Below are 71225 nucleotides of genomic sequence, written 5' to 3'. Positions count from 1 at the left end.
ATAGGTGTAAAAGGTTCACACTTAGCCAATAAAAAGATCAAATATTGGATTCAACAAAGGAGCAAAGGGTCAACCGAAGGCACCTCTGGTCTGGGGCACCGGACAGTCCGGTGTACACCGGACAATGTCCGGTGCACCACCGGACAGTGTCCGGTGCACCAGAGGACTCCAACTCAAACTTGCCACCTTCGGGAATTTCCAGAGGCACTCCGCTATAATTCACCGGACTGTCCGGTGCTCCAAGGAAGAGCGGCCTCCGGAACTCGCCAGCCTCGGGAAAACGTAGCGGCTGCTCCGCTATAATTCACCGGACATGTCCGGTGTACACCGGACTGTCCGGTGAACCAGCAGAGCAACGGCTACTTCGCGCCAACGGTCACCTGCAGGCGCATTCAATGCGCGCCAGAAGCGCGCAGAAGTCAGGCACGCCCATAATGGCGCACCGGACACTGAACAGTACATGTCCGGTGTGCACCGGACATCCAGGCGGGCCCAGAAGACAGAAGCTCCAACGGTCGGAATCCAACGGCGTTGGTGACGTGGCTGGCGCACCGGACATGTCCGGTGTGCACCGGACTGTCCGGTGCACCATACGACAGACAGCCTCCACCAACGGTCAAGTTTGGTGGATGGGGCTATAAATACCCCAACCACCCCCACATTCATTGCATCCAAGTTTTCCAGTTTCCAACCACTATACAAGAGCTAGCATTCATTGCAAAGCACACCAAAAGAGATCAAATCCTCTCCCAACTCCTCACAAAGCCATAGTGACTAGAGAGAGTGATTTGTAGTGTTCATTTGAGCTCTTGCGCTTGGATCGCTTCTTTTCTTTGACATTCTTTCTTGCTATCAAACACTCACTTGTAATTGAGACAAGAGACACCAATTGTGTGGTGGTCCTTGCGGGAAGTTTGATTCCCAAGTGATTTGAGAAGAGAAGCTCACTCGGTTCGAGGGACCGTTTGAGAGAGGGAAGGGTTGAAAGAGACCCGGCCTTTGTGGCCTCCTCAATGGGGAGTAGGTTTGCAAGAACCGAACCTCAGTAAAACAAATCCGTGTGTCTCACCGCTTTACTCGCTTGTGATTTGTTTTACACCCTTTCGCGGACTCGTTTTATTTCTAACGCTAACCCGGCTTGTAGTTTGTGTTTATATTTGTAAATTTCAGTTTCGCCCTATTCACCCCCCCTCTAGGCGACTATCAATTGGTATCAAAGCCCGGTGCTTCATTAGAGCCTAACCGCTCGAAGTGATGTCGGGAGATCACGCCAAGAAGGAGATGGAGACCGGCGAAAAGCCCACTACAAGCCACGGGAGCACTTCATCGGAAGAGTCCAGCACCAAGAGGAAGGAGAAGAAGAACTCCTCCAAAGGAAAGGAGAAGAAATCTTCTTCACACAAAGAGAAGAAGGAAAAATCCTCTTCTCACAAGCCTCGTCGGAGTGGGGACAAGAAAAAGAAGATGAGGAAAGTGGTCTACTACGAGACCGACTCTTTATCAACATCCACCTCCGGCTCCGACGCGGCGTCCGTCACTTCTAAGCGCCAAGAGCGCAAGAAGTATAGTAAGATTCCCCTACGCTACCCTCGCATTTCTAAACATACACCTTTACTTTCCGTCCCATTAGGCAAACCACCAACATTTGATGGTGAAGATTATGCTAGGTGGAGTGATTTAATGCGATTTCATCTAACCTCACTCCACAAAAGTATATGGGATGTTGTTGAGTTTGGTGCACAGGTACCATCCGTAGGAGATGAAGACTATGATGAGGATGAGGTGGCCCAAATCGAGCACTTCAACTCTCAAGCAACAACAATACTCCTCGCCTCTCTAAGTAGAGAGGAGTATAACAAAGTGCAAGGGTTGAAGAGCGCCAAGGAGGTTTGGGATGTGCTCAAAACCGCACACGAAGGAGATGAGCTCACAAAGATCACCAAGCGGGAGACGATCGAGGGGGAGCTCGGTCGGTTCTGGCTTCGCAAAGGGGAGGAGCCACAAAACATGTACAACCGGCTCAAGACCTTGGTGAATCAAGTGCGCAACCTCGGGAGCAAAAAGTGGGATGACCACGAGGTGGTTAAGGTTATTCTAAGATCTCTTATTTTCCTTAACCCTACTCAAGTTCAATTAATCTGTGGCAACCCAAGATATACACTAATGACCCCCAAGGAAGTAATCGGGAATTTTGTAAGTTTTGAGTGCATGATCGAAGGCTCGAGGAAGATCAACGAGCTTGATGATCCCTCCACATCCGAAGCTCAACCCGTCGCATTCAAGGCAACGGAGGAAAAGAAGGAGGAGTCTACACCAAGTAGACAACCAATCGACGCCTCTAAGCTCGACAATGAGGAAATGGCGCTCGTCATCAAGAGCTTCCGCCAAATCCTCAAACAAAGGAGGGGGAAAGACTACAAGTCCCGCTCCAAGAAGGTTTGCTACAAGTGTGGTAAGCCCGGTCACTTTATAGCTAAATGTCCATTATCAAGTGATAGTGACAGGGGCGACGACAAGAAGGGGAGAAGAAAGGAGAAGAAGAGGTACCACAAGAAGAAGGGCGGCGATGCCCATGTTTGTCGGGAGTGGGACTCCGACGAAAGCTCTAGCGACTCCTCCGACGACGAGGACGCCGCCAACATCGCCGTCATCAAAGGACTTCTCTTCCCCAACGTCGGCCACAAGTGCCTCATGGCAAAGGACGGCAAAAAGAAGGTTAAATCTAAATCCTCCACTAGATATGAATCCTCTAGTGATGATAATGCTAGTGATGAGGAAGATAATTTGCGTACCCTTTTTGCCAACCTTAACATGGAACAAAAAGAAAAATTAAATGAATTGATTAGTGCTATTCATGAAAAGGATGACCTTTTGGATTCTCAAGAGGACCTCCTTATTAAAGAAAATAAGAAGCATGTTAAGGTAAAAAATGCTTATGATCTAGAAGTAGAAAAATGTGAAAATTTGTCTAGTGAGCTAAGCACTTGCCATGAGACTATAGACAACCTTAGAAATGAAAATGCCAATTTATTAGCTAAGGTTGATTCTCATGTTTGTAATGTTTCAACTTCCAATCCTAGAGATGTTAGTGATGATTTGCTTGCTAGGATTGAAGAATTGAACATTTCTCTTGCTAGCCTTAGAAATGAAAATGAAAAATTACTTGCTAAGGCTAAAGATTTTGATGTGTGCAAAGCTACTATTTCCGACCTTAGAAGTAAAAATGAAATATTGCATGCTAAGGTTGTAGAACTAAAATCTTGCAAACCCTCTACATCTATCGTTGAGCACACTTCTATTTGTACTAGATGTAGAGATGTTAACATTGATGCTATACATGATCATATGGCTTTAATTAAACAACAAAATGATCATATAGCTAAATTAGACGCTAAAATTGCCGAGCATAACTTAGAGAATGAAAAGTTTAAATTTGCTAGAAGTATGCTCTATAATGGGAGACGCCCTGGCATCAAGGATGGCATTGGCTTCCAAAGGGGAGACAATGTCAAACTTAATGCCCCTCCTAAAAGATTGTCTAACTTTGTTAAGGGAAAGGCTCCCATGCCTCAGGATAACGAGGGTTACATTTTATACCCTACCGGTTATCCCGAGGACAAAATTAGGAGAATTCATTCTAGGAAGTCTCACTCTGGCCCTAACCATGCTTTTATGTATAAGGGTGAGACATCTAGCTCTAGGCAACCAACCCATGCTAAGTTGCCTAAGAAGAAAACTCCTAGTGCATCAAATGGACATAGTCTTTCTTTTAAAACTTTTGATGCATCTTATGTGTTGACTAACAAATCCGGCAAAGTAGTTGCCAAATATGTTGGGGGCAAGCACAAGGGGTCAAAGACTTGTGTTTGGGTACCCAAAGTTCTTGTGTCTAATGCCAAAGGACCCAAAACCATTTGGGTACCTAAAGTCAAGAACTAAACTTGTTTTGTAGGTTTATGCATCCGGGGGCTCAAGTTGGATACTCGACAGCGGGTGCACAAACCACATGACAGGGGAGAAGAAAATGTTCTCCTCCTATAAGAAAAACCAAGATCCCCAACGAGTCATCACATTCGGGGATGGAAATCAAGGTTTGGTCAAAGGATTGGGTAAAATTGCTATATCTCCTGACCATTCTATTTCCAATGTTTTTCTTGTTGATTCATTATATTACAATTTGCTTTCTGTATCTTAATTATGCAAAATGGGCTACAACTGTCTTTTCACTGATGTAGGTGTCACTGTCTTTAGAAGAAGTGATGATTCAATAGCATTTAAGGGAGTGTTAGAGGGTCAGCTATACTTGGTAGATTTTGATAGAGCTGAACTCGACACTTGCTTAATTGCTAAGACTAACATGGGCTGGCTCTGGCATCGCCGACTAGCACATGTGGGGATGAAGAATCTTCACAAGCTTCTAAAGGGAGAACACATTTTAGGACTAACAAATGTTCACTTTGAGAAAGACAGGGTTTGTAGCGCATGCCAAGCAGGAAAGCAAGTTGGTGCCCATCATCCACACAAGAACATCATGACGACCGACAGGCCACTTGAGCTACTCCACATGGATCTATTCGGCTCGATTGCTTACATAAGCATCGGCGGGAGTAAGTATTGTCTTGTAATAGTGGATGATTATTCTCGCTTCACTTGGGTGTTCTTTTTGCAGGAAAAATCTCAAACCCAAGAAACCTTAAAGGGATTCTTGAGACGGGCTCAAAACGAGTTCGGCTTAAGGATCAAGAAAATTAGAAGCGACAACGGGACGGAGTTCAAGAACTCTCAAATCGAAGGCTTCCTTGAGGAGGAGGGCATCAAGCATGAGTTCTCTTCTCCCTACACGCCACAACAAAATGGTGTAGTGGAAAGGAAGAATAGAACTCTATTGGACATGGCAAGGACTATGCTTGATGAGTACAAGACTTCGAATCGGTTTTGGGCCGAGGCGGTCAACACCGCTTGCTACGCCATCAACCGATTATATCTACACCGAATCCTCAAGAAGACATCTTATGAGCTCCTAACCGGTAAAAAGCCCAACATTTCATATTTTAGAGTCTTTGGTAGCAAATTCTTTATTCTTGTTAAAAGAGGTAGAAAATCTAAATTTGCTCCTAAGACTGTAGAAGGCTTTTTACTAGGATATGATTCAAACACAAGGGCATATAGAGTCTTTAACAAGTCCACTGGACAAGTTGAAGTTTCTTGTGACGTTGTGTTTGATGAGACTAACGGCTCTCAAGTAGAGCAAGTTGATCTTGATGAGATAGGTGATGAAGAGGCTCCGTGCATCGCGCTAAGGAACATGTCCATTGGGGATGTGTGTCCTAAGGAATCCGAGGAGCCTCCAAATGCACAAGATCAACCATCCTCCTCCATGCAAGCATCTCCACCGACTCAAAATGAGGATGAAGCTCAAGTTGATGAAATAGAAGATCAAGCAAATGAGCCACCTCAAGATGACGACAATGATCAAGGGGGAGATGCAAATGATCAAGACAAGGAGGATGAAGAACCAAGACCGCCACACCCAAGAGTCCACCAAGCAATCCAACGAGATCACCCCGTCGACACCATCCTTGGCGACATTCATAAAGGGGTAACTACTAGATCTCGTGTTGCACATTTTTGTAAGCATTACTCCTTTGTTTCCTCTATTGAGCCACACAGGGTAGAGGAAGCACTCCAAGATTCGGATTAAGTGGTGGCAATGCAAGAGGAGCTCAACAACTTCACTAGGAATGAGGTATGGCATTTAGTTCCACGTCCTAATCAAAATGTTGTAGGAACCAAATGGGTCTTCCGCAACAAGCAAGATGAGCATGGTGTGGTGACAAGGAACAAAGCTCGACTTGTAGCCAAAGGATATTCCCAAGTCGAAGGTTTGGATTTCGGTGAAACTTATGCACCCGTAGCTAGGCTTGAGTCAATTCGAATATTATTAGCCTATGCTACTTACCATGGCTTTAAGCTTTATCAAATGGACGTGAAAAGTGCCTTCCTCAACGGACCGATCAAGGAAGAGGTCTATGTTGAGCAACCTCCCGGCTTTGAAAACAGTGAGTACCCTAACCATGTCTACAAACTCTCTAAGGCGCTTTATGGGCTCAAGCAAGCCCCAAGAGCATGGTATGAATGCCTTAGAGATTTTCTTATCACTAATGAATTCAAAGTCGGAAAGGCCGATCCTACTCTATTCACTAAAACTATTGAAAATGACTTGTTTGTATGCCAAATTTATGTTGATGATATTATATTTGGGTCTACTAACGAGTCTACATGTGAAGAATTTAGTAGGATCATGACACAAAAGTTCGAGATGTCAATGATGGGGGAGTTGAAGTACTTCTTGGGATTTCAAGTGAAGCAACTCCAAGAGGGCACCTTCATTATCCAAATGAAGTATACTCAAGACATTCTAAACAAGTTTGGGATGAAGGATGCCAAGCCCATCAAGACCCCCATGGGAACTAATGGGCATCTCGACCTCGACACGGGAGGTAAGTCCGTGGATCAAAAGGTATACCGGTCGATGATAGGTTCTTTACTCTATTTATGTGCATCTCGACCGGATATTATGCTTTCCGTTTGCATGTGTGCAAGATTCCAAGCCGACCCTAAGGAAGCTCACCTTACGACCGTAAAACGAATCTTGAGATATTTGGCTTTTACTCCTAAGTTTGGGCTTTGGTACCCTCGAGGATCCACATTTGATTTGATTGGTTATTCGGATGCCGATTGGGCAGGGTGCAAAATCAATAGGAAGAGCACATCGGGGACTTGCCAGTTCTTGGGAAGATCCTTGGTGTCTTGGGCTTCAAAGAAGCAAAATTCGGTCGCTCTTTCCACCGCCGAAGCCGAGTACATTGCCGCAGGCCATTGTTGCGCGCAATTGCTTTGGATGAGGCAAACCCTGCGGGACTACGGTTACAAACTAACCAAAGTCCCTTTGCTATGTGATAATGAGAGTGCAATCAAGATGGCGGATAATCCCGTCGAACATAGCCGCACTAAGCACATAGCCATTCGGTATCATTTTCTTAGGGATCACCAACAAAAGGGAGATATCGAGATTTCTTATATCAACACTAAAGATCAATTAGCCGATATCTTTACCAAGCCTCTTGATGAACAAACTTTTTACAAACTGAGGCATGAGCTAAATATTCTTGATTCTAGGAACTTCTTTTGTTAAATTGCACACATAGCTCATTTATATACCTTTGATCATGTCTCTTTCATATGCTATGACTAATGTGTTTTCAAGTCCATTTCAAACCAAGTCATAGGTGTATTGAAAGGGAATTGGAGTCTTCGGCGAAGACAAAGGCTTCCACTCCGTAACTCATCCTTCGTCGTCGCTCCATGCCACTCTCCATCTTTGGGGGAGAAAACAAAAGGACTTCACCTTTGGTATAATCTTCACTTATTTATTTATGTCCAAAGGGGGAGAAAGTTCTAATAAGGGCTCTAATGATTCCGTTTTTGGCGATTCATGCCAAAGGGGGAGAGAGTATGAGCCCAAAGCAAAAGGACCGCACCACCACCAATTTCAAAAACTTAGTTCTTTGGAGTATTTTCAATTGGTATCCTATTATGTTCAAAAGGGGGAGAAAGTAGTATTTCAAAAATTAATATATCAAAACCTTCTTGAACACTAAGAGGAGGATCTCATTTAGGGGGAGTTTTGTTTAGTCAAAGGAAAAACATTTGAAACAGGGGGAGAAAATTTCAAATCTTGAAAATGCTTTGCAAATCTTATTCATTTACCTTTGACTATTTGCAAAAGAACTTTTGAAAAGAATTTACAAAAGAGTTTGCAAAAACAAAACATGTGGTGCAAGCGTGGTCCAAAATGTTAAAAACGAAGAAACGATCCATGCATATCTTGTAAGTATTTATATTGGCTCAATTCCAAGCAACCTTTGCACTTACATTATGCAAACTAGTTCAATTATGCACTTCTATATTTGCTTTGGTTTGTGTTGGCATCAATCACCAAAAAGGGGGAGATTGAAAGGGAATTAGGCTTACACCTAGTTCCTAAATAATTTTGGTGGTTGAATTGCCCAACACAAATAATTGGACTAACTAGTTTGCTCTAGTGTATAAGTTATACAGGTGTAAAAGGTTCACACTTAGCCAATAAAAAGATCAAATATTGGATTCAACAAAGGAGCAAAGGGTCAACCGAAGGCACCTCTGGTCTGGGGCACCGGACAGTCCGGTGTACACCGGACAATGTCCGGTGCACCACCGGACAGTGTCCGGTGCACCAGAGGACTCCAACTCAAACTTGCCACCTTCGTGAATTTCCAGAGGCACTCCGCTATAATTCACCGGACTGTCCGGTGTACACCGGACAGTGTCCGGTGCTCCAAGGAAGAGCGGCCTCCGGAACTCGCCAGCCTCGGGAAAACGTAGCGGCTGCTCCGCTATAATTCACCGGACATGTCCGGTGTACACCGGACTGTCCGGTGAACCAGCGGAGCAACGACTACTTCGCGCCAACGGTCACCTGCAGGCGCATTCAATGCGCGCCAGAAGCGCGCAGAAGTCAGGCACGCCCATACTGGCGCACCGGACATTGAACAGTACATGTCCGGTGTGCACCGGACATCCAGGCGGGCCCAGAAGACAGAAGCTCCAACGGTCGGAATCCAACGACATTGGTGACGTGGTTGGCGCACCGGACATGTCCGGTGTGCACCGGACATGTCCGGTGTGCACCGGACTGTCCGGTGCACCATACGACAGACAGCCTCCACCAACGGTCAAGTTTGGTGGTTGGGGCTATAAATACCCCAACCACCCCCACATTCATTGCATCCAAGTTTTCCAGTTTCCAACTACTATACAAGAGCTAGCATTCATTGCAAAGCACACCAAAAGAGATCAAATCCTCTCCCAACTCCTCATAAAGCCATAGTGACTAGAGAGAGTGATTTGTAGTGTTCATTTGAGCTCTTGCGCTTGGATCGCTTCTTTTCTTTGACATTCTTTTTTGTGATCAAACACTCACTTGTAATTGAGGCAAGAGACACCAATTGTGTGGTGGTCCTTGCGGGAAGTTTGATTCCCAAGTGATTTGAGAAGAGAAGCTCACTCGGTCCTAGGGACCATTTGAGAGAGGGAAGGGTTGAAAGAGACCCGGCCTTTGTGGCCTCCTCAATGGGGAGTAGGTTTGCAAGAACCGAACCTCGGTAAAACAAATCCGTGTGTCTCACCGCTTTACTCGCTTGCGATTTGTTTTACACCCTTTCGCGGACTCGGTTTTATTTCTAACGCTAACCCAGCTTGTAGTTTGTGTTTATATTTGTAAATTTCAGTTTCGCCCTATTCACCCCCCCCCCTCTAGGCGACTATCATATAGCTTCGTTGCTCGCTCAGGCTCAAGCCGCCCAGTGACAACATTTCGGAAAAAGATGGCCCGGAGACTGGATGAAAGAATGCTTCTATTTGAAGAATGATTTAAAGGCAAGAGAAGATATTACAGAGATCATTATGCGCCCCATTTGGTCCCGCTTCGGCCTTCGGAAACCGAAGGTAGAAATTGATGAAGCAGCCAAAGAATGTCGAAGGGCCTTCGGCATAGTTTGCTCTTTCATTGGGACAAGGGATTTAGTCCAAGAATACGTGGCCTACAGGATATGACCATTGGTAGACAACTGGGAGATGCCAAAAGAGACCATCAGCAACCCTAACGAAGGTGGTTTGGTTCGATTGAAATATACCTTCAGGTTTAGAGACCAATTTATCGAACCAGACGACGACTGGCTGAAGTGTGTTGAAAACACTAGTGATGAACTACTTGGAGTCTACTCAAAATCTGAAGATAACACACTATCTGCGGCCTTCGGAAGCCGAAAAAAAGAAGAGGCTAAATAGAGTTTTTGATGCTATTGTATTTATGTACCCTGACTACCGCTACCCGCCACGGGGGCAGAAGAGAAAAATTGCAACTTCTGGGAAGGATGTTGCTTCAGCTGCTCCAAGCGAGCCCGCGTCGAAGAGGGAAAAGGTGAAGGTTCTTACTCACCGACCGCGCTATATTGAACCGGCCACAATGCCTAAATTTGGCGGTGAGACCTCTTTGGCTACTGAAGCGAAAGAACCTGCTCCCCCACGCAAAAGATTGAAGAGCCGGCTAGAGTGCCGAAGGCACCCTCAGCCAAATTAGCTGAGCCGAAGGTGGTTAATATTGAAGAAACAAGAGTCGAAGGGACAAAAATATTAGAAGTTCTAAGCCCTTCGACAGAAGTGATAGTGCCGAAGGCACAAAAAGGTCTTACAGCGACCCCCAAGAGGAAAAGGATGGCCAGTGTTCTGGATGTGCTGGAGACGATAAAAATTTCATGTTCTACTCTAGGGAAAATAGCCAAGGCTTCACAAGCGCAGACTGAGACAAAGCTGACCGAAGCTGAAGCTACAAAGAGCCAGGCCGAGACCGAAGCTGGGCCTTCAGAGCCCACCAAGGAGAAATCCTTGGAAACCGGAGAAAAGGCAACGAAAAAAGAAGTTGTAGAACAAATTCTGCCTGAAGAAGCCGCCACTCCTACTCCCGAAGCACCTTCCGAAGTTCTTGATTATATTATATGACATGCTTCGGGAAAAAAATTGTCTGAAGATGAGATTTTTGAAGCTAAACACTATGCCCGAGAACTGAAGTATCCGAAGGGGGCCTTAGTGTTCAATGGCACAGACGAAGATGACTTCTTATACTGTCTCCCAGACAACAAAGAATTATTTGTCTGTCGGGAGATGGCCAGAAGCATGGGGTTCCCGAACCTCGAAGCTAGCCTCTGCGCCATGACGAAGGACGATCTTGCAGATAGCCTCACATATAACAGTTTGAAGGTACAAAAATTGTATATTTGGAAGTTTACGAATTCTGAATTATTCTTTTGCTCTTATATTAACTCATTCATTCTTTTCATATAGGGTTTAATACTTAGTAACGCCTTAAGGGCGCAGAAGAATGCCGAAGACGAGAGTTGCACTATTGCTCTCAACAATCTTCGAACAGAGGTTATTAAGCTGAGGAACGAAGCTTTGGAAAAAGATAAATTCTACTTACTCTGGTGGATAAGGTAAAGGGGGATGAAGCTAACTACAAGATCCAATCTGAAATCCAAAGGAGCGAGATCGAAAACCTTCAAAAGCAACTAGCCGAAGCTAAATTGAAATGTGCTATTGCCGAAGCTGACCGAGACGCCAGTGATCACTGGAAAAAATATTGGGAAAAACAGTTGTAGAACTTTGCTCCTCAAAAGAAAGATGTTATGAAAAATATGTAGAATGTGTGAGAAAGATAAAAACTAGCTTCGCCAATGTTGGCGCATATTCAAGTGAAGACAACTTCGTACGGGGCGATCCCGAAGGCCCAATTGAATGGATCAGCAGCGAGGTCGAAGCCTTTGAGGAGATTTTGAATGACCGTGGAGACATCTGTGCCTTCTCTGGCGCGAGGGGAATTGCATCTATTTTGCAGAAGTCAGGTTGCGATCATGTAAAAACTTCGGCCCAAACCGAATCTGCTTTATCGGTTGACGATACGAAGGACTCCTCGGCCGAAGCAAGTTTAGTAGGCAAAATTTTTTTACTGACATATGAGAAAATGGCGGCCGAGGGATGGCCCATGAGATTATAAAGACGAACGAAAAAGATACTCATGACGCTAGGGAAGCAACGAAGGCAGCTGAAAAAGCTGCGGAACTCGAAAGGCGGATAGGTATTGCTTAATAGCTTTTAACTTTATTATTTATTTTTGTGACTTCGAACTTATTTACGTTTTCTACCGCAGCCGAACTATCTCCTCCCCCAGATCCCTTCGAGTCATTGGTCGACATAGAGGCAAAGGAATCAGTAGAAATTATTAACATGGCCGAAAGCATTATGGACGAAGTCGTTACTCAAATGCTGATCGAAGCTGCAGACAAAGTTTTGAAAGAAGAAGAATAGATATTGTAAAAAATATTGCTAGAATATTAATGTAACATTTGCTGGACTATGCTTGTAATATTTGGTGCTCATGGGTTCTTAATGTAATGTATAAATGGCTTTGTAATTCATTTCTTTGCGATGCATGAAACTTTTATGTACATACCGTTTTTGAGCCTTCGGCGAAAAAACACCTTTCCTTCTTTTCATGCTTCATAAAGGAGAGCTTTTATGCTTCGTGAAAAATCCTCCAATTGTCGCAAAAACATTAATGCTTCGTCAGTAATAGACTTTCTTCCTCCATATCAGAGTGCTTCATAAAAAATGCTTCAGGCGTCGCCAAATCACTGATGCTTCGTCAACAACAGACTTTTTCCTCCACATCAGAGCTGATAAAACTGTATTTCTTCAAAACTTATTTTGTGCCTTAGCACAATTTCACTTTTTCGAAGCATTCTCCGAAGGTCCCCTTCTTGTGCCATTGATGCAATAAGATTGTCAGGGACCATAATTAGGGGTACCCCCAAGACTCCTAATCTCAGCTGGTAACCCCCATCAGCACAAAGTTGTAAAGGCCTGATGGGTGCGATTAAGGTCAAGGCTCAGTCCACTCAAGGGACACGATCTCACCTCGCCCGAGCTCGGTCTCGGGCAAGGGCAGCCGACCCCGGAGGATTCACGTCTCGCCCGAGGGCCCCCTCAAGCAACGAACACACCTTCGGCTCGCCCGAGGCCCAGTCTTCGCCGAGAAGCAACCTTGGCCAGATCGCCACGCCGACCGACCGTATCGCAGGAGCATTTAATGCAAGGATCGCCTGACACCTTATCCTGACAAGCGCTCTTCAGTCGACAGAGCCGAAGTGACCGCAGTCACCTCGCCGCTCCACTGACCGACCTGACAAGAAGATAGCGACGCCTGCGTCGCTCCGACTGCTGTGCCACTCGACAGAGTGAGGCTGACAGCAGCCAAGTCTAGCCTCGGGCGCCATAGGAAACTCCGCCTCGCCCGACCCCAGGGCTCGGGCTCAGCCTCGGCTCCGGAAGACGGCGAACTCCGCCTCGCCCGACCCCAGGGCTCGGACTCAGCCTAACGCCGACAATGATGTATGATGTTATGTTATGCGAAATGATGTGATGATGTTATGCTATGCAAAATGATACTTTGTGCCGAAGACACACACTCACATCCCCATATTGGAATACACAATCTCTTTGTCGTTTATTTTTCGGCTTCACCGCTTATTTTTTGGTGTATCAGCGCTGACTTTTCGTTGTAAGTTCTGCATTCTCTTAGGAACATATTTTGAACTTCTTCGCCTTCTATTTCGGTGGTATTCGCGTTGACTTTTCGCGCTTCGCCTTATATTTCGGCAGTATTTGGCTCTGCATTCCCTTTGAAATGACTTTTGAGCAGAAAACATACACTACGCTCCCTTAGGAACGACTTTTTGTAGCTTTGGCAAATTTACGTTGCGTTCCGTAGAACGACTTTTTGTAGTTTCGGAGATACTTGTGATGTACTTTTTAGCCGCGCGTTCTCTTAGGAACGACTTTTTGTGCTTCAGCGACTTTTGGACTCCGTAAGTCTGTGGAGAAGATATATTTTCACTATGACAAAAATGAAGCTATTACAAGGAATTGAAAACAACAAGAAAACTAGGTTTTCAATAATTGTTCCTTAGTAAGAAAGAAAATGATAATGAATGTAAAAACTGTTTCAAGGGTAGGATATCTCTTAATAGATATGCTTCGATTCTGGCACAGTACTGTTGACTATGCGAGCTTCGGACTCCTCCCTGAAATCTCGCTGTTGGTGGGTATGTTGGCTCCCTTCTGGCTGCTGTCCCCGTGGATATGCAGGTTGCAATGGTGGCGGAGGTGGAGGTTGTTGCCATGATGCCTGTGGCTCGCTAGCCGAAGCAACAGAAGCTGCAGGATGGTTACCCACATACTCTGGTATGTAGGGTGAGTGATATGAAGCAGTGTGCATGACCTGCTTCGGCTGGTTCTGTTGGGCTACAGCTTCTGCTATTTCTTTCTGTTTCTGAATGGTGACATGGCACATCCTTGTAGTATGGCCCTTGTCCTCACCACAGAATAGGCAATAAATTTTTCTAGGCTGATCCCCAAACCTTCCTCCGAAGCCCCTAGCGCCTCTGCCTCTTGGAGCTGGCGGCCGAAGATAGCTTTGTTGCTGCCCCGAAGCTTGCGAGGAATATTGTGGCCTCTGTTGCTGACTTCCTCTATCGTCATTCTAGGTGGAGTGGATTGATCTGACGTGCCTTGGGAGTATTCTCCCTCCGAAGCCCCTGGTCATCTCGGAGAACCTGTAGGCTTCATCCCTTCTTTGACGAAAGTCATTGTCAGCGCGGATGTATTCATCCATCTTTTGAAGCAACTTCTCCAAAGTTTGTGGAGGCTTTCTAGCAAAATACTGGGCAGTAGGTCCTGGACGAAGCCCCTTGATCATGGCCTCAATGACAATTTCATTGGGCACTGTAGGCGCTTGTGCTCTCAGACGCAAGAACCTTCGGACGTATGCATGGAGATACTCCTCGTGATCTTGCGTGCATTGAAACAGAGCCTGATCTGTGATTGGCTTCGTCTAGAAGCCCTGGAAGCTTGTCACCAGCATGTCTTTGAGCTTCTGCCATGAAGTGTTAGTTCCTTGCCGAAGAGAAGAATACCATGTCTGGGCCACATTCTTAACTGCCATGACGAAGGATTTGGCCATGACAGCTGCATTGCCTCCATATGAAGATATGGTTGCTTCATAGCTCATCAAAAACTGCTTCGGGTCTGAATGCCCATCATACATCGGAAGTTGAGGTGGCTTATACGATGGGGGCCATGGGATAGCCTGCAGTTCTGCTGCCAAGGGTGAAACATCGTCAAAAGTAAAGGTACCATGATTAGAATCATCATACAATCCATCATCATCGAACAAGCCCTCTTGATGAAGCTCCCTGTGTTGGGGCCTTCGTTCTTGTTCATCTTGAACAAGATGACGTACTTCTTCAGTGGCTTCGTCAATCTGTCTTTGAAGGTCGGCTAGTCGGGCCATCTTCTCCTTCTTCCTTTGTACTTGTTGATGAAGCATCTCCATGTTTCTGATTTCTTGGTCCAACTCGTCCTCCTAGGGTGTTGGACTAGTGGCCTTCCTCTTATGGCTTCAGGCCTCTCGAAGAGAAAGGGTCTCCTGGTTCGGGTCCAGCGGCTGCAGAGCGGCAGTCCCTATCGCTGAAGCTTTCTTCGGTGGCATGACGAAGGTCAGTGCTTGCCGAAGGTGGTCGAAAAGAGTTCACCGGAGGTGGGCGCCAATGTTGGGGACTTGTCCTCAAATGCTATGAGTTAAGAACAAGGCAACATAAAGAATATTAAACGTTAATGCCCTTCGTCCAATGAAGCATTATTTCCCTTGGAATATAATGATCTTCGGACGAAGGTCATGAGGGACATACCTTCATCATTACGGCACATGATAGTGAAAAAGAGAATCATATGAAATGTGAAAGATAACATGAACATTTATGTATCATTATCAGCTCATTTCTATTTTATTATCATGGAAAAATAGAAATGATATCAAGTTACAAATGTACCTTCGGCTTGAGAGAAGGCAAAAGTACAAGTGTGACGCAAAAGCAAATGTCAAGTCAGCGTGAACAGTACGGGAGCACTGTTCATCTATTTATAGGCACGGGACGCAGTCCATGTAAAATTACACTCATGCCCTTTACATTTGCTAATGACTTTATAGTAATCCATCGAGGTCTAAATAGCATTTTCCCTTTTAAGTCGGTTCCCCTTTCTGCTACCATGCCGAAGCTCCCCTGCGCACAGCTTCGGATCTGCACCAACCTTCGTATTCTTTGTACTTCTTCACATTGTGGTTCTGATCCGCGTCCGAAGGTACCTGTTTATGTATTATACTCCAGAAACATTGTTAAATCATGTTTTTGAGAACCTTCGGAAGACGAAGGCCCCCAACATAGATATTTATGCAATTCAGTACACTTCGTAAAAATCTGTTAAATGCTGCATGCACAAAATTAGAATGACCAAAATGTACGATGAAAGGAAATGGATTTGCATTTATGGAAATAAAAAGTTGTATTTAATGCTTTATTTTTCTCCATAAATATAGGATCGCTCCAACAGTCATGTAGCTAGACTCGTTAGGATCAGTTTATGGTATATATTGATACTAATTATGCTACACGGTGTAGATATTTATGCAATTTGGTACACCGCGTAAAAATCTGTTACCTGCTGCATGCGTACAAAATTAGGATGACAAAAATGTACGATGAAAAAAAATAGATTGGCATGTATGGAAACAAAAAAATCGTATTTAATGCTTTATTTACTTCATAAATATAGGATCGCTCCAACAGCCATGCAACTAGACTCGTTAGAATAAGTTCATGATATATACTTATACAAATTATGTTATACGGTGTAGGTATTTATGCAATGTTGTACACTGCGTAAAAAAACTGGTATGTGGTTCACTGGTGGACGCATCTCTAGGTTCAAGTGTAAAAATGCTAAGTTTTGAGCATGAAACTCCTCGGTTATAAGCGTAAATACCGAGACAATATGAGAGGTTGATATCTCTGGTGGTTTGTATTCATGATCCTATTTTTATGGCAGTTCCGAAAAATATGGGAGTCGCATCCATGGGGTTTCAATTTTTACGGAGATCCAAAAATTATAGCAGAACGTTGGAGTTTCCATTGCATGCGCGAAAATTTTGGATGATATTTTCGTTTCCACTGCACGCATGCAAAAAATTTGATGACATGGTTCATGCAGAGCATAAATTTATATACAAAGTCGTATAAATATATACACTGTGTAGCATAATTGATAAAAAAATCTAATATCTGTTCAACTAACAGCCTCCGTGGGAATTAGGGGCAGTTTTATGGCAACATAAAATTGTATTCATGGTCGTAAAAATTATCACTGGAATACATATAGTGCAAGTAGCAGACATAAAATATAATTATTGATGGCATAAATATGGATTGGATAGTTCGTCGCTGTAGGACTATCCCGAGACCGCTAGATCAAAGGACGCTCCTGAAGCCGCCGAATGGCCGCCTTCGCTAGAGACGACCGCGCCTCGCAAAACCGCCGTTGCCACCGGGCCTAGGGTGCGCCGCTGCCGCCCGTCTGCTTCGGGAGCGCCGTCACCGCTTGCCCGCCCGCCTCGGGAGCGTCGTCGTCGCTCGTTCCTGGTGGAGCGCTGCCGTCGGTCACCCGCCTCGGAGCGGCACCTCCGTTGGCCCCCAGGATCGCCACCGCTCGCACGCAGCTCGGACCTGGGCTTCTAGTTATTGGAAGTCGTGGGCTCGTATTATATATTGTGTATATACTATACTTAAAGCACCAGTTTCAACGGTCGTCCAACGTCATTTTTTTACAAATAACCCCTCACAGCTATTTCAAATTAATCCGCTGCACGACTATAGATGGCCAAATGGCGGCCCGGCACAGGCCAGACGCGCGTGAGCCACAACTCTGGCCCAGACACATGTCGGTCTGCTAACTATGCCGGGCCAGACCGTTAGCCCGTCGGCCCATTTGATTATCAGCGTAAAATGTTAAAAACGGTGCAAGAGGTGGGATTCGAACCCATGCCCTCGTGGAAGAAGGGCGGGAGACAATAGGTAAATCTGTCTAACCAGTAGAACATCATGCTCAAATGTTTTTAATATTGAATATAAATTATATATATATGTATATACGTTTTTTGTAAAATAAAAAATATATAATCGTGTCGGGCCGGACCAGTACTACGGGCCGAGGCTACAACCCAAGCACGACACGACCTTGGCTCCTGCAAGCATTAGGTCGTTTCTGAGACCACATTGGCACAATGGACTCCTTGGTGTTTGAGGTTGCTGAATTGGATGAAACGGCAATGATTTGTCGCACTAACAGTAAAACAAAAGGTTATTTGTTGGTTTTAAACGTTAGTAATTGCTACAAAGCAGCATAATTTATATAGAGCGCATCAAGTTTTTATTGATGCCTGACTTTAGCAATCACTTCATATTTTGATCTATCTTTTTTATAAGTTTGAATTCATGTGATTTATTTTAGAAACTTGAACTCACAAACTCTCTCTTATTTGATCTCTGTATGACGGAATTATGTCATTTTATAATCTCTGTTCGTTCAGTTAGTCGTTGTGAACTCTCTTCTAACCGCTCACTTCATTGGCCGTGTTGTACCAAGACATATTGGATGGAGTAAATAATAACATCAGTTAGCCAAATCAAAAAATATTATACGGAGAGCGGAGACAATTAATAAAAAATCTTGAATTTTTTTTGGTGGTTAGATTACATGGGTATTGTTGTAAGCCGTCGCAACGCACGGGCAACCGACTATATATATATATATATATATATATATATATATATATATATATATATATATATATATATATATATATATATATATATATATATATATATATATATATATATAACACATAAACGCGGAATCACTATTTATGACAAAATAAAAAGATTTTTTAGTCAGCACTGAAGTGCAGGCCTGTTTGGATAGTTCCATGTTTTTCAGCTTCGTTTAATATCATTTTAGCCAAATAGATACAGTCTACAAATTCTGTTTTAGAAACAAAATCAAAGCTGAGAGAACACTGAACACATACAAAGGTGCTCTAGAAACTCTATTGCGCCACCTCCGAACGGCGATGCCACTGAAAGTAGGCCATGTGCTTCCCAGGCTGTTGAATTGTCCGGCAGCAGCAGCTTAGCTGTTTCTCACACTAATGCGGCTATAAAGATAAAATATTATAGAAGCAGTAGCAGTAGCTGAATTAAAACCACAATAAACCACAGCGAACAAAATACTTTAGCAGCTGCAATCCATTGTTTGCTTGCAAACCATCTCGTGGGTGCAGAACTTTTGCTTTGTTTAGCGCTGTTCATCGCAATGGAAGGCTGAAATGACGCGGAAGCCTGAAGCGCCTTTTTTTTTTGACTCGGACGTTGGAATGTGGGAGCTGAAATGAATTATTGCCTCGCGTAATGGCTTCTCCCCGGACCTTCCACTACCGGAATCACCACAGCGACGCGTGTGCAGCAGCCCGTGTTGCTCGACGGAGTTGCAGCTGCAGCCTGCAGGACGCCAATAATGCAGCCACTATTGCTGAAAGCACCAGGCTATTATTGTGCGGCAAATTAAGCCGGCGCTGTTGGCTATGGTATGCTGGTGAGTCGGGCGTGACCGCGTGAGGCGAATTTGCGTATCGCCTTATCATGCGCTCGAGTGCTGAAAGCACCGACGATGTATCACCACCCCCACCACCACCCCCACCCGCATTGGCCCCGGCTCGGCTCACCGGTGCACTGATGCACGCCGCTGTTCCGGTGTCAGAGGAAGGAAAGGAAACCGACGGAATCGCGTCAGGATCGACGTGCGAATTATTGCCACTTTGAGAAGCTGGAAAAAAGTCCATGATTGGACTTGTTAACTCCGGGAGTTTGGTTTCGCGCTTTCTGCGGTCCTTAAGCTAGAGTGATTCGGCGGTGGTGCTGGTGTTGGTGCGGGCAGTTTCGTCACAGATAATATTGCTGTCGATCCCACGCCCTCGAAACTATCGCGTTTGATAAGTACGAGGGCTCCAATTGCCGCGCTCCTTGTTGGGATCCCGAGTCACGAGGCATGAGACGGTTTACCACTCGGTAGTATAACTAACATGGTATACCTCGTAATTAGTCGTTTTGTAGCCTCTAGCGTAGTGGTTAAGACCGAGTAGCACCTTCAGGTTTCGAGTTTAATCTCTATCGAAGACATTTTCTTCGATTTGATTTAAAAAATGTTCTCGTTTTGTCCCGTTCGCTTCCGGGTTACGTCTTACGCGTCGCCGTCACCCTCCAGTTAGCGGCTAGGACGTTGCAGAGTGGACGATGAAGGTACGCTAGTGATGAGGACCAGGGTTTGGAGATTTTCTCGGCCGATACTATGTTTTGGTATCTTCTTAATATTTAATATCAGGAGGACGATTTGTCCCTCTCCGGCCGAATTTTTTTAAGTCGTTTGGGGGGAGGGGTGTGAAAGACTCCCTAGAGTAATGATCAAGGCTTCTGAGTAGCACCTACAGGTCCCGATTTCGATGTGGACGAATTACAGGTTTAGTTAAAAAATCTCCTCGTTATGTTCCGTTCGCTTCCAGATTATGTATTGTGTGTCACACTCTAACCAGGAGTCTGGGACGTTGTAGAGTGGATGTTGATAGCCCGCTAGTGATGAGGACCAAGATTCCGAGATTTTCTCGGTTGAAACCATATTTTTTGTTAGGGCGATGTGTTCCTCACCAGCGAGATTTTTTTAAGTCGTTTTGGGGGGGCAAATGCGCCAGACACGTGCGCCACATGCACCAGACAGGGGTGCTAGAAATCGCGATCATCTGATGCGGATTCGTTTGGAGTGCGAGCAATGGTCGACGGTGAACTTGCCTGTCTCGTGGCCTCTGCTGACTCCACTCTACCGTGAAAGATCTTTGGCCTCGGATCGCACTTGGTAACAAAAGGGGTGAAAAGAATTTATCTCGAAAGTGGAGCATGATACGTCTTCCCTCCAGAAATATCGCATTTGGATCTGCTAGAGAGAGAGGGAGAGAGAAAAGACGATAGTGTGTTAGGCTGTTCCGCTCCGACTATTTGGACTGCCTGGACTCGAGAGCGAATATAACAAGACTGCATTACTGTTACTGGTTCTCGTAGCTAGTAGCTAGTCGTCGGAGGTGAGTAACTGCTGACGTTGAACCTGCCTGCCTTTGTCGCTCTGCTGTGAAATCGCGATAGATCTTTGAGCTCAGATCGCACCTGACCTGGTAATAAAGGGGTGAGGGAACTGGAGACTCGAGAGTGGAACGTGATGCGGGCTTCCTCTCATCCTCTGAAAACGAATAGCGCGACTATTGGACTGGCCGGATGCGAACGGAAACGGCAACCATCGGCCCAGCTCAATGGGTCCTGGAGCCTTTGGGCCAGCGGGAACAAATCTGTGGGCCTACAAAACGTTTATGGCCTTTTTTTTACTAGAAGTGACGAACCTTCTTCTCGACTTCTGTTGGCGACCGTAACGATGAATGGGCTGAACCAGTAGCGCTAGTTGTTTTTTTTTTTGAACCGTCCTGCTCTGCTACGGCTACTCTGCCTGCGACGTCTGGGTCCACCAACCCACGGAGCATAGCCGCCGCCGTGCCCTGCCATCCGACGGGGACGTGGTCGGATTCGACACCGAAACCTTTGCGGTCCGATGCCGCCTGCGCTGTTGTTTGCTGCGTCTCCATTGACCAGGCAGCAGGGGCGAGGCGAGGTCAGAGCGAGCGAGCTGTTGGTGTTGGCCGGGTCGTCCCTGCGCTCGGGACCGCTGCCGCTAAAGCACACGCCCAGCGCCCGCAGACCAGTCACACACACATACTTCGGCTGCTGCTCTCCCATTTGTCTCACCTCGCTCTCACGCCTGCCTGCGTCACCGGAAGCGACCCCGCGGGCGAGCGATCCGATCCCCTTCGCGGCCTCGTCAACGACGCCGAGGTATAGCCGTATTTCTCCCTTGCTCTGGCACCGATTTTGTTCCGAGGAAGTGATCGGCTGTAGGCTTTCGTTTCGATAGACCCCCCCGCTCGAGCTTCCCGTCGCTGCTGACTTCGATTTTTTTCGTGTCCATTTTTCTGTTTTTTGTCATGTTTGTCTCGGCTCTGGAGTTCGGATAGGCGGTGTGGTACGGTTTTCAACTTTAATAAACTACCGTCATATGTGTAGTCGTGTGCTCTCCTATGTGTCATCATGATTACTATAGTACCTCTGTGATGTTTGATTGGATGCTCTGTTTTATGTTTATGTGATGAACTTCATGTCGAGTTTGGCCAGTTACTCAGTCAGTTCATAGGAGCACATATGATTCAGCATGCAATAAGATGTGTGCTACGCCGAACCCGTAAATTGTTTTCAGGTCACTCTGTGAAGAACTGGAGATGATCTTAAGCAGTGAAAAATCACACGATCACACTCTCAAACATTCAGCTAACCATTTTCCTCAACCAAATTCCCCTCCCCCGTGATCCTCCTAGTGTCAGCCATCCCTGCGGACTGCTTGGAAACTTATAAGTCAATTATCAGGGTTTTTTTACACAAATTTGAGTATCAGTTTCTTAATCATGAGCAGTTGTGCACATTAGTTTTGACTGACGACTGGCATATTGCAATGGCGGCGGCGGCGGCATGCTTCTTTTGTGGGGTTTACCATTGCAGCGGCGGCGGCATGCTTCTTTTGTGGGGTTTACCTGACTCCATGGACACTTTAACGATTAACACCGAGTATAGCATTCTGCTGCAGAACACTGAGGAATGGCTGAAGAGGATGTCCAGCCCCTTGTGTGCGACAATGGCACTGGAATGGTTAAGGTTCGTTCTCCTGTCCAGCAGCCAATCCTTTTGCCTGTCTATTCATTACTGATCTAATAAACTGATGGGATCTTGATGCCAAACAGGCAGGTTTCGCTGGTGACGACGCGCCGAGGGCAGTCTTTCCCAGCATCGTAGGCAGGCCACGCCACACTGGCGTGATGGTGGGCATGGGCCAAAAGGATGCATACGTGGGCGACGAAGCCCAGTCCAAGAGAGGCATTCTGACGCTCAAGTACCCAATCGAGCACGGCATTGTGGGCAACTGGGATGACATGGAGAAGATCTGGCACCACACCTTCTACAACGAGCTCCGTGTGGCGCCTGAGGAGCACCCTATACTGCTGACCGAGGCTCCTCTGAACCCCAAGGCCAACAGGGAGAAGATGACCCAGATCATGTTTGAGACGTTCAGCTGCCCGGCAATGTATGTGTCCATCCAGGCCGTTCTTTCCCTGTACGCCAGTGGACGAACGACTGGTACGTTACGTTGCTGCATCGAACCTGTTTCATGTCAGCATTCGAATAGCAGTACGTGTAGTGAGTGGCGACAATCTTTCTGTGCAGGTATTGTGCTCGACTCTGGTGACGGCGTGAGCCACACTGTCCCCATCTACGAAGGGTACACGCTTCCTCATGCTATTATTCGATTGGACCTTGCCGGTCGTGACCTCACCGACAACCTGATGAAGATCCTCACCGAGAGGGGTTACTCCTTCACCACGACAGCCGAGCGAGAGATTGTCAGGGACATCAAGGAAAAACTTGCCTACGTTGCACTTGATTACGAGCAGGAGCTGGAGACGGCCAGGACCAGCTCCACCGTCGAGAAGAGCTACGAGCTGCCCGATGGCCAGGTCATCACAATCGGCGCAGAAAGGTTTAGGTGCCCTGAGGTGCTATTCCAGCCATCCTTCATTGGCATGGAATCTCCTGGCATCCATGAAGCCACGTACAACTCCATCATGAAGTGCGACGTCGATATCAGAAAGGACCTGTACGGTAATGTTGTCCTCAGTGGTGGCTCCACTATGTTCCCTGGCATCGGTGACCGCATGAGCAAGGAGATCACTGCGCTTGCCCCCAGCAGCATGAAGGTGAAGGTGGTTGCTCCGCCGGAGAGGAAGTACAGCGTTTGGATTGGTGGCTCCATTCTGGCCTCTCTCAGTACCTTCCAGCAGGTTGTTAGTTTGTTACTGTCTCAAAATCTAAATTCAACGTTTCTGCTTGCTTTGCAGTTCTAGTGTATATGAAGTTTGATTTATTAATCTTGTTATTGTGTTGTGTAGATGTGGATCTCCAAGGAAGAGTATGATGAATCTGGTCCAGGCATCGTCCACATGAAGTGTTTCTGAATTCTGGAGCTGTATATCTGTTATTTACTTATATTTTCAGTTAGTTGGGATGCTAGATTGTCCCATGGTTTCTCTAGCATTCTTGGTTCTTTCTAAATCATTGAAGGGCTGTTGGCCATGAAGCATTGTGAAAGATGGTTAGGTCGACTGATGTACTACATGAAGAAACATGTGTAACTTCAGTAGTACGGATGGTCAGGTCAGTGTTTTTTTTTTCAAGACCACCAGATCAGTGCGTTCCTGATATGCGCGATCTGGGTTTCTACACGACGCAAGGGTGCCGGCTGTCGCGTGTCGCCCATGCAGTTTGAGTCTTTGAGAGTTCAGTTGGTTTATGCACTTCTGTACGTGGTCATGGAATCATTCGCATTTGCGCCCCGCCGTGGCGTGGTTGTTGATTTATACTTGGATATGTTTGTTTTATTCCTTCTCATGAAACAGCTGTTGTTGTCTCTAAGTGCTAGTTTGGGAGATATAAACCCGGAGAGGATTGGAGGGGCTAAATTACCCTTCTTATTCAATTTTGAGTAAGAAGGGGAATTTAACTCCTTCAATTCCTTCCGGTTTTATGGCTCTCAAACTAGTCCTAAAGGGGTAAATTGTTTATCCTTCAGGACTTGTTTGGGTAATCTTGGATTGGAGTGGATTAAGGTGGTATAAGGTGTATTGAAGTGTAATATAAACTAATTTCCCTTTAAATTCCTAAAATACACTTCAATCCACCTCAATCCCTCTTTATCCAAACAAGGCCTCAACTGTTTTAGATACTGTTGGAGCAAACTTCATTTGCCTTGGATTTTACTTCGAGTACCATGCGAGTTCCCGAGTTAGCCAAAAGCCAAGATTAGCACGCTTGCATGACTTTGTGTTCCGTGTCCCCGAGAACTTCTGTTGTCATGTCGAGGCCCTATCTGTGAAGATGAAGGTTCAAAAGCTGATGGCAGGTTAGCAGATTCTAACTATGGCCTTATTCGGTTATTCCTATCACACGTAGATTAGATGAGATTGTAAAAAAATATAAAAGATTTTGACTTATTTGGTATTGAAATACGCTCAATCTCACCAAATTTATATGGATTGAGAGCAAAACAAACAAAACCTAAAGGCTAAGGGTATGTTTGGCAGGGCTTTGACTTACAAAAACAACTTTGGCTCTGAGTTTTTCTGAAAAGTAGTTTTTTTGCTAGAGTTAAAGCGTTTCGCAAATGGTGTGACACAAACATCTTATCGTAGAGCTAAAGCAAAGCCAAATCAGGTGAAAATATTATTTATGGCTTCTTCTCCGCGGTACAAAAATGACTCTAACTTTTAGTTGTTTTTAGGCCCGTTTCAATCTCACGGGATAAACTTTAGCTTCCTGCTAAACTTTAGCCATATGAATTGAAGTGCTAAAGTTTAGCTCCTTGGGGTGTTTGGACTACTTTAATAAAGTTTAACATATTGGAACAAAAAGACACCCATGCCCCTAATGCGGAGAGAGAGAATGGGGTTACAGGGTATGGGTGGAAAACGGGGTTCCCTGGCCCACGTTTAGCTACTTTTAGCACTCTTTGAGCAGCTTATTAAATAATATGTGCTAAATTTTATGGGTTTTTTTACATTGGTCCCCTTAGTTTCGTCACGGTACTCGTTGCTACCCTTAGTTTTTTTTACTCAATTTTATCCGGTCCTCGTTCCCTTTGCTCATAAATACGCAATTTTATTCGGTCCTCGTTCCCTTTGCTCATAAATACGCCTGGACGCCGTCTCCGTCCACTTTAACGTGACTTACAGAGTGGGCCCACTGCAAAAAAATCCCCACTCGACAGCAGGCTCTTCTTCCTCCCAATCCCGAACTCCATCTCAACCGCAACCGCCCGTCGCTTCGTGGCCGCCCACTCACCACGCCCGCCTCGCCCGCCGCGGGAGGGAACAAGCGCTCAGGCTGCTTTGTGGGGGCGCCCCGCCGGGAGGGCGAATCCCGGTGGAGGTGAACCCTGTTTGCCAGCAGATCTCGCCGTTGGGAGGCCAGAGCTGGGCGGCAGAAAGAAACGTTGTGCTCGAGTTCGAGGTCCTCGCGGAGATAGCCAAGGCGAGAGGGAAGACCGTGGCGCAGGTTTTTAATCTGACAACAACACAGCTGCCTTTGTATGCCAGACGCCCAGGTGCTGATGATGTCTTTGGTTTGATGCCTAGAGCCGCCAGGAGGGAGGAAGACGTCGCCGGGACCTACTGCTCCGTGCCTCCAGTTGGTACGCGTCCCACGCTCCGTGCCTCTAGCCATAGGCTACTTCGTGGGGGCGCCCCGCCGGGAGGGAGGAAGCCGCCACTGGGAGGGACTCGTTGCTCCGTGCCTCCGGTTGGTCCGTGCCTCGTGCTCTCGATGCCTTCAGCGGGTCTGCGCCCCTACTCGCACTCCAGATCCAGAGGCACTGCAAGCTTTCGGCCTGCTGCTCCTATGTGAGATCCAGTCGTCGACGTGATCTTCTTAACAGTAGTGTGTGAGATCCAGACACCGACGCGATCTTCTTGACAGCAGCAGCAGTCTCCTCCAGGCAAGGAGCACAACCCTCTACTATCTATAAATGTTGCCACCCTTTGCCTATATGGGTTCTTAACGTCGTTATTTCCTATGAAATGGGATGAATCGTATTATTCCCAATGATGAGGTTGAACCAATAGAAGTAGTTGCTGCCCCCGATGATGATGAGAGACAGTATCCTGGGTTTGTTGACAAGTGGGATATGCTAGAATTTGAGGACTATAATGGAGACATTTTCACAGGGGCACAATTTAAAGAGACTGATAAAGAGGAGGAGGAAGAAAACATAGCTATGGGGGTGGATGAGCAAGGAGAGGGTGGTGATGTACCAAGAAATGATTATGACAGAGATAATCCATCCTTAAAAGAAGGCAACACATTTGCATCGATGACCGAATTTAGGAATGCACTTGATACCTATTGCATCAAAGGCGAGTATGATTATGTAATTGACAAGAGTGAGCCAACTAGAATGACTGTTCATTGCGCATTTGAGAGCTGTCAGTGGAGGATATATGCTTCCAGTATGCGGAATAGTACAATTATTCAGGTCAAAGTGAATCCATCTCCTCGCACTTGTCCAAGTGAAAGAAAAGGGTCACATAAGTAGCTAAAAGTAGATGGTGTGCAAATGCAGTATTAGAATGGGCGACATATAACTCATGCATTGGTACAACTGAACCGGTAAAGAAGATCAAAGAGAAGTACAACATTTTGGTGCCTTACATGATAGTGTATTATGGCAAGGAAATGGCTCTTGACAAGATTTATGGCCCATGTAAGGAAAGCTTTAACTTATTATTCACTTTCAAAGCTGAAGTGGAGAAGGCGTGCCCAGGTAGTGTTGTTGAGATTGACCATCATACGGTGGATTATAAAGTGAGAGGCAAGATTTTGAACAAAGAATGTTTTATAAGGGTGTTCGTTTCATTCAAAGCATGTTGGAGTAGGTTCTTAGCTGGTTGCAGGCCTTATTTAGCAGTGGATGCAACAACTCTTTATGGGAGGTTTAGAGGCCAGTTAGTAGCTGCTTGTGTCATTGATGCACATAATTGGCTACTAGGTATATGCCCGTGCGTTGCGACGGCATATAAATTATTCGATACAAAGTTAGTATATAACGATTACATAAAAATAAACAATACATATTATCATCAACTACAAACTTATCTATTGGCACGAACACTAAGCATGACATTAATAATCTCAAACAAATATGATAAATAATATACATAGTTGATATTTCACAGTACATGATTGCAATTTTTCTCCACCTTCAGAGGCAAGTATAGCACGACTATAGTAAAAACATGACCCTACAAAGACAACCATTTACAAAACTTAACTTCCAAGGGTATTCATACTTATATTATATCTTTGAGAAATAAGATAGTAGCAGCGGCTTGTACATGCTTTGGTCAAAGAATTTAAAGAATCAAGGACAGTACTATTAGTGTGGCAGTAGTGTAAAACATCACCATAAACAATTAAGTTCTACACAATATATAATAAATTTTATGATACACTTGACTAAAATGTCCATCCATGTGTGTTAGCTGCGGCTCACTTGCCAGGTTGTCTCAAAGTATCACGCTCAACCAATTGGCCAGATAAAGCTCTTGTCAGATCATACGTTGACAACAACCTTCTCTTGAAAGCAGAGCAAATACACAGTGAGCTAAAATGAAGCTTTAGCTTCAGAGAATGGAGAGCTATCATGCTACCAGCGCTCCTTATCTTACCACAGGCTCGAACCGAGACGATGACATGTTGTTTTAGAGGATCCTCAGCACCAACAAGACCTACAAGAGACGGGTCTGGTCTAGCTCAACAACAGGAGAGTCAGGCGTCTGTAAACACATGATACGAGGAAGAGGTCAGGCAATGTCTTTGTAATATCCTCAAGTGAAAAGGGTATACTGCATTTAGGAATGAATAAGGGAAACCATTAAATATCAGTAGTAATAGTTTTTTAAAATAATGTGGATAACATTTTTCACAGATAACAAACCTGGAATCAGCATCTAGCGGTATAGAGAAACACATGGTCATATTTGATTCATCAAGTACCGCATATTTCAAGATTGATGTAAACTATGAAAAGGTAAGTTGTCAGTTGATGCCATTTTGGAAAAGAACACAAACCAAATGTGGTACAAGATCGTAAACTATATTAGGGGAACTGACCAACTTACCTCTGCTAAAATAGTGTTTGTACCATTCACATCATCCCCGTACATACTAATTATTCGCTCTAGTTGTTATATACCGAGGGCCTGAAGATACAATAAAAATACGAGTGCAACCGTAAGAGAAAAGATAAGCAACGGAAGAAACTTGGTCAAGAAAACTACTTACAGGGCACACATCGGTGTGTATCTCTTATGTATTCATTGGCTAAGAGAAATCACCTGATAAAAGAGTAGCAGAGATCAGTTAAACCTTTCCAGCTTGGTTGCTCATTTTACCAATTATTCATCAAATCCTGAAATGCAGCAACTGTAGAAATCATTAAGCTAACATTAGTTGATCATTTCTGCATTAATAACTCTAGTAGTTGATTAGTTCTTAGGATCGTAAATTCATGTGAGAGGAATGTAGGCAAGTACCATTTCAAGGAATTGAAAGAGGGCTAAGCTTAAGGAAGAGAATTACAAGAAAAAAAGAAATATTCAGTGTCAAGCTTTATGTTTTATCATGAGAACATACTTCATATATGTTTAACAATTAGAGCAAAAAATAAGGTGAGAACACATACTTCCCTATATCTTGAAGGTAGCTAAGACACATCTACCTTATTGACACAAAAAATAATCAGAATAAGGTAAAATACCAGCAGCATATTTTAGTTCATATGTAGACATAATAAATGTTGCATTTTCCCCTAGCAAAACATTGGAAATAGTTGATGATATAAATGATGCTAATATAATCATAGCAGCAGCAAAACATTTCATAACTGATGCTAATATAATCATAGCAGCAGCAAAACATTTCATAACTGATGCTAATATAATCATAGTAGTAGTAAGTGGCCGTAATACTGTTTCGATAGCAAAAAAAGCACCCAACAACTGCAGCATTGAATCCTAAAGAACATAGTAACACAAGTTAGGGGAGGATATAGGGAAAGAAACTCAGTAGCACGAAGGTTATAAAAATGAATTTAAGCAAATATTTATTATTCCTAAAACATTTAATGTTTCTACTTCCTAAACAGAAGTGCAGCCAAAATTTATTAGCACAGTCTACGTTTCATACGAAAAAAATAAGAGCAACCGCAAATTATTATTCTTCAGAGCCTCCCCATTTTGTCATAGTACTAAACAACAGGTAGAGTCGACTCCTGAAAAACCTGAAACCGCTTTGTGATAATGTCTATGTTGTCGTCGTCTCTTCCCTACAGACAACCAAAAGAAATGGACTAAGCAAAACAAACACAAGTTACAAGCCAACGCTAAGAAATGAATGACATGCAAGAGCAAGCCAGACCTGATTTCTATGTAGAATGCGCCGCTCAATGTTACAAGCCCGGGGCGTCTGACTCCCCTTCGCACGGTCCTCTCTCGCCGCAGATCCGGGGCGTCTGACTCCCCTTCCATGGAAGCTGGGGCGCACAGATCCGGGGCGTCAGATACTCCCCTTCCATGGAGGCTGGGGTGCGCAAATCCAGGGCGTCAGACGCTCCCCTTTCCTGGACAGCGCAGACACGGATCAAGAGGACTCCCCTTCCATGGAGGCTGGGGCGGCGATCCGGGGCTTCTGATTCTCCTTCCATGGACAACGCTATAATATTATAGATCTCCCACCGTTATTATAGATCTCCTAATAAATTTCACAATTGAGATAAGTAGTGTTTGATCGATAATCTGAATTTTTCATGTGGGTCCCATATATTATAAACAGAACGGAGTACAAATGATAAAGCTCAAGAACAAGTGAACCACTAATGATTCTTACCCAAGGTCAGCATAACACCTCCTAAATCCCAAATATGCCCATAATTTAGTCTCTTGTGAAATTGTTTGGACATACTTCCCTTTTAATAAATATTTCCATTATTTTGATGCAGTAAATGGATAAACAATGGTTGCAGAGCTTAACTTCAATCTTTCTCAGTCATGTGGCCTTATTATGTTGTCAATACTAAAAGATTATGGATGTGTTTGGTATGAGGTCAAAGTAGGATGATGGCATGCCTGAGGTGTTAATCTTAATACAAAACAAACATTCGGTGGTGTTACACTGCCCAAATTATCTCTCTTCTATGCTGGTATAAAGGTAAAACTATCGATGCACAAAAAATACTTAAATGGTTAGCAGTGCAGTGTGAGGATAACATGAATCACAATGGCTACAAGAACATGAGGCATTGTTCATGTTGAGTGTAACAAAGAAAACTTAAATAAACATATGTAGAAATGATGAATCCAGCGAATGAATCCAAGTAAGGAACAATGTGAATAACTCAAGCATAAGCAAACTATATGAGCAACCTGAAACTGAAACTATAAAAAGGTAATGCTACGGTAACAAGTATGGCATCTGTGGACAACTGAACATCCCCGCCATATCTTGCCTAGACCCAGTACAGTATTGCACGCTTTATATGCTGTTGCAGTAGAAAATTTGTTTTCCCATATGCAATGTTATTAAAAGTTAGAACATCAAAAAAATTGTCCCAATATTTATTCTCTCTTACAATATACAATATATAGTTTTCAAGCTCTTTCGGTTTTGTGATAATAAAAAGACAGAGCAGACACGTAAGTTCAGAAAAGCAAGACAAGGGGAAAATGCGGGACAAATAGTGCACAGAAGCTAGTTGAGATAATCCAATGTTCATAAGAATTATCTAAGAAAGAAACAAGTAATGAGCGCTATTGGTCTACCATATGCACAAAGCTTCTTATCTATTTGATTGAGGCAACAAAATATAGTAGACAGTCATGCTTGTAGAAAACGGGTGACGCCTAAGAGGGGGGGGTGAATTAGGACTTCTAAAACTTTTACTAAACTTGGCCATAATTAAATCCCTAGAGCAAAACCTATGCAAGAATCAAAACTAGAATGTGCAAACTAGGTTTGGTCTAAGTGTTGCTATCTCTACCGCAAAGACTAAGTTTCAATCTACACTAAATAAGTATGACAACAAGATTGAAACTTAAATGCTTAATATAAATGCGGAATGTAAAGAGCTAAGTAGAGAAGCAAACTCTCGTGGATGACGCCGGTATTTTTACCGAGGTATCCGGAACCGCGCAAGGTCCCGACTAATCCTCGTTGGTGCCCCTACGCAAAGGGAAGCCCACGCGAGGGCCAAGCACCTCGGTCGAGTAACTCCGTAGAGAGCCGCGGGCCTTCTCCACGCGCAAGTGGTGCTCCGCTTCCGGCTCCTCTCGGACGCTCCCCGCCGTCTCCACTATCGAGCTTCCGGCCGAAACGCCGCGGGCCTCGTTCCCTCCGGTACACGGTGGCGGCCGTGACACAAACACGGTTGTCACGGTCTCGCAAGACTCTCGCCCCACTCGGTACAATTACAACGGCTCGCGCAAGAGCCGAGGGGTTGTGAGGTTTATCTAAACTCACTCAACTAACTAGGATTCACCTAGAGCAAGCGCTAAAGCGGTCTAACTAACCTAAGCACTTCGCAAAGCACCTACGCTAATCACCGAGTGATTCTATTAAGCACTTGGGTGTTTGAGCACTTGGAAATATGCACTATGTGTATTGGAATGTTGCTTGGGCTCTCACACTTGAGAATGGCCGGTTGGGGTGTTATTTATAGCCTCCACACCCTCAACTAGCCGTTGGACAGAAAGCAGCAGCTTTCTGTCGTCGGGTGCACCGGACAGTCCGGTGCACCACCGGACACTGAACAGTAGATGTCCGGTGCGCCTATGTCAGCCGACCGTTGGCGTCTGTAGCAGTCGACCGTTGGATCCGACCGTTGGATTCGACCGTTGCCGTCTGCCCGTTGGCACACCGGACAGTCCGGTGCACACCGGACAGTCCGGTGCTACAGCCCGAGAGCGCCTGCCTGCGGCCTCTCTGCGCAGACCGTCCGGTTGTCGCACCGGACAGTCCGGTGCACACCGGACAGGTACTGTGCACTGTCCGGTGCGCCACCAGGCGCTGGCTGACAGCCCTCTTCTCAGGTTTCTTTGCTGATTTCTATGGGCTTCTTTTGTTCTTGAGTCTTGGACTTCTATGCATCTTTTTATGTCTTCATTTGAGGTGTTGCATCCTCATTGCCTTGGTCCAATCCTCACCGCATCCTGTGAACTATAATTATAAACACTAGCAAACATATTAGTCCACAGATTGTGTCAGTCATCAACCACCAAAACTTCTTTAGCCAAAAGACCCGGGGTCCATTTTCCTTACAATCTCCCCCTTTTTGGTGATTGATGACAACACAACCAAAGCAAGCAAATAATACAAGTATTTGAATGTAAATATGCATTTCACTTGCTAAGATGCATGATTGTCCCCTTAATGTGATATTATGGACTTAAGCCTCCCCCTAACTCCATAAATCACTTACTTCCTATTTTTGGACCAAATAACCAAAACCACTTGAAAAGTCATTTGCAGATAAAATTTTAAAGTGGTGGTTTTTGGTGTTTGATAAAGTTTTCATTGCTTTGGTCCCTAAACTTCTCCCCCTTTGGCATCAACCACCGAAAAGGAAGACATTAAAAGCATGTAGGAAGTAAATAAAAGCTTGCCCTCATCAAGAATTGTATCAAATGATATCACTAGAAGGATATTAAAATTAAACTAAGTGAATGATACCACTTGAAGGAGTCCTCAAAAGATTACTCCCCCTAAATGAGTTGACTCCTTTAGAAAGAGTTTTTCTCCCCCTTTAGAGATGAAGAAATACTCCCCCTGACAGAGATCCTCTACTTAGGAAAAAGCATGTGAAAATTAGAGGTGCAAGACATGATTTGAAAAGACTAGCTTCCCTTATGCATAGGTAACAGAATATGAATTAACTACTTATGCATTTTTGCAACATGGAAGCATATGATATGAAATATAGTCTAATCAAATATTGGAGAAGACATGTAAATGATACTGAATGTAGTCTCAAAAGATACCAATTGATGATCAATGGCGAGTTTGAGAGACATGAGAGTTCTTAGAGATTTTGCAGTGGAAGATTGTTGTCTTTCTCCAGGGACTTCATTTTCCTTACAATGAGACTATCACATGAAATAGACTTGAAAAGGTGTTAGTCTCAAAGTGTTAGATTATAGAGTAACCTCCCCCTAAAGGTGTGCATACAAGTTTTGAATACTTGTAGGAGACATGCACTTTGATTTGATATCAAGAGGGGCAAATTATCTATAATCCAAACTTTGGCACATATAAGTTAAATGATACACTTGTGGAAATCAAAGATTTTCAATTGATGCATCATTTACTATGGAGTGATATAAAAGCTATGTGCCGTGCTTAAATACACATTTTAAGCCATGTAGGTTTGCTTAAGTATATGAATTAAACGCAAGCAATCCTACCATATGATTTACCTAGTATGCATGATTTTAAACAAAAGTACATAACAAATGTAATACTAGGCAAGAAAGGTAAACTAGATAAAAGATAAATAGATACACATATCTAAAAACGAGAAATACAATAAAACTAGTTACCTTGGTCATGGGTGGGAAATTTGGGTCCAAAGTTTTCACTAACCCACTTGGCAATAAACTTGATCCAATATGATGTACCCCATGATATACATCCCAACTTTGCCAAGTCTCCAAATTTCCCGCAGACTTTTGGTCCACTCACTTCCCTTTCGGGATCCAAACCTTCTTGGTGCTTTTCATGGTTGAAATTATCTCTTTTGGCACCCAGATGCGTTTGGCCCCCTTTCCTTTGTTGGCTTGCTTGTTGGCCTTGATTGCTATCACCTTTCCATTCTTTTTCTTCTTGATCAAATATGGTGTAGCGTCCTTTTTGTTCACCTTTTTGATGTAGGTGCTGGAGATTTTGCTTGTTGGCTTTTGCTTGAGCTTTTGCCTTTGTTTATCTCCGGTCATCGCCTTGCATTGGAAAGACTTGTGGCCTTCCTTGTGGCATAGCCTACAAATCACAGTTTCTCCCTCTACAGGCTTGTTCACTCCCGCAGTGGTGTTATCCTGTGGAGGTCGGATTTGTTTGGCTTTGCCTTTCTTGTCATACAAAGCCTTGCCAAGACGAGTCACTTCTTGCTTTAATTGTTCATTTTCCTTTGCAACCTCATCAGAGCATGTCTCTACAACAATATTCTCAACAACAACTTGGTTGCAGGGGTTAGAATCATCAATTAAGTCAAAGCAGGAAGTAGAAGCATCTTTCTTAATAATTTCAGGAATTTCAACTAAAGATGCTGCTGGGGTGCTACCAATGTTTTCTAGCTTAGTAGTTAGCTCATTATTGTGTATGCTGAGAATTTCCATTTTCTCTAGCAAATTTTCAATAGCTTCTTGGGAGCTAGCTAACTTAGCCTTAAGTTTTTCATTCTTTTTAATAAGGCTATCATCGGTAGCAGTGGATGGAGCACTAGATTCTAATAGCTCAAGTTTAGTTGATAGCTCACTATTTAAGTTTGCAAAAGTTTCAAATTTTTCTAGCAAACCTTTGTAATCATTTTGAGAGCTAACCAACTTATTTTTCAAAGTTTTAAGTTGAGCTTTTTGCTTAGTGCAAACATCCTGGAAAAATTCTACGGCTTCCGCAAGCTCATCTAGAGAGGCTTTTCCCTCACCTTCATCATCACTACTACTTTCATCACTAGAGGATGGAGTGCTTTTGTTACCTCTTGCCATAAGGCATTTGTGTGATGACCGTGATGATCGTGACGAGGACCGGTGGCTGCGCGTCCTTGGAGGTTCATCTTCACTTGAAGAATCATCCCACGTTCTAACACTTGTTAGCGCCTTGCCTTTGCTCCTCTCCTTGTTGGGTTTGGCCATATTTGGACAGTTGTCCCTGAAGTGGCCCTTCTCCCCACATGCGAAGCATCCTCTCTTCCTTTGCTTTTTCCTGTCAATGTTAAAGAGAAGATCCTCGACCTGCAGGGGCACACCCATTAGATTAATCTTGCGGATCATCCCCATTACCTTTCCGACGCGTCGGATCGTTTCTTCGTCCTCGGAGGATGATGTGCATGGTTGATTATCTTCATCATCATCACTTTCTTCTTCTTCCTCTTCTTCACTTGAGGAACTTGGAGTGGGAGCCTTCTTTTTGCCCTTCCTTTCATCACATGCAAAAGCATATGGTCTTGAGGAAGTTGGCTCCTCTCCCCGACTCATTTTTCGCGACATCTCAAAGGCCGCGATTTTCCCAATCACAATGGTCGGGGTCATGTTGCTCAAGTCCTCCATGTTGTGAAGGATGGTGATGATGCTCCCATATCTTTGTTGTGGTAGCAGGGAGATAATCTTCCTCACAATGTCCGCATCACCTAGCTTATTAATGCCAATAGAATTGAGCTCATTGATAATTAGATTCAAGCGAGAATACATGTCTCTAACAAGCTCATCATTTTTCATAGCAAAAGAATTATACTCATTTAAGACTAGGCAATGTTTTTGCTCACGGACATTGGATGTGCCGTCATGGAGCTCATGCAATTTTAGCCAAATCTCATTAGCAGTTTTCAGGGTAAATACTTGATTGAAAATATCCATGCTAAGAGATTCATACAAGCAATTTTTGGCTCTAGCATTTAAATGAATTTCTTTTTCCTCACTCGTGGTGGGTTTCTCGGGATTCTTGAGGGGTTTCATCCCGTCACAAGTGACTCTCCAAACACCTAGATCAACGGCCTCTAGGTAACAAGCCATTCTAGCACTATAATATGGGAAGTTAGTGCCGTCGAAGTGTGGTGGCCTATGGGTATCCATCCCTTCCTCTAAAAAGCGTCGGCCCTTTTAGCGGTGAAGCTAAAACGTTTCAAATGAGCCAAACCGGGCTTTGATACCAATTGTAGAAAACGGGTGACGCCTAAGAGGGGGGGGTGAATTAGGACTTCTAAAACTTTTACTAAACTTGGCCACAATTAAATCCCTAGAGCAAAACCTATGCAAGAATCAAAACTAGAATGTGCAAACTAGGTTTGGTCTAAGTGTTGCTATCTCTACCGCAAAGACTAAGTTTCAATCTACACTAAATAAGTATGACAACAAGATTGAAACTTAAATGCTTAATATAAATGCGGAATGTAAAGAGCTAAGTAGAGAAGCAAACTCTCGTGGATGACGCCGGTATTTTTACCGAGGTATCCGGAACCGCGCAAGGTCCCGACTAATCCTCGTTGGTGCCCCTACGCAAAGGGAAGCCCACGCGAGGGCCAAGCACCTCGGTCGAGTAACTCCGTAGAGAGCCGCGGGCCTTCTCCACGCGCAAGTGGTGCTCCGCTTCCGGCTCCTCTCGGACGCTCCCCGCCGTCTCCACTATCGAGCTTCCGGCCGAAACGCCGCGGGCCTCGTTCCCTCCGGTACACGGTGGCGGCCGTGACACAAACACGGTTGTCACGGTCTCGCAAGACTCTCGCCCCACTCGGTACAATTACAACGGCTCGCGCAAGAGCCGAGGGGTTGTGAGGTTTATCTAAACTCACTCAACTAACTAGGATTCACCTAGAGCAAGCGCTAAAGCGGTCTAACTAACCTAAGCACTTCGCAAAGCACCTACGCTAATCACCGAGTGATTCTATTAAGCACTTGGGTGTTTGAGCACTTGGAAATATGCACTATGTGTATTGGAATGTTGCTTGGGCTCTCACACTTGAGAATGGCCGGTTGGGGTGTTATTTATAGCCTCCACACCCTCAACTAGCCGTTGGACAGAAAGCAGCAGCTTTCTGTCGTCGGGTGCACCGGACAGTCCGGTGCACCACCGGACACTGAACAGTAGATGTCCGGTGCGCCTATGTCAGCCGACCGTTGGCGTCTGTAGCAGTCGACCGTTGGATCCGACCGTTGGATTCGACCGTTGCCGTCTGCCCGTTGGCACACCGGACAGTCCGGTGCACACCGGACAGTCCGGTGCTACAGCCCGAGAGCGCCTGCCTGCGGCCTCTCTGCGCAGACCGTCCGGTTGTCCCACCGGACAGTCCGGTGCACACCGGACAGGTACTGTGCACTGTCCGGTGCGCCACCAGGCGCTGGCTGACAGCCCTCTTCTCAGGTTTCTTTGCTGATTTCTATGGGCTTCTTTTGTTCTTGAGTCTTGGACTTCTATGCATCTTTTTATGTCTTCATTTGAGGTGTTGCATCCTCATTGCCTTGGTCCAATCCTCACCGCATCCTGTGAACTATAATTATAAACACTAGCAAACATATTAGTCCACAGATTGTGTCAGTCATCAACCACCAAAACTTCTTTAGCCAAAAGACCCGGGGTCCATTTTCCTTACAATGCTCTCTATCTCAAAGTGGAAAGTTAACACATGTAACTAAAAAGGATATGATTATATGAATGGCAGGTATGGCTAATGAGATATTTTATAATTTTCAGGGTTAAGAAGACTAATGTTTAAATGAACATTACATTAGTTAGCATGATCTTGTATAAGCATATATCACACACTATATTCATTAGTGCTCAATGCAAAAACAAGGTAAAAAGATATCCAAACAGCTTAGACAATATTCTAATTTGTTATAATCATCTGGTTATAGAGCATCTTCACCTCTCCATTTTATTCGCTGGTGGTGCACAAAACTGCCCTTATTTCAGAACAGTTGTATAACAGGAGTGTATTTGGATGTTACAACACCAAAGTCACTGGATACTCCTCTCAAAGTTATGTATGCTAATCCCATGCTTTTTGCGACAATACGTCTGCATAATGATAAGTCATAAATAGATCATGTCTACATTAGAGAGTGTGCACATACCTAATGTCTGACAACATGGGACCATTCAAGGCAGTCGCTAAGTGTTGGTTGATCCTCAGGTGCAGTTGACAAAATAGATGAACATGAAGTCTCCGTAAAGTCAAAACCTCCAGCCAAGAACTTCCTCGAGCAGCGAGATGTGAGATACATAGGAGCTTGTTGTGTAGGGGGTGTACTCCATATCCTTGCTGAAAATTCTATAACTTCAACAGAGCAAGGTGATGAAACCTACAAAAGTATATAAAGTGGTAATTAAGCAACAAATTGTCAATCAGAAAAACTTCCTTCCTCGATACATGGATGGGACAGACTGTTATAATTGTGCTTAAGGTATCTTGTGTTCACTATGACTGTAAAAGAAAAATCAATGTTCTATAGTGGTTTATTTCAAACCAAAAGGTCAACTAAGAGAGTGTTCACTATGGCTGTAAAAATAAATTCAGTGTTCTGCATACCCATGGTACACTAACACCTCTTCCTTGTTAATAACAAATTCTTTTGACTCATGAGCATACATATGACATCTTGGGCCTTGATGATGTTTGAGTTGTAGAGCCATTTAGTCCCACAAATCCTAGCAGTAGCAATGTGCTAAACACATTCACCAAATGACAGTAGTGGTATATGAAAGTCGCCTAGAGGGGGGGTGAATAGGGCGAAACTGAAATTTACAAATATAAACACAACTACAAGCCGGGTTAGCGTTAGTAACAAAGAAACGAGTCCGCGAGAGAGGGCGCAAAACAAATCCCAAGCGAATAAGCAAGTGAGACACGGAGATTTGTTTTACCGAGGTTCGGTTCTTGCAAACCTACTCCCCGTTGAGGAGGCCACAAAGGCCAGGTCTCTTTCAACCCTTCCCTCTCTCAAACGATCCACGGATCGAGTGAGCTTTCTTTTCTCAATCACTTGGAACACAAAGTTCCCACAAGGACCACCACAAGTTTGGTGTCTCTTGTCTCAATTACAAGTGAGTATGATCGCAATGAAGGAATCAAGAAAGCACGATTAAAAATCCAAGCGACAAGAGCGACAAATAACACACGGATCACTTTCTCTCTCAAGCCACTAATCACTAATGATCTCTTTTCTCAATTGTGAAACTTGGAGAGATGGAGGCTTTGAATGTGTCTTGGAATGGATTGCTAGCTCTTGTATTGAATGTTGAAGGTTGGAATGCTTGGATGACGTGAATGGAGGTGGTTGGGGTTGTATTTATAGCCACCAACCACTTCCTAGCCGTTGGGCCATTCTGCTGCGCGCGGACGGTCCGCCCTCCTGGTGCGGACGGTCCGCCCCTGTAGATCAACGGCTGAAAATGCAACGGTCAGCAGTAACAGCTATATCAACGGCTATATTGCATTTAATGCGTCGTCAGATGTCAGACAGAGCCAGTCGCGGACGGTCCGCGAGCCTGGCCCGGACGGTCCGCGAACCCGCTATAATTCATTTCTCCGAACCCGTTACCTTCGGGATTTTCGGTTTCTCACCTACCGGACGGTCCGCGCCAGCAACCGGACGGTCCGCGCAAGGGCCCGGACGGTCTTTGCTTTTCCTCCGGACAGTCCATAGTGCAGACTTGGATTTTTGCATTGGTTCTGTCCGAGTGACATACTCGTGTCGCGGACGGTCCGCCGCAAGGGCCCGGACGGTCCGCGCTTGGCCTGTTTTTCCAAAAAGCTTCTCCTGTCCGGAATAATCTACGGTATTCCGGACAGTCGATTTAGTATAGATATAGATTAACCTTTGGCTCCTGTAGAACATATAATCTAGAGCAAACAAGTTAGTTCAATTGTTTGTGTTGGGCGATTCAACCACCAAAATTAATTAGGGACTAGGTGTAAGCCTAATTCCCTTTCAATCTCCCCCTTTTTGGTGATTGATGCCAACATAAACCAAAGCAAATATAGAAGTGCATAATTGAACTAGTTTGCATAATGTAAGTGCAAAGGTTGCTTGGAATTTGAGCCAATGTAAATACTTATAAGATATGCATGGATTGTTCCTTTCTTATATAACATTTTGGACCACGTTTGCACCACATGTTTTGTTTTTGCAAATTCTTTTGTAAATATATTTCAAAGTTCTTTTGCAAATAGTCAAAGGCAAAAAGAATAAGATTTTGAGAAGCATTTTCAAGATTTGAAATTTTCTCCCCCTGTTTCAAATGCTTTTCCTTTGACTAAACAAAACTCCCCCTAAAAGAGATTCTCCTCTTAGTGTTCAAGAGGGTTTTGATATATCATTTTGAAATACTACTTTCTCCCCCTTTTGAACACAATATGATACCGATTGAAAAAATTCAACACTTAAGTTTTTGAAATTGGTGGTGGTGCGGTCCTTTTGCTTTGGCTCTTACTTTCTCCCCTTTGGCATGAATCGCCAAAAACGGAATCATTAGAGCCCTCGAAGTGCTATCTTCCTCTTTGGTCATAAATAAATGAGTTAAGATTATACCAAAGACGAAGGCCTTTTGCTGGGTGCTCATGTTTTCTCCCCCTAGAACGGAGAGTTGCTTGGAGCGACGGCGAAGGATGAGTTACGGAGTGGAAGCCTTTGTCTTCGCCGAAGACTCCAATTCCCTTTCAATACATCTATGACTTTGTTTGAAATAGACTTGAAAACACATTAGTCATAGCATATGAAAGAGACATGATCAAAGGTATATAGAAGAGCAATGTGAGCAATTTAACAAAAGAAGTTCCTAGAATCAAGAATATTGAGCTCATGCCTAAGTTTGTTAAAAGATTGTTCATCAAGAGGCTTGGTAAAGATATCGGCTAATTGATCTTTAGTGTTAATGTAAGAAATCTCGATATCTCCCTTTTGTTGGTGATCCCTAAGAAAATGATACCGAATGGCTATGTGCTTAGTGCGGCTATGCTCGACGGGATTGTCGGCCATTTTGATTGCACTCTCATTATCACATAGCAAAGGGACTTTGGTTAATTTGTAACCGTAGTCCCGCAGGGTTTGCCTCATCCAAAGCAATTGCGCGCAACAATGGCCTGCGGCAATATACTCGGCTTCGGCGGTGGAAAGAGCGACCGAATTTTGCTTCTTTGAAGCCTAAGACACCAAGGATCTTCCCAAGAACTGGCAAGTCCCCGATGTGCTCTTCCTATTGATTTTGCACCCCGCCCAATCGGCATCCGAATATCCAATCAAATCAAATGTGGATCCCCTAGGATACCAAAGCCCAAACTTAGGAGTATAAGCCAAATATCTCAAGATTCGTTTCACGGCCGTAAGGTGAGCTTCCTTAGGGTCGGCTTGGAATCTTGCACACATGCATACGGAAAGCATAATATCCGGTCGAGATGCACATAAATAGAGTAAAGAACCTATCATCGACCGATATACCTTTTGATCCACGGACTTACCTCCCGTGTCGAGGTCGAGATGCCCATTGGTTCCCATGGGTGTCTTGATGGGTTTGGCATCCTTCATCCCAAACTTGTTTAGAATGTCTTGAGTGTACTTTGTTTGGCTGATGAAGGTGCCCTCTTGGAGTTGCTTCACTTGAAATCCTAGAAAATACTTCAACTCCCCCATCATAGACATCTCGAATTTCTGTGTCATGATCCTACTAAACTCTTCACATGTAGATTCGTTAGTAGACCCAAATATAATATCATCAACATAAATTTGGCATACAAACAAATCATTTTCAAGTGTTTTGGTAAAGAGTGTAGGATCGGCCTTTCCGACTTTGAATCCATTTGCAATAAGAAAATCTCTAAGGCATTCATACCATGCTCTTGGGGCTTGCTTGAGCCCATAAAGCGCCTTAGAGAGCTTATAGACATGGTTAGGATACTCACTGTCTTCAAAGCCGGGAGGCTGCTCAACATAGACTTCTTCCTTGATTGGTCCATTGAGGAAGGCACTTTTCACGTCCATTTGATAAAGCTTAAAGCCATGGTAAGTAGCATAGGCCAATAATATACGAATTGACTCAAGCCTAGCTACGGGTGCATAGGTTTCACCGAAATCCAAACCTTCGACTTGGGAGTATCCTTTGGCCACAAGTCGAGCTTTGTTCCTTGTCACCACACCATGCTCATCTTGCTTGTTGCGGAAAACCCATTTGGTTCCTACAACATTTTGGTTAGGACGTGGAACTAAATGCCATACCTCATTCCTAGTGAAGTTGTTGAGCTCCTCTTGCATCGCCACCACCCAATCCGAATCTTGTAGTGCTTCCTCTACCTTATGTGGCTCAATAGAGGAAACAAACGAGTAATGTTCACAAAAATGTGCAACACGAGATCTAGTGGTTACCCCCTTATGAATGTCGCCGAGAATGGTGTCGACGGGGTGATCTCGTTGGATTGCTTGGTGGACTCTTGGGTGTGGCGGCCTTTGCTCTTGCTCATCCTCCTTTTCTTGATTATTTGCATCTCCCCCTTGATCTATGCCGTCATCTTGAGGTGGCTCATTTGATTGATCTTCTTCTCCATCAAATTGAGCCTCATCCTCATTTTGAGTTGGTGGAGATGCTTGCATGGAGGAGGATGGTTGATCTTGTGCATTTGGAGGCTCTTCGGATTCCTTAGGACACACATCCCCAATGGACATGTTCCTTAATGCGATGCATGGAGCCTCTTCATCACCTATCTCATCAAGATCAACTTGCTCTACTTGAGAGCCGTTAGTTTCATCAAACACAACGTCACATGAGACTTCAACCAGTCCAGTGGACTTGTTAAAGACCCTATATGCCCTTGTGTTTGAGTCATAACCAAGTAAAAAGCCTTCTACCGTTTTAGGAGCAAATTTAGATTTTCTACCTCTTTTAACAAGAATAAAGCATTTGCTACCAAAAACTCTAAAATATGAAATGTTTGGCTTTTTACCGGTGAGGAGTTCATATGATGTCTTCTTGAGGATTCGGTGTAGATATAACCGGTTGATGGCGTAGCAAGCGGTGTTGACCGCCTCGGCCCAAAACCGATCCGAAGTCTTGTACTCATCAAGCATGGTCCTTGCCATGTCCAATAGAGTTCGATTCTTCCTCTCCACTACACCATTTTGTTGAGGTGTGTAGGGAGAAGAGAACTCATGCTTGATGCCCTCCTCCTCAAGGAAGCCTTCAATTTGTGAGTTCTTGAACTCCGTCCCGTTGTCGCTTCTTATTTTCTTGATCCTTAAGCCGAACTCATTTTGAGCCCGTCTCAAGAATCCCTTTAAGGTCTCTTGGGTTTGAGATTTTTCCTGTAAAAAGAATACCCAAGTGAAGCGAGAATAATCATCCACAATAACTAGACAGTACTTACTCCCGCCGATACTTATGTAAGCGATTGGGCCGAATAGATCCATGTGTAGGAGCTCCAGTGGCCTATCGGTCGTCATTATGTTCTTATGTGGATGATGATTGCCAACTTGCTTTCCTGCTTGGCATGCGCTACAAACCCTGTCTTTCTCAAAATGAACATTTGTTAGTCCTAAAATGTGTTCTCCCTTTAGAAGCTTATGAAGATTCTTCATCCCAACATGAGCCAGTCGGCGGTGCCAGAGCCAACCCATGTTAGTCTTAGCGATTAAGCAAGTGTCGAGTTCAGCTCTATCAAAATCTACCAAGTATAGCTGACCCTCTAACACTCCCTTAAATGCTATTGAATCATCACTTCTTCTAAAGACAGTGACACCAATATCAGTAAAAAGACAGTTGTAGCCCATTTGACATAATTGAGATACAGAGAGCAAGTTGTAATCTAAAGAATTTACAAGAAAAACATTAGAAATGGAATGGTCAGGAGATATAGCTATTTTACCAAGACCTTTGACCAAACCTTGATTTCCATCCCCGAATGTGATAGCTCGTTGGGGATCTTGGTTTTTCTCGTAGGAGGAGAACATCTTCTTCTCCCCTGTCATGTGGTTCGTGCACCCGCTGTCGAGTATCCAACTTGAGCCCCCGGATGCATAAACCTACAAAACAAGTTTAGTTCTTGACTTTAGGTACCCAAATGGTTTTGGGTCCTTTGGCATTAGACACAAGAACTTTGGGTACCCAAACACAAGTCTTGGAGCCCTTGTGCTTGCCCCCAACATATTTGGCAACTACCTTGCCGGATTTGTTAGTTAATACATAAGATGCATCAAAAGTTTTAAATGAAATATTATGATCATTTGATGCACTAGGAGTTTTCTTTCTAGGCAACTTAGCATGGGTTGGTTGCCTAGAGCTAGATGTCTCACCCTTATACATAAAAGCATGATTAGGGCCAGAGTGAGACTTCCTAGAATGAATTCTCCTAATTTTGCTCTCGGGATAACCGGCAGGGTATAAAATGTAACCCTCGTTATCCTGAGGCATGGGAGCCTTGCCCTTAACAAAGTTAGACAATCTTTTAGGAGGGGCACTAATTTTGACATTGTCTCCCCTTTGGAAGCCAATGCCATCCTTGATGCCCGGGCGTCTCCCATTATAAAGCATACTACGAGCAAATTTAAATTTCTCATTTTCTAAGTTGTGCTCGGCAATTTTAGCATCTAATTTTGCTATATGATCATTTTGTTGTTTAATTAAAGCCATAAGATCATGAATAGCAATAACATCAACATCTCTACATCTAGTACAAATAGTGACATGTTCAATGGTAGATGTAGATGGTTTGCAAGAATTTAGATCAACAATCTTAGCATGAAGAATATCATTTTTATCTCTAAGATCGGAAATTGTAACTTGGCAACCATCAAAATCTTTAGCCTTAGCAAGCAAGTTTTCATTTTCATTTCTAAGGCTAGCAAGAGAAATGTTTAAATCTTCAATCCTAGCAAGCAAATCATCATTATTATCTCTAGGATTGGGAATTGAAACATTACAAACATGTGAATCAACCTTAGCATTTAAACTAGCATTTTCATGTCTAAGGTTGTCAATCATCTCACGGCAAGTGCTTAGCTCACTAGATAACTTTTCACATTTTTCTACTTCTAGAGCGTAAGCCTTTTTAACCTTAACATGTTTCTTGTTTTCTTTAATTAGACAATCCTCTTGGGAATCCAAAAGGTCATCCTTTTCATGAATAGCACAAATTAATTCATTTAATTTTTCCTTTTGTTCCATGTTAAGATTGGCAAAAAGAGTACGCAAGTTATCCTCCTCATCACTAGCATTATCATCACTAGAAGACTCATATTTAGTGGAGGAGTTGGATTTAACCTTCTTCCGTTTGCCGTCCTTTGCCATGAGACACTTGTGGCCGACGTTGGGGAAGAGAAGTCCCTTGGTGACGGCGATGTTGGCGGCATCCTCGTCGTCGGAGGAGTCGCTTGAGTTCTCGTCGGAGTCCCACTCCCGACAAACATGGGCATCACCGCCCTTCTTCTTGTAGTATCTCTTCTTCTCCTTTCTTCTCCCCTTCTTGTCGTCGCCTCGGTCACTGTCACTTGATATAGGACATTTAGCAATAAAATGACCGGGCTTACCACATTTGTAGCAAACCTTCTTGGAGCGGGACTTGTAGTCTTTCCCTCTCCTTTGCTTGAGGATTTGGCGGAAGCTCTTGATGACGAGTGCCATTTCCTCATTGTCGAGCTTGGAGGCGTCTATTGGTTGTCGAGTTGGTGTAGCCTCCTCCTTCTTTTCCTCCGTCGCCTTGAATGCGACGGGTTGAGCTCCGGATGTGGTGGGTTCATCAAGCTCGTTGATCTTCCTCGAGCCTTCAATCATGCACTCAAAACTAACAAAATGCCCGATAACTTCCTCGGGGGTCATCTTTGTATATCGACGATTACCACGAATTAATTGAACTTGAGTTGGGTTAAGGAAAATGAGAGATCTTAGAATAACCTTAACCATTTCGTGGTCGTCCCATTTTACGCTCCCGAGGTTGCGCACTTGGTTCACCAAAGTCTTGAGCCGGTTGTACATGTGTTGTGGCTCTTCCCCTTTGAGAAGCCGGAACCGACCGAGCTCCCCCTCGATCGTTTCCCTCTTGGTGATCTTGGTGAGCTCATCTCCCTCGTGCGCGGTTTTGAGCACATCCCAAACCTCTTTGGCGCTCTTCAACCCTTGTACCTTGTTATACTCCTCTCTACTTAGAGAGGCGAGGAGTATCGTTGTTGCTTGAGAGTTGAAGTGCTCGATTTGGGCCACCTCATCCTCATCGTAATCCTTATCCCCTATAGATGGTACCTGTGCACCAAACTCAACAACATCCCATATACTTTTGTGGAGTGAGGTTAGATGAAATCGCATTAAATCACTCCACCTAGCATAATCTTCACCATCAAAAGTTGGTGGCTTGCCTAATGGGACGGAAAGTAAATGTTTAGATGTACGAGAGTAGTGCAAGGGGATCTTACTAAACTTCTTACGCTCTTGGCGTTTAGAAGTTACGGAGGGCGCATCGGAGTCGGAGGTCGATGTTGATGAAGTGTCGGTCTCGTAGTAGACCACTTTCCTCATCCTCTTTTCCTTGTTCTTACTCCGGTGCGGTTTGTGGGAAGAAGATTTTTCCTTCTTCTCTTTGTGGTGAGAAGAGGATTTCTTCTCCTTCCCTTTGTTGGAGGAGCTCTTCTTCTTCTCCCTCCTTTTGGTGCGGGACTCTTCCGATGAAGTGCTCCCTTGGCTTGTAGTGGGCTTTTCGCCGGTCTCCATCTCCTTCTTGGCGTGATCTCCCGACATCACTTCGAGCGGTTAGGCTCTAATGAAGCACCGGGTTCTGATACCAATTGAAAGTCGCCTAGAGGGGGGGTGAATAGGGCGAAACTGAAATTTACAAATATAAACACAACTACAAGCCGGGTTAGCGTTAGTAACAAAGAAACGAGTCCGCGAGAGAGGGCGCAAAACAAATCCCAAGCGAATAAGCAAGTGAGACACGGAGATTTGTTTTACCGAGGTTCGGTTCTTGCAAACCTACTCCCCGTTGAGGAGGCCACAAAGGCCAGGTCTCTTTCAACCCTTCCCTCTCTCAAACGATCCACGGATCGAGTGAGCTTTCTTTTCTCAATCACTTGGAACACAAAGTTCCCACAAGGACCACCACAAGTTTGGTGTCTCTTGCCTCAATTACAAGTGAGTATGATCGCAATGAAGGAATCAAGAAAGCACGATTAAAAAGCCAAGCGACAAGAGCGACAAATAACACACGGATCACTTTCTCTCTCAAGCCACTAATCACTAATGATCTCTTTTCTCAATTGTGAAACTTGGAGAGATGGAGGCTTTGAATGTGTCTTGGAATGGATTGCTAGCTCTTGTATTGAATGTTGAAGGTTGGAATGCTTGGATGACGTGAATGGAGGTGGTTGGGGTTGTATTTATAGCCACCAACCACTTCCTAGCCGTTGGGCCATTCTGCTGCGCGCGGACGGTCCGCCCTCCTGGTGCGGACGGTCCGCCCCTGTAGATCAACGGCTGAAAATGCAACGGTCAGCAGTAACGGCTATATCAACGGCTATATTGCATTTAATGCGTCGTCAGATGTCAGACAGAGCCAGTCGCGGACGGTCCGCGAGCCTGGCCCGGACGGTCCGCGAACCCGCTATAATTCATTTCTCCGAACCCGTTACCTTCGGGATTTTCGGTTTCTCACCTACCGGACGGTCCGCGCCAGCAGCCGGACGGTCCGCGCAAGGGCCCGGACGGTCTTTGCTTTTCCTCCGGACAGTCCATAGTGCAGACTTGGATTTTTGCATTGGTTCTGTCCGAGTGACATACTCGTGTCGCGGACGGTCCGCCGCAAGGGCCCGGACGGTCCGCGCTTGGCCTGTTTTTCCAAAAAGCTTCTCCTGTCCGGAATAATCTACGGTATTCCGGACAGTCGATTTAGTATAGATATAGATTAACCTTTGGCTCCTGTAGAACATATAATCTAGAGCAAACAAGTTAGTTCAATTGTTTGTGTTGGGCGATTCAACCACCAAAATTAATTAGGGACTAGGTGTAAGCCTAATTCCCTTTCAGTATATTTCTAAAATTGATATGAAAAAATAAGTTCATGACACGAAGAAACTCTGTGCCAAGAAAGTATGTACCATGCAAAACTGCGTGACAATTTAGAAATTAATTGTTTACAAAAAAAAGACCAATATAAGTTTAGTGGAATATCCGGTGCATGCGCATTGGGGAAATTTGCAAGTCGAAAGAACTGGCTAGCACAAGTATATTAAGCAGACTACAGAAAAGCATTTGTATTCCTATTGACGATACATTCAAGATAAACAAACAAGAGCAGCAAAGGATAAAAGTTGAAAGGACGTCTCGAGCTTGCAGTTTATGTAAATGGCACAATTAACTTATGAGTCTGTTTCGCTCTTGATAACCTACCATATATAAAGTTCACTGAAAATTCTAGAAAAATAACAAATGCTTATTCCATAAGTGTGTTGAACAAAAATGTTACCTTCTCTAATTGTTGATCATACACATGATGTTAAGCAGAAAACCAGACACCAAGTGTGCCCAACTGCGTTCAGTAAAAACACGGATAGAAGGTGAAGCCCCATGACCCTCAGGGTTCCCTGTGTTGTATGAATCAGCAGCAGAAGATTATAGTATATCAATTAGGAAATTAAATAAACAAGCAATTAGAAACTTACATAACTATCTATAAGTTTCCGAAGTCCCAAGTGTAGTGGCCTCCTCTTGTTCCCATTCCCCTCAATGGAGATGAATCTACGGGGGCGACTTGCCAGCCAGCCTGGCGAACGACATCCTCCATAGAGGGTATGCGCATGTTTCGGCGCATAGATAGGCGTGCATGGCCTTGGACTGGCTTGGGAACAACTCCACCACGCACATGAGGAAGTCGAAGTAGCATATCCAGTCACACCACCACTTTGTACCACCCATCCAGGCTCTCTAGGTCGTGGACCTTGGACTACGACATTCGGTGTAGAGCACCTTGGCCAAGTTGTTGCCGGTGCCGGACTGGCCAAAGACAAAGTTGTCTGTGCGGAAGATCTGACCGTAGGGGCCAATGCGGAAGGCGTCCATGGTGCCAGGCTCAAGGTCCATGAGCACCGACGCGACCGGACGTGCGACGGCGGTCGGGGTCGACGATGCAGTGGCTACGTGCGCGTGGATGAGCGAGGGAGGGGCGCTAAATGCGGGCGAGGATTGGGGGAGCGGTTGCAAATCCACGACAGCACGCGCTCCCGCGTGTCCATCGCCTTGTGCCACCGCTCCGCGATGGTGAGGGCCAGCGCTCCAAATCCACTGGCGGCGTGGGATTGAGGTCTCCATCGCATCTAGGTCAGGCTCCAGCCGCCGGAGGTGGTGGCTGCGGCATGGCGAAGGAGGCGAGGGATGGAAGGGGGAGGCGCGGAAATGGAACAAAGGTTAGGGGGCAACGAGGAGAAGGTGGGCCGAGGCGTGGCCATCGTGATCTGCAGCGAGGAAGAATAGGGCAAGGCGAGGCGGAGCGATGACAACAAGGGTGGGGTGGGGATGTCACGAACAACGCATGTGCGCACTGGTAGAGGGCGGGGGCGGCGCTAGCTGTGGCCACATAGGTGGTAGGAGGGGGCGGGGTGCGCGAGCGGGAGTGGACGCGCAACGACGGCGGGGGAGGGAGGGGGAGGACGCATGACGGCGGCGGGGGAGGGAAGGGGAGGACGGAGGCGCTTTGTGGATCGGAGTGTGTAGGGGAAGAAGTGGAGGCCGGTAGGGGATGCACCGCGAGTGTGTAGGTCCCACCTGTCGGCGAGAGAAAGGCAGAACTTGGTGCACGGATGGTCTACATTAGACTCTTATAGAGTAGTATAGATTTCCAGTGGCTTATGGTGTTCTCGAGGCAGAGTCAACAGAAAGTTGGACATGGTTCCTACAGAAAGTCGTCAGCAGATTTGTTCCAATTCGTAGTCACATCTGCCCTATTTGTCGCCCGTTCGTCCCACATATTAGACACCATCATCTCTCCTGAGCCACCCACCAACCCTGCCCCTTCAAGCATCTTCACATAATCGTCCATCCACATAAAAAATTGCATAATTTAAGAACCTAAACAATCCAAATAAAGTTCCACAATTCAGCAGTAAGCACAAAAATGAAATCAACCGTAATGGGCAAATAAGGACATACTGCTTTCACACTTCACGATCTCTCGACCAAAATTCTCGTTCTCCCATCTCTTCGATCTGAGTCTAACAAGTGACTCCGACCTTTCACATTTGGGGCACCGAATGAGCGACACCGGACCATACATGGGCCATCCTTGTCCTCCATCGGAGGAGCCGCTCGCCCGCGACATGCGTGAATCCGTGCTACTAAACACAAACACAATTATTTCTTTCTCTCAGTTATAACTGCTGTTGTTACACATTGATAAAGAAAAAATGGTAATCAAGCAAATAGCTTTGCTTCAGTTTGCAAATTTTAGTTAGCAAATTTTAAGCAATCAACTGCTAAGAGCATGAGATGTGCATAAACTAATCTAAGATGTGCATGAACTAATCCAAGAAGATATTTTTAGCTCCAATCATCTGCTAAGAGCATGGACAACAGCACTGGAGAAGATCACCAGGCTACCATGAGGAGAAGGTGACTTACATCGCGCCGTCGAAGAAGCAGGCCGCCGCCGAGGATGTGCGGTGCATGAGACCGCGGGACCAACTGGAGGACTGGAGGCGGCCGAACCCTAAACCCTAACCGTGAGGCACGGAGCAGTGGAGGCAACCGGATCCGTGGACTCGAGGCACGGAGCAGCGGAGGCGACCGGATCCGCGGAAGCACGGAGCAGCGGGTCCCTCCTGGTGGCGGCTACCTCCCTCCCGGCGGGGCGCCCCACGAAGCAGCCTGGGGCTGGAGGCACGGAGCGCGGGGCGGGTACCACACGGAGCAGCATGACTCTCCCGACAGCTTCCTCCCTCCCGGCGGGGCGCCTGGTGTACAAAGGCAGCTATGTTACTCCACAATTTTCACCGTTGTTGTGTTGCTCCGTGCTTATAAATAGTTAAAATACTAACTGTTCGTTTTAAATTAAAACTAGTTGTTTGGACCGTAGCAGCTACAATTTATAGAGACAAAACTATAAAATGAATAGAAACCGGTACATATTAGGCAAACGAAGAAGCTAAAATTATGCACTACACTGCAGACGGACTTTTGCAGCAGAAGCAGATCAGCAATCCGCGCAGCGCGGCAATCATCCAATCACAAAGCAGGAATCCATACTCACGGATCGCCCCATGTATGCCAAGTCGCCAGCACACCACCCTTCTCTCCGCAAGTATTCCAGCTAATAAGAACGCAGTAACCTCCTTCCCACGGATCGCTCTGCCACGATCCGCGCGCTCACACGCATATCCAATCCAGACCGTCCGTTCTGTTCTAATCGAACGCTCGAAACCCCATTTCCCTCCATGAAGTCCCGCCGCTGCCCCCGAGTTTCCCACTCGCCCGCCCACCCGTCCCCTATTATTAATCGCCCCGCCGCTCAACTCCATCTCACACAACGATCTCAATCTCCCTAGCAGCAGATCCTCGTGCAACGCAAAGCGCTAGCCTTCCTACTGTCCCGATGGCCCGCACGAAGCAGACGGCGAGGAAGTCCACTGGCGGCAAGGCGCCAAGGAAGCAGCTGGCCACCAAGGCGGCGCGCAAGTCTGCCCCGGCGACCGGCGGAGTGAAGAAGCCCCACCGTTTCCGCCCCGGCACCGTCGCGCTCCGGGAGATCCGCAAGTACCAGAAGAGCACGGAGCTGCTGATCCGCAAGCTGCCGTTCCAGCGCCTGGTGCGTGAGATCGCCCAGGACTTCAAGACCGACCTTCGCTTCCAGAGCTCCGCCGTCGCCGCGCTGCAGGAGGCGTCCGAGGCCTACCTCGTCGGTCTCTTCGAGGACACCAACCTCTGCGCCATTCACGCCAAGCGCGTCACCATCATGCCCAAGGACATCCAGCTCGCCCGCCGTATCCGTGTGGAGAGGGCCTAGGCGTCGTGGCGGTGGAGGTCGAAGTAGTAGTCGCAGTTTCTGTCATCACCGTCTGGCTAGAAGGTGTAGAGATGTGCCGGGTTCTGGAGTTTGGGTTATCGGTCGAATCATGATGTAGTTGGTTCTTCACAGCTGTAATTTAACTATGACGATGCCATGGCAATGAAGTTCTCAGCTATGAGTTCCCGAATTTATGCGTCTACAATCTAGACACTACTTCAAATGTTAGATACACATAAGAAATTCGTTTATACCTGTATCTAAACCTAATTTTATTAAATACGCATCTTATTTTTCTGTATTGTATCATTAAAACCGTTGGACTATACGCTATGCTAAAGATGTCCCTTCGTTAATATAGAAGTCTTGTATTTTTGCACTTAGCTTCTTAAAATACTTTATGTGTTGTACAGGTTCTAAATATTTTTTTTGCTTTTTTATCAGCTGGATTAATTCGGATGAATCTAGTTGTTTATCGACGGTTTTCTATACGTTGACGCCGAACGTTCCATTTCCAGACCTTTGAGGTGTACATGGACCATGGTGTCGAGGGATACGTATTGTTGTGTTTATCCAATCAAAATCGATTTATATTTAGCTCTTTTTATTTATATAATATCTAATATTTTCACGGAAAATTTTATTTTACATTTAATCTAACCCTATTTAAAACAGTTTAGGATCTAATTAAAATCTAATGATGAATTTCTAACCCGTTTCACTTGGAATCGCTGGATGTAGCTAAAATTTAACAATAATTGCTATTATATATTTAACCTGAAATTTAGTATTTATTATTTAATCCGTATAATTGCACGTTTTCACAAGAGGAGCGATTGTCCCATGGGCCATGGGCCATGGTCTTTAACAAAACTAGAACAGGAGGCGCCCTTTCAGTCACCTAGCAGGATAACATAGAATTTATAAAATGTAATTCTGTATTGATTATTGAATGACTAATTATGTTTATATACATATAAGTTCACATAAAAAGGATAACCAGCCCATTTTTTGTACTTTCAATGTGTACTGTCTCGTGAAGTTTAAGTCCAATGCCAACCCTTACCAAGTGCTTACCTAATGTTCTTTTAAAACTCTTGGTATTTTGCAAAACAATAGCGATTTGTCTGTAATAGAGCAGCTGAAGAAAAAGTTTACTAACAAATCAAAATTACACATTAGCCTTGCGCAAAGAAAATGAACTACACATTACATTGTTCGAAGATCTGACCCCTACAGATCTAAAGAAATAATAGCAGCTGGCTATGAGAACAGATCCATGTTAACAATGATCATAACAAGCATCTCATAAGTTTGCACTGTTACCGCACCTAGTGGTATGCTGAGTGTTCTAACACATAACAAGAGAAGTGAGTCACCTGTTGTCAAAAAATCAGCTAAAAAAATAAATAAATAGACCCCAAATAATCTGTAATGTAAAGATAGGTAAAAAGACACACCTTAGCTTCCTTGAAAAAAATTCCTTTTGAATGAACAAAACAGAATCTTCCACTAGCCTGGTTTAAGGCCGTCAAGCATCCAAGGTATTGCTCGTATGTCGGACTGCCATTGAGAAGAGCATCAACTCTTTGTTGATAAGATCACTATACTTGACTTGTTTCTCACGTTGGTCCATGTATGTTCCATGCTTAATATCAATTTGCACATTTAGTGTTGATCCGGCATAAACAAACCATGACAAATTGGGAAAAGATGTACTCCCTCCGTTATAAATTATAAGATATTTTAGTTTTCCTAGATTCATTGCTTTTGCCATGTATATATGTTATGCCTAGTGAAAGGGAAATATGCTCACACATTTTCCTAAATGATTTTGGTGGTTGAATTGCCCAACACAAATAATTGGTCTAACTAGTTTGCTCTAGATTATAAGTTCTACGGGTGCCAAAGGTTCACAACAAACCAATAAAAAGTCTAAGAAATGGTTCAAATAAAAAGAGCAAAATACAACCGAAAGGTGCCCTGGTCTGGCGCACCGGACTGTCCGGTGCACCACCGGACAATGTCCGGTGCACCAGGGAGAATCACTCCGAACTTGCCACCTTCGGGTTTCTGGAATTGCCCTCCGCTATTGTCGGCGTTTCGAGACCGGGGGGTCCCTAAGCCGATGAGTGAATGTCGCTGCGTGCCCCAGCCCAGATGGGTCGACGCGAGGCCGAGCGCGAAGGGGGGAAGTGAGGTGGCCGGAGATGGGCGTGAGAGAGGTGGAAATCCCGCGGCCTTCGTGTTCGTCCCGCGCCCAGGTCGGGTGCGCTTGCAGTAGGGGGTTACAAGCGTCCACGCGGGAAAGGGAAGCGAGCGGCCCCAAGAGAGCGCCTGTCCCGTCCTCGTCCCCGCGCGGCCAACCCTCTCTAAGAGGGCCCTGGTCCTTCCTTTTATAGGCGTAAGGAGAGGATCCAGGTGTACAATGGGGTGTAGCAGAGTGCTACGTGTCTAGCGGGGGAGAGCTAGCGCCCTAAGTACATGCCGATGTGGCAGCCGGAGAGATCTTGGCACCCAGCTGGTGTGATGTCGTGGCCGTCGGAGGAGCGACGGAGCCTGGCGGAGGGACAGCTATCGGAGCGGTTGAGTCCTTGCTGACGTCCTCCTGCTTCCGTAAGAGAGCTGAGAGCCACCATCATCACAGAGCTTGCGGGGCGCCATCATTGCCTATCTGGCGGAGCTAGTCAGATGGGACACCGGTCTTGTTCTCTGCGGCCCGAGTCAGCTCGGGGTAGGGTGATGATGGCGCTTCCTGTTGACGCGGCTGGCTTGCGCCCTAGGTTGGACGACGTGGAGGCTCCTCCGAAGCCGAGGTCGAGTCTGTCTTCCATGGCCGAGGCCGAGTCCGAGCCCCTGGGTCGGGCGAGGCGGAGGTCGTTCGGCAGAGGCCAGGGCGGAGTCCGAGCCCTGGGGTCGGGTGAAGCGGAGTTCGTCGTCTTCTGGGGCTAAGCCCGAGTCCGAGCCCTGGAGTCGGGCGGAGCGGAGTTCGCCGTCTTCCGGGACTTAGCCCGAGTCCGAGCCCTGGGTCGGGCGGAGCGGAGTTCGCCGTCTTCCGGGACCTAGCCCGAGTCTGAGCCCTGGGTCGGGCGGAGCGGAGTTCACCGTCTTCCGGGACCTAGCTCGAGTCCGAGCCCTGGGTCGGGCGGAGCGGAGTTCGCCGTCTTCCGGGACTTAGCCCGAGTCTGAGCCCTAGGTCGGGCGGAGCGGAGTTCGCCGTCTTCCGGGACTCAGCCCGAGTCAGAGCCCCGGGTCGGGCGGAGCGGAGCTTCCTATGGTGCCTTTGGCAGGGCCTGGCTGCCTGTCAGTCTCACTCTGTCAAGCGGTACTGCAGTCGGTGTGGCGCAGGTGGCGCTGTCCTTTTGTCAGGCCGGTCAGTGGAGCGGCGAAGTGACGGCGGTCACTTCGGCTCTGCCGGGGGGCGTGTGTCAGGATAAAGGCGTCAGGCCACCTTTGCGTTAAATGCTCCTGCGATTCGGTCGGTCTGTGCGGCGATTTAGTCAGGGTTGCTTCTTAGCGAAGGCAGGGCCTCGGGCGAGCCGGAGATGTGTCCGCCGTTGGAGGGAGGCCTCGGGCGAGACGGAAATCCCCCGGGGTCGGCTGCCCTTGTCCGAGGCTAGGCTCGGGCGAGGCATGATCGAGTCGCTCGAATGGACTGATCCCTGACTTAATCGCACCCATCAGGCCTTTGCAGCTTTATGCTGATGGGGGTTACCAGCTGAGAATTAGGAGTCTTGAGGGTACCCCTAATTATGGTCCCCGACAGTAGCCCCCGAGCCTCGAAGGGAGTGTTAGCACTCGCTTGGAGGCTTTCGTCGCACTTTTTTGCAAGGGGACCAGCCTTTCTCGGTTGCATTTTGTTCCGGTGGGTGCGCGCGAGCGCACCCGCCGGGTGTAGCCCCCGAGGCCTCGGAGGAGTGGTTTCACTCCTCCGAGGTCTTAATGCCTTGCGTAACGCTTCGGCCGGTCTGGTTGTTCCCTCATGCGAACTGGCCGTAGCCCGGGTGTACGGTCGGGGCCCAAGTTCTCGGGCTGGTATGTTGACGGTGTCAACGGTTCGGCCGGAGCCGGGTTTGCGAGAGCAGCCCCCGAGCCTCTGCACAGGGCGAGAGGGCGATCAGGGACAGACTCGGCTTTTTTACATACGCCCCTGCGTCGCCTTTCCGCAAGGAGGAGGGGGGGGGGAAGCGCCATGTTACCCTCGATGGGCGCCGAACATGGTGTCTCCGGTGAGCTGCAAGCGGGTAATCCGAGTGGACGTCCGTGCCCCGTTCGTTAGGGGTCGGCTAGGGGCCCAGAGGCACGCCCAAAAGTACCTGCGGGTGATCTGCCGGACCCGGTCCCCTGGCGACGGGGTCCGAGGGCTCGATGCCTCCCTCTGATGGGATTCCGTTACAAGATCGCTCCCGCTGGTCTCGGAAATGTCCTAGGGTACCTCGGGAGCGCAGCCCGAGCCTCGGTTATGTATCGAACGTACCCCTGGTCATCCCTCGCTCGGCGTCTGAGGCGGCTGTGAACCCTTCGGGGGCCAGCCTTCGAACCCCTGATCAGTAATGGGCGCGGAGCCCGGGTAGCCTAAGGCGGCCGTGGAACCCTTCGGGGGGCCGGCCTTCGAACCTCTGACCAGTAGCGGGTGTAGGGCCCACGCGATCTGAGGCGGCTGTTGAACCCCTCGGGGGGCCAGCCTTCGAACCTCTGATCAGTAGGGAGGCTCGGAGCCTGGTTCCTTCACGGGGAAGGATCCTTTTTGGGGTATCCCCCTTTCCCGGTCCCTGTTGCAAGAGATAGAGAAAGAGGAAAAACGAAAAAGGATACGAAATCGAACGACGCGGCGTACCTTTTTTGGCGCGGTTATTACGGTGAAGGCGAAGCGTCGCCCGCTCCTCCTGCCAGAAGCGCCGTCTGTCCCGCCGCGGAGTCAATGCGACGGGACGAGTTGTTGGCAGGGCGGCCGTCGCGCGTGCGCGAGCCGTTCGAGGAACGGATCACGGGCGCGTTGTCTTCACGCCGTGAGAGGGGGTTCTCTTGCTACCCCCGGATGGGACGTGAGCTTGGCTGACGACGTGATCGCTGCTCCCGCCCGCCTGCCACCGCCATTACTGTCGGCCCATCTTTGGCCGCATTGACCGCCGCGCCAGGCTGGCGCTGCTGGGTCATGCGCTGGGTCGCCTCGAGTCGCGGTATTGGTTCCGCAATCGAGGAGGCGCGGTGGTGGCGCAAGTGGCGGTGCAGTTGCTTGCATGAAGCATCCGTCGCGCCGGTTGCGTGACGCGTGGTCCTGGGCCTCCATGCTGGGCGTGTCGGGAGTCGGAGAAGCGCGTCCACTTGGCGCGGTTGCATGCCGCCTGCATGGCTGCCCGCCCCTTTCGCCCGCTGGTCTGGGCAAAAGTGGAGGGTCACTTGTAACCGCTGGGCGGTCGTGCGCACCGCGCGCGGCGGTTTGGCTTCTTCTGCTCTGAGCCGGTTTGCATGACGTGTGGGACCCAGCCCCCGCGCCGCAGGGGAGGGCCTTGGAGCGTGTTGGAGAAGACTCGGCCAGTGACGGTTGGGGACGCAAGTAGGGAGAGTTGCCTTTAAAAGGAGGGCGACCCCTTTCGGAAGGCGACCATGTCTTCTCGCTCCCTTATGCATCGTGTCTTTCCACCTTCCAAGCCCCCGGATGGGGGATACCCGCCGTCTTTTCGCCTCATCGTTGGAGGAACGCAACTCCGCGGGAGTTGGTACCTTTCGGCCATCGTTCGGCTTCAAGGATTTTCATCAGCCAGCCCGGCTGTACCCCCCCGCCGGTGGTCACCCAAGACGGTGACCACCAGTTCCTGGGTGGGGAGAAGCAAGCCGGGCTGCGATCTTGGTCCCACCCTCAGCTTCAAGGATGTTCATCATCCTCGCTGGGGTGGGGGCCGGGCTGAGCCGGCGCTCTACCTCCCGTGCGGGTTCGTGGGTCACCCTCTCCCGCGGCGTTCGAGGGAGAGGGCGCTCACTGGCCCTGCGGGCGGCCCGGACTTCGACAACGCGGGGCTGGTCGACGGCAGGCGTCGTCACCTCCAGCGTGTCGGGCTCGCCGGCTTGGCTCCCGGCGGCCCCTTCTGCCGAAGGGCGGCTGCCGTGCCGTGTGCACGGGAGGACCACCCTAGATGCCGCGCGCTGCTAGGGCGACGTTCGTGTTCTGGGGTGGTCCTGCCTTTGCACCGGCGTGGCATCTTCACGCGGAGGCCAGTGCCCCACTCGTCCGGGAGGATTTGAGTGGGGATCTGCCGGAGGGCTGATGGCCCCTGCCGTCGGTGCCGAGGCGGAGGCGGTTCGAGAAGTCCCCGTCGCCGACGGGATCACCGCCACCATCCGCGCCTCGGGCCTCCGGCTCTTTGTACTTGTCCTCGCCCCTCGAGCGTCGGCGTGGGCGAGGGCAAGATTGCAGCAGCGCCCACCCTGAGGCCTGCGCTGCTGCAGCTCGGCCACCCGGAGCGAGGGTCGTTGTCGTCGTAGTCAGAGCGGGCGGCCGCGAGCCGCTCGTCAGTCTTTTGTTGCTCCGCAGGCCCTCCCCCATGGAGTGGGGTTGTTCGTACCTGCGGAGGGGGAACCGGAGTTCCGTTTGTAATGGCACTTTGAATGCCAGTGTTTTTGTTCATTATGGCTGTCGAGGCCTGAACATGTATGCAATTTTGGCATGGAGCCGTGTTTTTTCCTCATTTTCGAGCACTAAGACTCGCCTGTTGATTATCTGAACCGCTTCACCAAGCATGAGTCGCCCCGTGTCAAGGTGACGAGTGAGGTATCCGTATCCCGGAGGCGTAGGAGTCCCTCGGCTCGGTCGACCTTGTTGTCTGAGGCTCCTCTAGCTTAGTTAAAGGGACCCCTTGGCCGCTCTTCGACGAGCCGAGGCCAGGGGTAGCGATATCAGCATGAACAGAGGCGGAGTTGGCTCGAAAATGAAAACCTGGTCGGCCGGAGCCTAGCCGGGTTGTCCGTTAGCGGGACCGACGCCGGAGTTGACCAGCCGAGGCCTCGGGTCGGGCTGGCGCCCTTGGGAGATGGTTGGCCGAGGCCCCAGGGGTAACCGGCCGAGCCGCCTGCTCGGGCCGGATTCCCGGAGAAGTCCCTGGCGGCGATTGTCCGGGCGTGGCGATGACGTCGTCCTCCAGAGTGGGGATCCCTGGACCGCGTCGCCGTCCGAGGCTAGGCCGGACCTTGCTGAAGTTGTTGTCGATGCCGAGGGTGCTGCTGCCCCCTTCCAGCGTCAAGACCCGAGCCTGCAGGATCAGATTGTCTTGTAGCGTGTGCCTTCTGCGACCGCCGAGGCCAGAACACACACCCTCGCTGTGTTGTAAAGCTGTGTCTCTTTTCCTCTTGTTTCGAGTATCTGGACTTTTTTGTCAGTAACAGGGATGTTTGTGCGAGCGAGAGTTGCTTCTCGCGGAAGGTGATGAGTGAGGTATCCGTATCCTGGAGGCGTGGGAGTCCCTCGGCTCGGTCGGCCTTGCCGCTTACGCGCTCTTTCACCCGTCCATGAGGCCCTGTCACCGACTCAGTCGAGAAGGCTCGAAGGATCGCTTCGGCAGAAGAACTTCCGAACGTGAAGACTTGTTCGGTCCGCGGAATCACTTATCCGAACGTGAGTTACTTATCGCAGAAGGTGATGAGTGAGGTATCCGTATCCCGGAGGCGTAGGAGTCCCTCGGCTCGGTCAGCCTTGGCTGCTTACGTGTACTCCGTCGTTTTCAGGATCCACTTTTCGAAGTAGTTAGAAAGCACGAAAGATATTCTGGCAGAAGAGATCCTTTTTTCGAGGAAAATTTCAACACAGAGGGGGTTCCCCCCACTTTTAGCCCCCGAGGGAGGGTCGGGCTTTGCCGAGGCGAGGCCGACCCTTCCTTGATGACTAAACTTTGCGTGGGTGCAAGGTATATAAACAACTTGAAAACATCTTAAGGGTAGAAGCGACGTAGCTGTTGGATGTTCCAAGCGTTGCCGTAGACCTCGCCTTGACTGTTGGCCAGCTTGTACGTTCTGGGCTTCAGAACTTTGGCGATGACAAGCGGCCTTTCCCGGGGGTGCGTGCAGCCCCCGGGTACCCCCAGCAAGGGCTCGGGGTGCTGCGCGATGGTCGGGGTCTTCTCCTGGTTGGCTTCGATGCCCCGTTTGGAGATAATGAACTCCAAGACCGTGCCCTAGGGCGCCCCGAGGACCCACCTTTCAGGGTTGAGCTTGACGCTTTTCGCTTCCTTTAGCTTGTGGATCTCCTCGCCTATCGCTCTGTGCTTCTCCCCGTTGAATCAGCGCAGAGGCTATTTGACGGGTTGGGCCCCAGCCCGAATATCCAGCGAGTGCTCGGCGACATCCCTTGGTATGCCGGGCATGTCCGAGGGACTCCACGCGAAGACGTCGGCGTTCGCGCGGAGAAAGTCGGCGAGCACTGCTTCCTATTTGGGGTCGAGGGGGACGGCCTTAACCGTCTCCACTGGCTCGAAGTTGCCGGCGTGACGCTTCACGTCTGGCACCTCTTTGGAGAGGCTTTCCAGGTCGGCGATGAGGGCCTCGGACTCGGCGAGGGCCTCGGCGTACTCCACGCACTCCACGTCGCATTCGAACGCGTGTTTGTACGTGGGGCCGACGGTGATGACCCCGTTGGGGCCCGACATCTTGAGCTTCAGGTAGGTGTAGTTGGGGACGGCCATAAACTTCGCGTAGCATGGCCTCCCCAGCACCGCGTGGTAGGTTCCTCGGAACCCGACCACCTCGAACGTCAGAGTCTCCCTTCGGAAGTTGGAGGGTGTTCTGAAGCAGAAGGGAAGGTCGAGTCGTCCGAGGGGCTGGACGCGCTTCCCGGGAATGATCCCGTGGAAGGGCGCAGCGCCTGCTCGGACGGAGGACAGATCGACGCGCAGGAGCCTGAGGGTCTCGGCGTAGATGATGTTGAGGCAGCTGCCCCCGTCCATAAGGACCTTGGTGAGCCTGACGTCGCCGATGACGGGATCGACGACGAGCGGGTATTTCCCCGGGCTCGGCACGTGGTCGGGGTGATCAGCTTGGTCGAAGGTGATGGGCTTGTCGGACCAGTCTAGGTAGACTGGCGCCGCCACCTTCACCGAGCAGACCTCCCGGCGCTCTTGCTTGCGATGCCGAGCCGAGGCATTCGCCGCATGCCCACCGTAGATCATGAAGCAGTCGCGGACCTCGGGGAACTCTCCTGCTTGGTGATCTTCCTTCTTGTCGTCGTCGCGGGCCCTGCCACCCTCCGCGGGTGGCCCGGCCCTGTGGAAGTGGCGCCGAAGCATGACGCACTCCTCAAGGGTGTGCTTGACGGGCCCCTGATGATAGGGGCACGGCTCCTTGAGCATCTTGTCGAAGAGGTTGGCACCTCCGGGGGGCTTCCGAGGGTTCTTGTACTCGGCGGCGGCGACAAGGTCCGCGTCAGCGGCGTCGCGTTTCGCTTGCGACTTCTTCTTGCCTTTCTTCTTGGCGCCGCGCGGAGTAGACGCCTCGGGAGCATCTTCCGATGGGCGGCCCTGGGGCTGCTTGTCCTTTCGGAAGATAGCTTCGACCACCTCTTGGCCAGAGGCGAACTTGGTGGCGATGTCCATCAGCTCGCTCGCCCTGGTGGGGGTCTTGCGACCCAACTTACTCACCAGGTCGCGGCAGGTGGTGCTGGCAAGGAACGCGCCGATGACATCCGAGTCGGTGATGTTGGGCAGCTCGGTGCGCTACTTCGAGAATCGCCGGATGTAGTCCCGGAGAGACTCTCCCGGCTGCTGCCGGCAGCTTCGGAGGTCCCAAGAATTCCCGGGGCGCACGTACGTGCCCTGGAAATTGCCGGCGAAGGCTTGGACCAGGTCATCCCAGTTGGAGATCTGCCCCGGAGGCAGGTGCTCCAACCAGGCGCGAGCGGTGTCGGAGAGGAACAAGGGGAGGTTGCGGATGATGAGGTTGTCGTCGTCCGTTCCACCCAGTTGGCAGGCCAGGCGGTAGTCCGCGAGCCACAGTTCCGGTCTCGTCTCCCCCGAGTACTTTGTGATAGTAGTCGGGGGTCGGAACCGGGTCGGGAATGGTGCCCGTCGGATGGCCCGGCTGAAGGCCTGCGGACCGGGTGGTTCGGGCGAGGGACTCCGATCCTCCCCACTGTCGTAGCGTCCCCCACACCTGGGGTGGTAACCTCGGCGCACCCTCTCGTAGAGGTGGGCCCGACGGTCGCGATGATGGTGCTCGTTGCCGAGGTTGCCCGGGGCCGTAGGCGCGGTGTTGCGCGTGCGCCCGGTGTAGACCGAGGCTTCCCGCATGAATCGGGAAGTCGCGGCATGAGGTTCCGAGGGGTATCCCTGCCTTCGGGAGGCAGAGCTCTCGGCCCGTCGGACCGCAGCGCCTTCCAGGAGATTCTTGAGCTCTCCCTAGATTCGCCGACCCTCGGTGGTTGATGGCTCCGGCATCGCGCGGAGAAGCATCGCTGCTGCAGCCAGGTTCTAACCGACCCCACTGGATGCGGGTGGCGGCCTGACCCTGACGCCGTCGGCGACGCGGTGCTGGAGACCCTGGGACCGGTGACGTATTTCTCCGGGCGGGGGTTGGCTCGCCCATGTCTGCCCGACGTCTCGGTGGATCGGCTCAAGCGCTCCTGCTCCCTCGTCGAGCCTGGCCTGCGCCTCGCGGACGTGCTCGAGCTGTGGGTCGTGACCCCCTGCCGGAACGGGGACCACAGCTAGCTCCCGCGGGATGTCAGCGCGAGGCACCGGCCTAGGGAGATCATCGTCCTCCGGCATGCCGAGATGATTGCCTTCGGAGGGATCCCCTAGATCGACGTGGAAACATTCGCGGCTTGGGCCGCAGTCCTCATCGTCGAGGCTGCGGCTACCGTCGGAACAGTCGGAGAGGCAGTAGTCACAAGCGGTCATGAAGTCCCGCATGGCACTGGGGTTGCCAAATCCAGAGAAATCCCAACAGATGTTGGGGTCGTCATCTCCCTCGGACCCAGAGGGCCCGTAGGTCGAGACGTCCGTCAACCGGTCCCAAGGCGACCGCATGCGAAACCCCAGAGGGTTTGATCTCGCCTCTACGAGAGCGCCCGCCAAAGCAAGGTCGCTAGGCGGGTTGAGGCTGAGTCCAAATGACGTAGGATGGGAATCGGTCGGTACCTTTCGGTCGACGAGCAGCGACATAGTCACGTCGGGGACTGATTGCACCGTCGTCTCAGGTATGAGGGCGACGTCCTACAAGCTCTCCGCGAGCGCACTGGCGTCGTCCACTTGCTCGGGATTGGCGTGTCGCGGGGAGACGACGCTCGCCTTCGTCTCAAACGCGAGGTCGACACCCGACGCGCCCCTCGTTGGAGCGCTAGGGACGTCGACTCGCTCGACAGCCGACGAGGCGCAGCCTCCCGCTTGGCCTTGGTTGCCCCGCCTCCTCCTCCGTTGGCGGGGGAGAGGACGGGGTGAGCTCGAATGTTGTTCTTCCGCCACGCGGGGAAGACGTCGTCGATTCCGCCGCCGGTGGGCGGGCTGTCGGCCGCCATTGTCGTTGTCGCGCGGCGGTGGAAGGAGTATCATGTCGTAGCTGCCGTCGAAGGACATGAACTCAAGACTCCCGAAACGGAGCACCGTCCCGGGTCGGAGAGGTTGCTGGAGACTGCCCATCTGGAGCTTGACGGGAAGCTGTTCGTCAACACGCAGCAGGCCCCTACCTGGCGCGCCAACTGTCGGCGTTTCGAGACCGGGGGGTCCCTAAGCCGACGAGTGAATGTCGCTGCGTGCCCCAGCCCAGATGGGTCGACGCGAGGCCGAGCGCGAAGGGGGGAAGTGAGGTGGCCGGAGATGGGCGTGAGAGAGGTGGAAATCCTGCGGCCTTCGTGTTCATCCCGCGCCCAGGTCGGGTGCGCTTGCAGTAGGGGGTTACAAGCGTCCACGCGGGAGAGGGAAGCGAGCGGCCCCAAGGGAGCGCCTGTCCCGTCCTCGTCCCCGCGCGGCCAACCCTCTCTAAGAGGGCCCTGGTCCTTCCTTTTATAGGCGTAAGGAGAGGATCCAGGTGTACAATGGGGTGTAGCAGAGTGCTACGTGTCTAGCGGGGGAGAGCTAGCGCCCTAAGTACATGCCGATGTGGCAGCCGGAGAGATCTTGGCACCCAGCTGGTGTGATGTCGTGGCCGTCGGAGGAGCGACGGAGCCTGGCGGAGGGACAGCTGTCGGAGCGGTTGAGTCCTTGCTGACGTCCTCCTGCTTCCGTAAGAGAGCTGAGAGCCGCCGTCGTCACAGAGCTTGCGGGGCGCCATCATTGCCTATCTGGCGGAGCTAGTCAGATGGGACACCAGTCTTGTTCTCTGCGGCCCGAGTCAGCTCGGGGTAGGGTGATGATGGCGCTTCCTGTTGACGCGGCTGGCTTGCGCCCTAGGTTGGACGACGTGGAGGCTCCTCCGAAGCCGAGGTCGAGTCTGTCTTCCATGGCCGAGGCCGAGTCCGAGCCCCTGGGTCGGGCGAGGCGGAGGTCGTTCGGCAGAGGCCAGGGCGGAGTCCGAGCCCTGGGGTCGGGCGAAGCGGAGTTCGTCGTCTTCTGGGGCTGAGCCCGAGTCCGAGCCCTGGAGTCGGGCGGAGCGGAGTTCGCCGTCTTCCGGGACTTAGCCCGAGTCCGAGCCCTGGGTCGGGCGGAGCGGAGTTCGCCGTCTTCCGGGACCTAGCCCGAGTCTGAGCCCTGGGTCGGGCGGAGCGGAGTTCGCCGTCTTCTGGGACCTAGCCCGAGTCCGAGCCCTGGGTCGGGCGGAGCGGAGTTCGCCGTCTTCCGGGACTTAGCCCGAGTCTGAGCCCTGGGTCGGGCGGAGCGGAGTTCGCCGTCTTCCGGGACTCAGCCCGAGTCCGAGCCCTGGGTCGGGCGGAGCGGAGCTTCCTATGGTGCCTTTGGCAGGGCCTGGCTGCCTGTCAGTCTCACTCTGTCAAGCGGTACTGCAGTCGGTGTGGCGCAGGTGGCGCTGTCCTTTTGTCAGGCCGGTCAGTGGAGCGGCGAAGTGACGGCGGTCACTTCGGCTCTGCCGGGGGGCGTGTGTCAGGATAAAGGCGTCAGGCCACCTTTGCGTTAAATGCTCCTGCGATTCGGTCGGTCGGTGCGGCGATTTTGTCAGGGTTGCTTCTTAGCGAAGGCAGGGCCTCGGGCGAGCCGGAGATGTGTCCGCCGTTGGAGGGAGGCCTCGGGCGAGACGGAAATCCTCCGGGGTCGGCTGCCCTTGTTCGAGGCTAGGCTCGGGCGAGGCATGATCGAGTCGCTCGAATGGACTGATCCCTGACTTAATCGCACCCATCAGGCCTTTGCAGCTTTATGCTGATGGGGGTTACCAGCTGAGAATTAGGAGTCTTGAGGGTACCCCTAATTATGGTCCCCGACAGCTATAATTCACCGGACTGTCCGGTGTAGCACCGGACTGTCCGGGGTGCCAAGCGGAGTAACGGCTACAGCGCCAAAGGTCGACTGCAAAAGTGAACTGTGAACAGTGAACAGTGCCGACTGCGCGCGCAGAGTCAGAGCAGGCGCCAGATGGCGCACCAGACAGTGAACAGTGACTGACCGGTGCACCACTGGACTGTCCGGTGGCCCACATGTCAGAAGCTCCAACGGTCGAACCCTAACGGTTGGGTGACGTGGCTGGCGCACTGGACTGTCCGGTGTGCTCTTCGACAACAGCCTTCCCCAGCAGCCTTAAACTTTATAAATTTCAGATTTGCCTATTCACCCCCTCTAGGCAACTTTCAATTGGTATCTGAAAGGGAAATAGGCTTACACCTTTTTTCCTAATTAATTTTGGTGGTTGAATTGCCCAACACAAATAATTGGACTAACTAGTTTGCTCTAGATTATAAGTTTTACAGGTGCCAAAGGTTCACAACAAACCAATAAAAAGACCAAGAAATGGTTCAAACAAAGAGAGCAAAAGACTACCGAAGTGTGCCCTAGTCTGGCGCACCGGACTGTCCGGTGCACCACCGGACAGTGTCTGGTGCACAGGGAACCCGACTCCAAACTTGCCACCTTCGGGAATTTTGGGAGCCGCTCCGCTATAATTCACCGGATTGTCTGGTGTAGCATCGAACTGTCCGGTGCGCCAGCGGGGTAACGACTACACAACGCCAACGGTCGTCTGCAACGAACAATAAAGGTTCACAACAAACCAATAAAAAGACCAAGAAAGAGTTCAAACAAAGAGAGCAAAAGACTACCAAAGTGTGCCCTGGTCTGGCGCACCGGACTGTCCGGTGTGCCACCGGACAGTGTCCGGTGCACCAGGGAACCCGACTCCAAACTTGCCACCTTCGTGAATTTTGGGAGCCGCTCCGCTATAATTCACCGGACTGTCCGGTGTAGCACCGGACTGTCCGGTGCGCCAGCGGAGTAACGACTACACAACACCAACGGTCGTCTGCAACGAACAATAAATGCGCTACAGTGCGCGCCTGCACGCGCAGAAGTCAGGACAGGCGCCAGAAGGCGCACCGGACAGTGAACAGTGACTGTCCGGTGCACCACCGGACTGTCCGGTGGTCCAGCTGTCAGAAGCTCCAACGGTCAGAACCCAACGGCCGGGTGACGTGGCTGGCGCACCGGACTGTCCGGTGCGCCATGCGACAACAGCCTCCACCAACGGCTCTTTTGGTGGTTGGGGCTATAAATACCCCCAACCACCCACCATTCGTTGCATCCAAGTTTTTTCAGCCTTCACACCTCATACAAGAGCTATAGCATTCAATACAAGACACAAACAAGAGATCAAATCCTCTCCCAAGTCGAAAGATCATTCTAATCAAATAGTGACTAGTGAAAGAGACAATTGTGTTCTTTTGAGCTCTTGCGCTTGGATTGCTTTTCTTCTTCCTCTTTTCTTGTGATCAACTCACTTGTAATCAAAACAAGAGACACCAAGTTGTGGTGGTCCTTGTAGCGGACTTAGTGTCCCATTTGATTGAAGAGAAAGGCTCACTCGGTCTAAGTGACCGTTTGAGAGAGGGAAAGGGTTGAAAGAGACCCGGTCTTTGTGACCACCTCAACAAGGAGTAGGTTTGCAAGAACTGAACCTCGGTAAAACAAATCACCGTGTTCATCCGCTTTATTTCTTTGTTGATTTGTTTTCCCTCTCTTTTGGACTCGATTATATTTCTAACGCTAACCTCGGCTTGTAGTTTGTGCTTAAGTTTATAAATTTCAGATTTGCCTATTCACCCCCCTCTAGGCGACTTTCAATTGGTATCGGAGCCTAGTACTTCATTAGAGCTTAACTGCTCGAAGTGATGTCGGGAGATCACGCCAAGAAGGAGATGGTGACCGGCGAGAAGCCCGCCACAAGCCACGGGAAGGCTCCATCAAAGGAGTCCGACAACAAAAAGGAGGGATCCCCTTCACGCATTAGGACGCACAAGAGTGGCGAGAAGAAGAAGAAAATGAAGAAAGTGGTCTACTACGAGACCGACTCTTCATCGCCCTCTACATCGGGATCCGACACCGCGTCCGTCACTTCTAAGCACTAAGAGCACAAGAAGTATAGTAAGATCCCCCTACACTACCCTCGTATTCCTAGACATACTCCATTACTTTCGGTCCCATTAGACAAACCACCGACGTTTGACGGTGAAGATTATTCTAGGTGGAGTGATATGATGAGATATCACCTAACCTCACTCCACAAAAGTATATGGGATGTTGTTGAGTTTGGAGTACAGGTACCATCCGTAGGGGATGAAGATTATGATGAGGACGAGGTGGCCCAAATCGAGCACTTCAACTCTCAAGCAACTACTATACTCCTCACCTGTCTAAGTCGAGAGGAGTATAATAAGATGCAAGGGTTGAAGAGCGCCAAAGAAATTTGGAACGTACTCAAGACCGCACACAAAGGAGACGAGGTGACCAAAATCACCAAGCGGGAAACGATCGAGGGGGAGCTCGGTCGCTTTATGCTCAACCAAGGAGAAGAACCGCAAGCCATGTACAACCGGCTAAAAACCTTGGTGAACCAAGTGCGCAACCTCGGGAGCTCCAAGTGGGATGACCATGAAATGGTCAAGGTTATTCTAAGATCACTTGTATTTCTTAACCCTACTCAAGTACAATTAATTCGTGGTGATCCTAGATATAAGCTAATGTCTCCCGAGTAAGTTATAGGAAAATTTGTAAGCTTTGAATTGATGATCAAAGGCTCCAAGAAAATCATCGAGCAAGGCGCCACCTCAACACCCGAGGTGCAACCCGTCGCCTTCAAAGCGACAGAGGAGAAGAAGGAAGAGTCTACACCAAGTAGGCTTCCCATCGACGCCTCCAAGCTCGACAACGAGGAGATGGCTTTAATCATCAAAAGCTTTCGCCAAATCCTCAAGCAAAGGAAGGGGAAAGATTACAAGCCCCGTTCGAAGAAGGTGTGCTACAAATGTGGTAAGCCCGATCATTTTATCGCTAAATGTCCTTTGTCTAGTGATAGTGACAGGGATAACGACAAGAGGGGAAAGAGGAAGGAGAAGAGGTACTACAAGAAGAAGGGCGCCGATGCCCATGTTTGCCGGGAGTGGGACTCCGACGAGAGATCCACCGACTCCTCCGACGAGGACGCCGCAAACATCGCCGTCACCAAGGGTCTTCTCTTCCCCAACGTCAGCCACAAGTGCCTCATGACAAACGACGGCAAGAAGAAGAAGGTAAAATCAAGATCCTCCACTAAGTACGCAACTTCTAGTGATGAGGATAATTCTAGTGATAATGAGGACAACTTGCTTATTCTTTTTGCCAATCTTAACATGCAACAAAAGGAAAAATTAAATGAATTGATTAGTGATATTCATGAGAAGGATGAACTCTTGGATAGCCAAGAGGATTTCCTTATTAAGGAAAACAAAAAACATGTTAAGACTAAAAATGCTTATGCTCAAGAGGTAGAGAAAAATGAAAAATTAACTAGTGAGCTTAGCAATTGCCATGACACTATTTCTAGCCTTAGAAATTAAAATGCCAAATTAATTGCTAAAGTTGAGAAGTTAGATGTTTGTGATGATTCAATTGTTAATTTTAGAAATGATAATGCTAGTTTAGTTGCTAAGATTGATAAGTTGAATGCATCCCTCTCTAGCCTTAAATTTGAGAATGAAAAATTAATTGCTAAGGCTAAAGACTTAAATGTTTGCAATGTTTCCATTTCCAATCTTAGAGATGAGAATGCTATCTTACATGCTAAGATTGTTGAATTAAATACTTGCAAACCCTCTACATCTACTGTTGAGCATGTTACTATTTGCACTAGATGTAGAGACATTAATGTTGATGCATTCATGATCACTTAGCTTTAATTAAGAAACAAAATGATCACATAGCTCAACTTAGTGCCAAAATTAATGAGCATGACTTAGAAAATGAAAAATTTAAATTTGCTAGAAGCATGCTCTATAGTGGGAGACGCCCTGGCATTAAGGATGACATTGGCTTCCAACAGGGAGACAATGTCAAGCTTAATGCCCCTCCTAAAAGATTGTCTAACTTTGTTAAGGGCAAGGCTCCCATGCCTCAGGATAACGAGGGTTATATTTTATACACTGCCGGTTATCCCGAGCACAAAATTAGGAGAATTCACTCTAGGAAGTCTCACTCTGGTTCTCATCATGCTTTTATTTATAAGAGTGAGGCATCTAGTTCTAGGCAATCAACCCGTGCTAAATTGCCTAAGAAGAAAACTTCTATTGCATCAAATGAACATAACATTTCATTTAAGACTTTTGATGCATCCTATGTGCTTACTAATAAATCAGGCAAAGTAGTTGCCAAATATGTTGGGGGCAAACACAAGGGGTCAAAGACTTGTGTTTGGGTATCCAAGGTGCTTGTTTCTAATATGAAAGGACCCAAGACCGTTTGGGTACCTAAGAACAAGGCCCAAACTTGTTTTGTAGGTTTATGCATCCGGGGGCTCAAGTTGGATCATCGATAGCGGGTGCACAAACCACATGACAGGGGAGAAAAGGATGTTCTCCTCCTATGAGAAAAACCATGATCCCCAATGAGCCATCACATTCGGGGATGGAAATCAAGGTTTGGTCAAAGGATTGGGTAAAATTGCTATATCACCTGACCATTCTATTTCCAATGTTTTTCTTGTAGATTCTTTAGATTACAACTTGCTTTCTGTTTCTCAATTATGCAAAATGGGCTACAATTGTCTTTTCACAGATATAGGTGTTATTGTCTTTAGAAGAAGTAATGATTCAATAACATTTAAGGGAGTGTTAGAGGGTCAGCTATACTTAGTAGATTTTGATAGAGCTGAACTCGACACTTGCTTAATTGCTAAGACTAACATGGGTTGGCTCTGGCACCGCCGACTAGCCCATGTTGGAATGAAGAATCTTCATAAGCTTCTAAAGGGAGAGCACATTTTGGGACTAACAAATGTTCATTTTGAGAAAGACAGGGTTTGTAGTGCATGTCAAGCAGGGAAGCAAGTTAGTGTTCATCATCCACACAAGAACATCATGACGACCGACAGGCCGCTTAAGCTACTCCACATGGACCTATTCGGCCCGATAGCTTACATAAGCATCGGCAGGAGTAATATTGTCTGTAATTGTGGATGATTATTTTCGCTTCACTTGGGTGTTCTTTTTGTAGGAAAAATCACAAACCCAAGAAACATGAAAGGGATTCTTGAGATGGGCTCAAAACCAGTTCGGCTTAAGAATCAAAAAGATTAGAAGCGACAACGGGACGGAGTTCAAGAACTCACAAATAGAAGGCTTCCTTGAGGATGAGGGCATCAAGCATGAGTTCTCTTCTCCCTACACACCACAACAAAATGGTGCAGTGGAGAGTAAGAATATAACTATATTGGACATGGCAAGAACCATGCTTGATGAGTACAAGACTTCGGATCGGTTTTGGGCCGAAGCGGTCAACACCGCTTGCTACGCCATCAACCAGTTATATCTTCACCGAATCCTCAAGAAGACATCATATGAACTCCTAACCGGTAAAAAGCCCAATGTTTCATATTTTAGAGTCTTTGGTAGCAAATGCTTTATTCTTGTTAAAAGAGGTAGAAAATCTAAATTTGCTCCTAAGGCTGTAGAAGGCTTTTTAATTGGTTATGATTCAAACACAAGGGCATATAGAGTCTTTAACAAGTCCTCTGGACTAGTTGAAGTTCTTTGTGACATTGTGTTTGATGAA

At 47.8% G+C, this 71225-nt stretch overlaps 3 protein-coding genes and 1 long non-coding RNA gene across 5 annotated transcripts; 3 read left to right on the top strand and 1 right to left on the bottom strand.

Annotated features, from left to right (window-relative positions):
* Positions 1 to 21399: 21399 nt before the first annotated feature.
* LOC100273396 (Actin-7) lies at positions 21400 to 24191 on the top strand. 2 transcript variants are annotated; one of them, NM_001147833.2, is made up of 5 exons: positions 21400 to 21527; positions 22330 to 22397; positions 22484 to 22877; positions 22965 to 23578; positions 23687 to 24191. In NM_001147833.2, exons 2-5 carry the CDS (start codon positions 22341 to 22343, stop codon positions 23750 to 23752), a joined length of 1131 nt encoding a protein of 376 aa, NP_001141305.2. In that variant the 5' UTR covers positions 21400 to 21527; positions 22330 to 22340; the 3' UTR covers positions 23753 to 24191. The 2 variants fall into 2 exon arrangements, with proteins under 2 accessions (NP_001141305.2, NP_001402883.1); NM_001415954.1 differs by having other exon boundaries at positions 22317 to 22397.
* A 1363-nt stretch (positions 24192 to 25554) lies between these two features.
* LOC100272433 (uncharacterized) lies at positions 25555 to 27187 on the top strand. Its single transcript, NM_001146908.1, has 2 exons — positions 25555 to 25847; positions 25928 to 27187. The coding sequence occupies exon 2, from the start codon at positions 26374 to 26376 to the stop codon at positions 26881 to 26883; it is 510 nt and encodes a 169-aa protein (NP_001140380.1). The 5' UTR covers positions 25555 to 25847; positions 25928 to 26373; the 3' UTR covers positions 26884 to 27187.
* A 22927-nt stretch (positions 27188 to 50114) lies between these two features.
* Positions 50115 to 51134, bottom strand: LOC111591191 (uncharacterized). Its single transcript, XR_002750360.1, has 2 exons — positions 50688 to 51134; positions 50115 to 50404 (listed from the first exon to the last, which is right to left on the bottom strand). It is a non-coding gene; the product is annotated as an uncharacterized lncRNA (long non-coding RNA).
* Positions 51135 to 51510: 376 nt separating this feature from the next.
* Positions 51511 to 52273, top strand: LOC100502113 (Histone H3). Its single transcript, NM_001196617.2, has one exon. The coding sequence runs from the start codon at positions 51658 to 51660 to the stop codon at positions 52066 to 52068; it is 411 nt and encodes a 136-aa protein (NP_001183546.1). The 5' UTR covers positions 51511 to 51657; the 3' UTR covers positions 52069 to 52273.
* Positions 52274 to 71225: the final 18952 nt, after the last annotated feature.

The sequence above is a fragment of the Zea mays genome, chromosome 3, assembly GCF_902167145.1.
Source record: "Zea mays cultivar B73 chromosome 3, Zm-B73-REFERENCE-NAM-5.0, whole genome shotgun sequence".
In the NCBI taxonomy this organism is placed as follows: domain Eukaryota; kingdom Viridiplantae; phylum Streptophyta; class Magnoliopsida; order Poales; family Poaceae; genus Zea; species Zea mays.
This window is presented reverse-complemented; position numbering and strand designations above follow the sequence as displayed.

Coding starts and splice junctions, on each gene's coding strand:
- LOC100502113 (NM_001196617.2), top strand. CDS start 51,658: ATGGCCCGCACGAAGCAGACGGCGAGGAAGTCCACTGGCGGCAAGGCG.
- LOC100272433 (NM_001146908.1), top strand. CDS start 26,374: ATGAATCGTATTATTCCCAATGATGAGGTTGAACCAATAGAAGTAGTT.
- LOC100273396 (NM_001147833.2), top strand. CDS start 22,341: ATGGCTGAAGAGGATGTCCAGCCCCTTGTGTGCGACAATGGCACTGGA. Junction 22,398..22,483: donor ATGGCACTGGAATGGTTAAG/GTTCGTTCTCCT, acceptor GATGCCAAACAG/GCAGGTTTCGCTGGTGACGA. Junction 23,579..23,686: donor CTCTCAGTACCTTCCAGCAG/GTTGTTAGTTTG, acceptor TGTGTTGTGTAG/ATGTGGATCTCCAAGGAAGA.